General features: G+C 39.0%; 2 protein-coding genes and 2 long non-coding RNA genes across 10 annotated transcripts; 1 reads left to right on the top strand and 3 right to left on the bottom strand.

Moving 5' to 3' along the window:
- Positions 1-3299: 3299 nt before the first annotated feature.
- Positions 3300-6675, bottom strand: LOC121065825. Its single transcript, XR_005817339.1, has 3 exons — positions 6534-6675; positions 5411-5522; positions 3300-3917 (listed from the first exon to the last, which is right to left on the bottom strand). It is a non-coding gene; the product is annotated as an uncharacterized LOC121065825 (long non-coding RNA).
- Positions 6676-27257: 20582 nt separating this feature from the next.
- On the bottom strand, positions 27258-52933 carry FBXO15 (F-box protein 15). Of its 7 annotated transcripts, XM_040549559.1 has the most exons (11): positions 52756-52830; positions 50809-50944; positions 50217-50336; positions 48271-48375; positions 43714-43956; positions 43229-43438; positions 41151-41280; positions 38746-38828; positions 37674-37819; positions 31312-31436; positions 27258-27846 (listed from the first exon to the last, which is right to left on the bottom strand). In XM_040549559.1, exons 2-11 carry the CDS (start codon positions 50835-50837, stop codon positions 27577-27579), a joined length of 1461 nt encoding a protein of 486 aa, XP_040405493.1. In that variant the 5' UTR covers positions 50838-50944; positions 52756-52830; the 3' UTR covers positions 27258-27576. The 7 variants fall into 7 exon arrangements, with proteins under 7 accessions (XP_040405493.1, XP_040405490.1, XP_040405494.1 ...); XM_040549556.1 differs by lacking the exon at positions 50809-50944 and having other exon boundaries at positions 52756-52933; XM_040549560.1 differs by lacking the exon at positions 50809-50944 and having other exon boundaries at positions 43229-43324; positions 52756-52933.
- Positions 52934-52993: 60 nt separating this feature from the next.
- TIMM21 (translocase of inner mitochondrial membrane 21) lies at positions 52994-58668 on the top strand. Its single transcript, XM_040549564.1, has 7 exons — positions 52994-53505; positions 54512-54574; positions 54666-54763; positions 56042-56115; positions 57981-58086; positions 58189-58284; positions 58383-58668. Exons 1-6 carry the CDS (start codon positions 53253-53255, stop codon positions 58279-58281), a joined length of 687 nt encoding a protein of 228 aa, XP_040405498.1. The 5' UTR covers positions 52994-53252; the 3' UTR covers positions 58282-58284; positions 58383-58668.
- Positions 58669-63143: 4475 nt separating this feature from the next.
- On the bottom strand, positions 63144-65976 carry LOC121066147. Its single transcript, XR_005817545.1, has 3 exons — positions 65799-65976; positions 64512-64743; positions 63144-63987 (listed from the first exon to the last, which is right to left on the bottom strand). It is a non-coding gene; the product is annotated as an uncharacterized LOC121066147 (long non-coding RNA).
- Between the last annotated feature and the right edge of the window lie 6113 nt (positions 65977-72089).

Raw genomic sequence — 72089 nt, 5'->3', positions numbered from 1 at the left:
AAAATTTCACTATTCTCTATGCTCACCCATGTTGTTTTACAACATAAAGGTTAAGGGCGGGGGGGCAGGAGCATTATAATGGAAGGAAAACCTGGCTGGCTGTGAGGACTGCCAAAGAACAGCAGATGAACATATTAATCATTGGTGTATCACAAGGAACTCTGCACAGCAGGACTAAATTACTCTTCAGAAACAAACTTCCTCAACTATCTTTTGCTGTGATCACCAACATGAAACTGTGTACAGCTATTGATGAGACAATCGTAGACCTTTATAGTCCAGCCAAGCAGCAGAAGCCCCAAACCTAAACTAGATCTATGCATATTAAAAAGATGAAAAATGCCTTATTGTTCCCTATGAGAAAAGAGCCTAATACAAAGGGTATTTGGAGGATGTTCTTCCTGTCTTTTTCAGGTGTTCTAGTTGTCAATTATTTGCACTGTGCTATTTACACATTTTGTAATAGCTATTTGCACAAGAGTTAGTTGCAGGTTCACAACAGTCTGAAACCCCTGCAAACAGGACTATGGATGTATTCTGGCATGTTAGCATTTTGACCAAAAAACCCTACTACTTGAAAGAAAAACACCCCACAAATATCACATATCCAAAAAAGCCGTCACTGCACAATACTACAAACAACAAATAATGACTCTACAGCTGCTTAAAAACAAAAACAAAACAAAGCAAAACAAAAACAACAACAAAAAAAACGCCTTTCCAGCCTCTTACATGATGCATATTCTCACGAGAAACCTGGTAGGTAGTAGAGGATCTTCGCCAAAGAGGATCAGCAAGATTATGCTACCTAGTAAATTAATCCTCCGTATGGTTCCAGGAAGGGGTTCTGGTTTCTCATACATTTTGTGAAGAAAAACTCCTACTTTAAATGAGTTTACAATCACACACTAACTAAATTTATAAGGTATAAAATGAGCCTTTCTGCAATTAGATGAGGCATTTCTAATACAAAGCTCAGGTCACTGCTGGTTTAAAACCAAAGCCGATGAAAAAGCCAAAAACGATTACAACACTACTAGCATTTACCTTCGCTCCCAGTCTCTCAGAGAACCAGAATCTACCAGGGTAGCTCAGAGAATAAATATTCACAGTGCTGCTCTAGCTACACCCAGTTCGAACTGGCCTGAGATACCAGTTAAGGCTTGCACCACTCTGTATGACTCCCCTGCATTAGACATACACTGTCAGATTTAAAATTAATATCACAGAAGACACAACATTTTTGTGTTGATCCCTGCAGTAAGGCAAAGACAACTTAGACAAACACAATCCCTAATGCAATTTTGCAAAAGTAGTCAACAGTTTATCCACTGCATTAAACTCTGTATAAACAGACATGGTAATAAATGCTGGTTTTAAGTTTCCTCAGATTCTCTGCACAACTGGTCCATAATCATCTCAGTCCTCTCTGAAGCTTAGTATCCTACCTTATTTCATTGGTTGCAAGTTGCCTGTTCAGTTCCCTAACATTGTTCTCAGTGGAAAAGGCTGCTCTGCCATGTCCAGCTATTCTGGAAATAGTAATGCAATCACACTCAATGTGCTTGTTCTGTGTTTGGTTCCTTTGAGAAGTTTCCTTGTTGTTTTCTTTCAACCCTTGGGGGAACATATAAATGGAGAGCTTAAATTGAGCTCATTTTGTAGGTTCTCAAACATCTGTATGAGGTAGCAGGGAAATTCAACAACCTGTACGAACCAGCATTGCTAAACTCACTATGACTGTATCCCTGTATATGCATACCAACATCAAAAAATCATCATCAAACTTGGAAATTATCAGCAAATCAGCTGACAAACTTGCTTAAGAAGTCACGAATGGAAGGTCAAAGAGATAACCACCTTCTCCTCCCAACAGTGTTAAGGCCAAAGATAGAGGTGGGTTATTAAGAATAAAATATATGATTGCCCATCCCCAATGCCTGTGCTTTGTTCATTACTTGCAGTTTCTAAGATTTCCAAATTCTTTTTCTTTTGAAGGCAGTAAGAATAACAGGCACAAATTTGCAATTTAAACTCCACTGAAAATCATACCCAGGTACAAATACATACATAGTCATAATCCTCTTAATTCATATTTAAAGCTGATTAATTATTTAAAAAAAAAAAAGCAGGCCCCTATGATCCTCTTAGTGGTGATCTGGGAAAGAAAAAAATCAGGTAAATATCAAATCTGTTCAAAGGAAAACATTTCTTTGACACACTGAAATCACGTTCTAAAGAGAAAAACTTATTCACAAAATATTTCTGTAAACAACAGCAACAGTTTCAAGACATATTTTAATACCCCTTATATATTTCCATTTCTTCCCCAAATCAGTAAGCATGTGTGCAGCCTCGCTGTGTAGGGTGTTTGTTTTAAGACAAACAAAATCTAATAAACATTCACTCCTCTCAAGGTTTCAGAAGAGGTTTCAGAACACAGATGGACCTTAAAAAAAGATTGGCCAGAACTCACTGTGATGAGTGGTTCTCTATGAGCTGTTTGAATTCAAACTACTTCAAGTAAACTTACATGTGTCATTGATAATTAAAAATATCAGCAAAGCCTAATCTGAAAAGTTAAATTATTCAGGGATTTTTTTGGTCACCTAGGAAGTTCATTGGTGCCTTATATCTTCTTGTAATGAACCCAAGCAAATGAGGGTTTGTTTAGTCTTTGACTATCAAATGCACGGTTGGGTTGAGCTCACAGAGAACCATTTAAGAGAAACCACACTGAATTGAAACATGTATTAGTTGTTCTTATATATCTTCTAGCAGAACAGTGACATGAGATCCTGAGTTTAATTAAGTTTAAAAATAACACACTCTTTTAAACAATATACCTATGTTTCTCATTCTTCCTTCCTTCATCTCTTACAGCTTGTTTTTATGGTTCAGAAAATCCTACGCTTAGAGAAGACAGGAAAGAAACTTGCTAATTATTGCTAACTTGTAAGTGAGGTGACCTACAGCTGCTTTCAAAAGATGCTAAGTGCTTTTAAGGTTCTCTCTCTTTGTACTTCAACTTTTTGCAAGAAAGATTTCCATTCCACTGTTTAACCCTAATGACACCAAGTCTGCACCTGTTGCTGCATATACACCAGATGGCAGCAGTCTCTCTTACCCCACACCACCTCTCTGGTTCCACTCAGAAGAAAGATTTCAGCCACCACGTGCATACGTAACTTCAGAAAATGAGCAGCATCATTAACTTCAACAGACAATCTACACACTGAGCCACGGGCATGCAATATTGCAGATCATTAGTTTACTACCTTCACTGTAAAGTTTATAAGCATCCTCATGAGGCAAAGAGCAAAAAATTCTGCAGTACTGAATGTATTAATGGCACTTATTACTTAGAAAAAATGGTAGACCTTGGTACCAATTGAAGAAATTCATGTACCTGTTCACCTTCCTAAATTACAGCATTTTTGTAATTCTTTTTCCTTCAGAAACAGAATTAAGTCCAGTAAATCAACACAGCACTTATTCTCCCTGAAAATGCACGCTGAGGTACAGCTAGTGTTTCAGCCTTGCCCTATTTGCGCATGCACACCATCACCTACTACAATCAAAAATTACACAGCACGAGCAGGATACTATACTGTGCTGCATTTACCACGTAATTTATTGCTTCACTGTTCATTCACTGGAAAGATGCTCTTCAGCATGTTTGTTATCTTTTTTCATCCCTTCATTTCATATGTACTGACAACAGAGGACTTAGAGAGGCTTTAAATATCAGATGAAATCCGTTTGGTGTCAGGAGCTCTGAAAGCAGAGGTGGTGGGAAGGGCTGCTTGAGCAACTACTCTCAGGTTGCACTGCAGTTAAGAGACACAAACAAATCTGCAGCAGAGGGCACAATGACAGTGGATCCTCCGCAGACTCTTCTCTGATACGAAGATGATCTAATAAATGAATAGAAACCAATTTCAGCATTAGAAGTCCTAGAGCCAAAATGGTTAGCGGGTAGGAGAATATTCTGTAAATTAATCATTACAGGCTCTCTCTAGCCTTTTGTTCTCCCCAGAGCTCCTTCTTTTAGCCACTGCTGAGGGGGGGGGGGGAAGAAACAAAAAAAAGGTATCTCAAAGACAGTCTGCTGAAAAAGACTCAAGTTGTGGTCAAATAATTCTCCTCATGATGACTGCCCTTCTGTCTTTAAATTCACATCTAATTATTGTCAGTTTCTTATTACTAGAAATTATGACTTTATCTGGAATAAATGCTGTGCATTAATACAAAGGCTGCCTTTTGCTGCCACTTTCTGAGACATTAGACCTAGGCCTCAAACATTTTGGCCCAAGTTTATTAAAAGACAGAGGGCTAAGTTAGCTCAAAGAGTTTGCTACTGCGTTTTATTCATCTTTTATTATAATGCCTGTTAAATATGTTACATTAACAGGGGCACTTGGTACTGCATAATACAACCCTGTGATGTGTTAACAAGACACTAATTTTAAGGTCAGAAAATCTAAATACTGTATAAAGGATTTGCGCCTTACACTATTAAAAAATGCAAAATATACTAGATTAACATTCATACAAGTTGATGAAAAAAAAATGAATAGGAAATGAAAAAAAAATAAATAAAGATGAAGCAATGCAGTTTATGCAGGTCTCCAGAAACCAGCATATAATACACATGGGCTCTACGATCAGGCATACAGGGTAAAATTAATCCCAAAGCAAGGTTCTGCAGCCAAGCTCTGTACTTCCAAAGCCAGGTTTTATTGGTGAGAGCTGTTGACAGAGCCTCACCTACTGCTTTATAAATGGCATTTCTGTAATCTTCCTCTACCTCTGAAGGAAGCCAACACCAACCTCAGAGCTATCTATCTGCACACAAATCCCTTTCACTCACACGGTTCTCCTCCATCTGAATGGTGCTCAGGGACTTTAAACCCAGCAGAAACACTGCCATAACAGCGAGTATTTTATGAGGGCTCTAGGAGGTAATGATTGAGGATACACAAGTCCATTAATTGATTGTTTTGCATTTAGCTCCAGTAGGCAATCCTAGCTACATGCTGAGCCACAGCAGTTTCTTTCTCAGCAAACACTTTTGGAAGTGAATGCTCTTGCATTTTCAAAATAGTCAAGATTTTTTTTTTTAATAACCTTCTTTTAAAAGAAAAAAAACATAGCTTTTGAAAAAATAAAATTTTTTCAGGTTATTTCCAGCTGTGAGGATTTGATAGGAAGTGTAAATTCACTAGTACACCTACAGAACACAAACCATCCTATATATTCTTTGCATTCATATTTTAAATTACCAGCTGTTTTGCCAGCTTTTCTGTAGGTGCCTTCCAGTTTACCACTACCTCTCCCATTTTATAATATTAAAACAGATTAGCCAGACAAATATTGTGTGCTACAAAACAAACTTGGTCCTACTTACAGGTCTAAGTCCAACCTTCTATTCAGAGATTAGTAACGGCACATTGCAGCAGGACAAATTTTTGCAAGTTCTCGTTAACTGTTTAACTACTAGGATGTGCAATATTACATTCCTATAAAAATAAATAAATAAATTAGATTTATATATATCTATATATAATATATAATATATGTTTTGTAATTTCTTAAAGCTTAAAAATGTGGGTCTTCCCAATCACCAGGAAAAAATCAATTTGCCATGTTTCCATTATAAAGTATGAAATACTAGAAGCAAAATAAATATACAAAATAAAAAATAAATATAAAAATAAATAGATAAAAATAAATATAAAAATAAATATATTAAATAAAAAATATATTTAAATAGCAACTACAGTATATTGTTTGAACAAAAATTTATATAAAATAGGAAGTCTGTAAAAAAACTAGGTCTGTTATTTTTCCCCATTTAAAAATGAAATTGCTTTCCATTTTTCTGAGTAAAACTCAGTGGTTTCTTGAGGGAGCATAGTGTTCGTGTTTTTTCTTGAACACAAAATTAGGAAAGGCAGCAATCTTCTATTCCAGTGTTTTAATTACAGAAAGGAGTGAGGAATAAAGAAGGGAACATTAGGAAAGAGGGACGGCTTTAACATTCATAGATTTAATTCAGTCTGTAGCTGAGAAATACCAGAAGTGAACACATACTCAAAAAGGTTACCTAAAACTTCAGGAGGTGTTTTTGTATTGCATTATTAGCCCAGCAAGTCACTGAGTCAATATCACGAATTAACCAAATCAAAGAAAAGACCAATTTTCTATTTATGAGAACAGGAAGTTTTCTTAATCTTCCCTAGACAAGCAGGGGAGAATACAAGCACTAATTCCATTTTTTCACTCACATCACACCACCCACCCCTTTGCTACCGAGGAACCTAACACGTGAGAATAAGTGTAGCATATAGTCCTCAAACTCTCGGTCCCTGTCAAATTGCACCTTTACCACAAGTGAAGAGCATTAAAAACATGCTGCCACATTTGTAAAGGGTCCTTTCAAGTGAGATTTAGGAACTAAAGACAAATAAACCTGACACCCACAGTTCTTCAGAACAGCACGAGTAGACACATTAATCAGCATGACCCACCAAAATAAAATCATGATAGCTTTTGTCAAAGGGGAGTCACACGTCATAGATTTTTAAGTTCAGTGAAAGCATCAGGAAGCAGGTGGACAAAGAAGATCCAGCTGATACAGTACTCTCAGATTTCCGAGTAGTTCCAAATGAACCCCTTTCAGAAGAATTTGTAAGGAACACAAGCAACTATGGGTGAAACAAATAAACAAATAGCACACATGGATTAAACCAAGCTAATAATAAATAATCATTAAGTGTTAAGAGACAGAAAACTAGCCATTTGTTCTTCCACTCAGTGGAATACCGCAGTGGAAGGAAAATACCTTCCAGTAGTACCATGTATTCACAAGCAATCTCAAAAAAAAAAAAAAGTATAAAAAATTGTAAAACAAAGTTTGCTAGCAATATTATCTTGAATCAGGAGAGTAATTGGAAGTGTTATTAGGAAGGAACTCATGCTATTATATGAGCAGGCAGTAGAACAACAGATATGAATTCATACAATGATTCAATAATTCATATTGGAATGAAACTCCAGAGGTCATTCAAACCAACTCCATGCTAACAGCACGGTCAAGATCAGGCTGGTCAAGGACTTGTCCAGTTTGGTTTGGAGTATCTTGAAGAACTGCAATTTCACAATAACTCTTAGCATCCTGATCCAATATTTGGCAATCTTCATTGTGGAAAAAAATAAAACTTGTCTTACACTTGTGGTGGTGTTATTCAACTGGGCAGCTGAGCTCCACCACAACCGCTCTCTCACTCCCCCTCCCCAAAAGAAATGGGGGAGAAAATACGATGGAAAGGACTCAAGTGCTGAGATAAGGACAGGGAGATCACTCAACAATTATCATCATGAGCAAAACAAACTCATCATAGGGAGATTAATATAATTTATTCCCTGTAACTAGCAGATGAGAACAGTGAGAAACTAAAAGCAAACTTAAAACACCTTCCCCCCCCATTTACCTTCTTCTACTCCTCCCCCTGAGTGGTGTCAGGCAAATGAGGAATAGGGGCTCCGGTCAGTCCCTGATGCTTCGTCTCCACCACTCCTTCGCAGTCACTCTTTGCCCCTGCTCCCCCATCCTTCCCAAACTGATCCTGCGTGGGCTCCTCTCCACGGGCTGCAGCTCTGGCCCGGGGCCTGCTCCTCCGGGGGCTCTCCATGGGCCGCAGCCTCCTCCAGGCCACATCCACCTGCTCCACCAGGGGCTCCTCCACGGGCTGCAGCGTGGAGATCTGCTCCATGTGGGACTCATGGGCTGCAGGGGGACAGCCTGCTCCACCAGGGGCCTCTCCACAGGTCGCAGGGGAACTGCTGCTCCATGCCTGGAGCACCCCCTGCCCTCCTGCTGCACTGACCTTGGGGGCTACAGGGCTGCTTCTCTCACATTTTCTCACTCTTCTCTCTCCCAAATGCTATTGCACAGTAGATCATTCCCTTTCTTCAATCTGTTCTCCCAGAGGCCCAACCAGTGTCAGTTACTGGCTCAGCTCTGGCCAGCGCCAGGTCCCTTTTGGAGCCACCTAGAGCTGGCTCTGATCTGACATGAGGCAGCTACTAGGCTCTGCTCACAGAGGCCAGCCCTGCAGCACCCCTTGCTACCAAAACCTTGCCATGTAAACCCAATACAACACTGAATTGAGATTTCCTGTGTTTCACTTTGTTGTTTACCCTCACAAGTGTTGAGCACCAAGAAAAGGTCCTGGATCTTTCTTTCCACTACCCTCCTATTACACAGCTGAAGACAACAAATAAAGTTTCCCCTCAACCTTCTCTTTTCCAGCTGAACTTGTCCAGTTCCCTTAGACCTCCCTTGTCATATCATGTTCCAGCATCCCACCAGCCTAATGGCTGATTGCTGGGCTTTCTTTAACATGTCACTGTCTGTTGCATATAGGAGAACTCATAACAGGACACAGCACTGCAGATGCAGTCTCACAAGTGCTGAGTAGAGGGGATTAATCACTTCCCTCAGCCTGCTGGTCACAGTCTTGCCAATAAAACCCATTACGTGGTTCAGCCATCTTTGCCACAAAGGCACGTTACTGACTCAGTATATACTTAATGTAAAGCGAGCCACATATGAAAAGGATTTTGCATATGTAGTAATGAGCTGTGAATCAATTGATTGCTCCATTGTGTTTTTTTATGAAAATTTCCTGTCTTTTTGGCACTCAAAAAAAAAAAAAAAAAAGCATCAAATATTGGCTAGCTTCTGAGATATGTCTATAAAATTGCAAGTAGAATGGACACACTATCTCCAATTCAGCAATTACTAGCAATTAAATGAAACTAGCAGGTGGTAAGTGCAAAAAACAAATAGAGGAGACGCCACATTGTGCAATTTAGCTGTGGAGCTTCTTGCCCCAAGACATTGAGAAAATTAACAGTTTGCAGTCAAAAATAGAGTAGAAAAGCTCATGAGGGAGGGAAAAAATATGTCCAATTTGGACTGCTGTCTATGAAGACATCCACCCGTGTCTCACGATATACCTATGATAAATAAGTGGAGCTTAGAAGATTCCTTGGCAAGAAGCATCATCATCGATATGCTTCATACAAACATTTTACATAGGCATCTGATATAAACAGACAGATAAAAGGATAGATGAAACTCTGGTCTCATCTACAACATAATATTATTTAGAAGTAGATGTATCAGAGGTATCTTACATAAGATCTTAAATACACACCTTAATCTGACAGTTCACAAAAACAGACAGGCCATTAAACACACATACACGGCTTGGAAGGAGCAAAAAAAAAAATATTTCTTTTCTCAAGAAGAGCCTAGGACAGCCATATAAAACTGCGATAACGTGCCAGTTTGGTCAAAATTTGTCCAGTTATTTATAAACATTTGAATTTAGAGTAAGAAATATAGAGAAAAAATATTTGAAGTAAAGGTGATATTGTGGAGGAAAAAATTACTTCAAATGTTCAGTGAAAAGAGTAACTTTGAAAGTAAGGTCAGAAACCAGAAAAAAATAAAATAAAATAAAAGATAGGAGAACCACCAAACCAGGGACAGAAAACTTGACAGCAAACTGAAAAGAAGGTCTACTGAGACAGTATTCCTTTAGTTCTCACATTTCTTAGATGAAATTGCAATGGTCCTGATAAAAATCTCTACAGATTTGCATCCAGGAAACCAGGAAGGCAACCAAGAAAAATAAGTCAAGCTGTTTTATCTGAGAGATGAGGGAATCTGAGCACTGCCAGGACAGAAATGTACAGAAGGCTGAGGAGAAGAGCACACTACAAGTATCACCACAACATTTTTCTTTATTCTGCAGGCTCATGATAAAAATATGATGCCATTTTTCCCAGACTTGGGCCCCAGTGAACTTCCAGTCCATCTAAAAGCCTCCAAATACTTCCAGAAGTGGCTGCAAAGAGAACATATGCAAGAGAACAAATGCAACATATACAAGCAGTTGTTGAAGTGCTCATTCCATGATCATAGCTGTAGTTAAAATATGAGGGATGATTCAGTACACATAACATCAGTGCAATACTCCATTTGTGCAATACCCTTTGTGCAATACTCCATTTTCCCTGATCGGCTGAAGCAGAAAGCATTTTTGCACTAATCAGTATAATCTACATTGCCCTAAGTAACAATGTATCAGTGCCACCTTACTTATTTTGTATGCAAATTACTCTATTCTGTTAATTACCATAATTAAGAATTACTGATGGAAAAAGTCATGTCACATAAATAATGAACCCGCTCAGAAATCATAACTTCTAGAATTAGAACAGCAGCTTGAGACTAAAATTTTGCTTTGCACTGAAGGAGTTTGAGTTGACAATTTTGTTTGCCTTGTTAAATAGGAAAAAGTTATCTTCAAGCAGACCTTCACTGCCGATATAGAGCAAGAAGTTTAACAAAAAAAAAAAACAACACACCATCAATGCTTCTGTAGGACTCAGTGGTATAAGTGAGCAGGGTAACATTACCATAAATTGAAAGCACTAAAAAAAAAAACAGTCTGAATAAGATTCCATTTGTGTATAAGATAACGCATGGACACATTTCAGTATTGAGAACAAACTTCTAAATCTGCAGGAATACACCACTGAGACAATACCATCTGAGAGGAAAGGTTGGACTGTTTGTGAAATAAGTGATAGGGCCTCAAGATAGAAATAATATGTAATACACAGTTTGAAACCTTATTGTACAATTTTGTACAATGAGGTACTTTGTGATGTCATAATAAATCAGGACATCAGAAAGTCATAAGCCATCAAGGGGGCAACAAAATGACACATTGTAATTAATTTTGAGAATATTCAGATGTCAGTTACACAGGCATTCTGGAAACTGCAGTATAAAACACCCCTCAGCTAAAGTATTAATGTTGAGATGAAAGTAAGAATGAAAGTCATTCTGAACACATGGAAAATTATTATGAAGATGAGGATTTATACAATAATCTTCAATTACTGCAGTTGTAATATATCTGCATTCTGAAAGGCTTCACACAAAACCTCTACAGAAAAGTGTAATTGGTATCAATGAACACTGGTGCAATTAGCTTCGAATCCTACAAGCCATTTACCGCTGAGAGGATCTACCTAGATGAGAAAGTAAATTAATTTGGTAAAACAACCCAGAAAAACAATTTGCACCTTTTCTACAGTATGTAGCATGATCTTCAGATACCTTTAGGATGGTCTCTTTTGTTTATGGAGAATCTATATAGGCATTGCACTGATATTTCAGTTCATTTTAAATATCTCTCACAGAATACTATAGTTAGATCGGGCTATACAATCTGCTCACTTTTAGCTGGATGTCTGCAGCCAATGTGGTTTGCAGCAGATATAAAAACTTCAATCCCTAGCTCTGCTACATATTTTAAATGGAGAGAAATACTAACAATACAAATAGAGGGTAAAACACAAGCAACAAGAAAACTTGAGTTGATACCACATACGTTGTACTAGACACAGATGACACCACCATAGACAGGATTTATTTTTTTTCATCCAAATCAGACTTCTTAAAATCAATTCATCTTACCAAGGCAGTTTCTAACAGCTGAACAGTTCAAAAGTCTGAATGAAGTTGAACTATTTCAAAGCATTTTTCTGTTCTGGCCACCCACATTCTAGGGATCTACACATATGCTACACATCTGCAAAATGCCAAAAAGCTCCTGCTTGACAACACCTTTCTGTTTTGGTTGGGTGGGGAAGCAATTATTATTATTATTATTATTTTTAACAAAGCTACCCATTTGAAAGATTTAAGGTAACTCAGTGTTTTATGTGAGGTCACCAGAACGTCTTGAAGGCATTGGCATCAGAAGCAATGGAAGGCAGGATGCATGCACCTACAACAGTGTTGCCACCTGATATGGTGATCGTATCTAAGCATTACAGGTGCTTTCCATAACTATGCATGACTATTAGTTTACATTAGATCAGCTTTTATAAAATGATGTCCAGTCATCTCCTGTTTCATCACTCCAGCTACTTTAATACTTGTACATGTATAACAGAGAACGTTTGAAGCAGATTATGTCGCATAAACACATGATTAAAAGCACCTCCATTAAGTGTAGTAGACAGCAAACTACTTGGGGTCAGTCTACTGACTGCAAACATCCATTTGCCATGCTATTGGGCCTCAACACAAGCTGAATTATCCTTCTCCATCAGGTACTAGAAATATTGTACAGTTGCCTCACATTACGGTCGTGACATTTAATCTCAGTGCACACAGACTGGCTCTCACCTACCTTTGGATGCTGCCCGTTAGCCCATACTTGTAATTACCTTTTTTAAATCAGGAGGAGGATTGTCCCTTGTAGAACCCTTACAGGTTTACAGCCTTAGGGCTGCATTTTTTTCTTTTTTTTTTTTTTCCAATTTTTTTTTCACAATTTTTGCTGTGCACTGTGCAGAAGCACTCAGAAAAATACCCAAGCTAACAGTGTGCTTCCAGCTGCAGAACCGTATCAACACAGTCCTACATGCACACATAACCGTATGTTGCTGTAGCTATACTGTTCTTTGAAACTGCAGAAGGATCTCTGAATGACTTTGCTCAGTGCAGTCTCACTCCTATCGGTCATCTATTGCATCCTGAAAGCAGTAGTGCATCACACAATGCTAACATACCTTAAGTCAGACATCTTTCTCCACTACACAGTTACAGCACAGAAACCGTGAATAAAGGATATACCTGTGGTGAAAGATGTAGAAGGGAGATATTTATCTGAATCCTCTCAATATAATTTTCCCAGTGCTTTTAGGTAGTCAGTTCTCACAGACAGGAAACAACATCTGCAAAAATAGGAATTCTTACCTTGGACTCCAACATTCCTTGGGATACTGCTCTATCTTGCAAAAGACCCGTCTGGGGTATTTTGTTTTCTTTTACTGGTTAAATAAATGCAGACAAGGCAAGAATATATTGTATTGTGGTTTTGGTGTTTGTTTGCTTGTTTCAGTTTCTAAAGCTTTGCACTCCAGTAGCTTTTACCCATTACTTCATCATAAGCATTAAGAAATGGTGGTAAGTTTTTCTAAGATGCTGTCATTTGTAGCAGCAGCCTTCTGACTCTCAATAGGTAACAGAAATTCCAGGTCAACATTTAGGTATAAGGCAAACAAGATCATCACCTCCAAAATTAAGCAGACAAAATGACTTTTCAACGTTGCTAGCGTAGCATTTCAATAAGGCACAACAGGGTTTGGAAATGAACTGGGAAAAAAAAATCACAGAACAAAAATGCAATAGCCACTTTTACCTGGGATCATACATCTGTTTTAGCAGCACTGCTGGTAGTAAGATTTATGACTTTGTTTTGTTGTTACTAGTTTGGGTATATAGATACAATAAAGCAAAAGCCACACTGAATAGCACCCTGCATAAGGTAAAGCAGAGCACAGATCTAACCTTCTTTAACACATTCTGCCTTTGTACTTAGGCTTGTTTACCTCCTCCAGATTTTCTCATTACAACTGTGATAAGCCCATTCTCCTGATACTGGAAAGGCTGCTGCCGTTTTTGAAACAGCAATTCTTCACACTTAACAACAGATAACCAGTCCAAAATCTCCTCAAATACACACCATCACTTCGTCCTTCCTCAGGAGATCTCAGGACATGATGTGCATGTGGACGGGGGTGTTGGTTATTTGGAGGGCGCGAGCTGGAAACCCGTTCCCTTTGACTGTATGGTCACACTTCAGTAAGGGAAATGACAGCTAGTTTCAAATACAATTTTACCACCCAGGAATGGGCAATTCAGCATAAAACACCAGCTCAGAGTAACAGTTCTTAAATAATGTATTTCAGACACTTTAATTTTCCAGATTCATAAGTCTTCAAGACTCATTCAAGTCTTACTCTCAGGACTGCTTTCACCAGCAGGCAGCCAGGCATGGCGAGGGTGAGGAAGGGAAGAGCAGGATGGAGCACACAAATCTGTGACACTGGATGCTTTAAGATACCAAAACCACTGCACAGCCAGATGTTACACTGCCAAAGGCATAATACAAACCATCTGATCTTCCAAACCCTGGAATAAAAATATTACTTAGAATTACTCCCCAAGAACTTTGACTATTGAGTTGCTGTTTTTTTTTTTTTATTATTATTATTTTGTGGTGTGCGGTTTTTTGTGGTTTTTTTTTTTTTGGTAAAACAAAACATTTCCTTAATCTATCCAACTTTGTGCTGTGCTAACAACTGAGCAGTTCTAAGGGAGCACCAGACAGAAGTGGAAATGACTGTAAATTGTTATGATATCAAAGTCAAATATACGGTAGTTTGCAGAGCAGGGGCAGTGATGTTTTAAAATCTGTACAAGCTGTTGAGTCTCAGTTCTTTGATCCAAGATCTGCTGGCATAAGAAACACTTCAAAGTAATCTGTTGCTTCAGTTTACATGAATAAGAATGTTTCAAGCATATGGATTAACTAAGAGGAAGTGAAATACAATCCATTTTTAATGCATACCTTAGCAGCAAAGACCAACTCTGATCCCCCTTGGCATTTTACAGTAGAACCTTCCTGGCTTTGCAACCCAAAGAAAGTGACTTTATTATAGAAATTAATGCTGCAAAATACAGAAATGTCAAGATAGACCTAGGCATAATGAAATCAAGGAGCCTGGAACAAAATTCACCAGACACTGGAACTGCTAGATGGCAGCTATAATGCTACTGAAAAGCATTATTTTAAAAAAAAAAAAAAAAAGTGCAGAAGCCCAAAGGTCACCAATGAGTATGAACTGGAACTGCATACTCAGTAGCTAACTCTTCAATGCATGACTCTAGGGCAGCGATAAACAAGTGCATATCATCAAATAAATCCTGATCTACAAAGTAAAGATTGACAATCCGTGTAACCACATGGGGAGAGCAGTTACCAGGAAAGGATATTGAAAGAACAAAAGGACATGAACTTCATTATCTGGTGGGTAAGGAGTGGAGAAGGACTCTTTACTTGGGTAGATAATGATAGAACAAGGACGAATGTACCTCACTAAAAGAGGGTAGATTTAGACTAGACATTAGGAGGAAATTCTTCACTGTAAGGGTGGTGAGACACTGGCACAGGCTGCCCAGAGAAGCTGTGGGTGCCCCATCCCTGGAGGTGTCAAGGCCAGGCTGGATGGGGCTTTGGCCAACCTGATGTAGTGGGAGGCATCCCTGCCTATGGCAGGGGGGTTGGAGTTAGATGATCTTTAAGGTCCCTTCCAACCCAAGCTATTCTATGATTCTGTGATTTGTTCTGCTCAGAAAGCCTAGCCGCACAGCCACTCTTAATATTCTTTCAACACTCATGGTGGTTTGCCAACCTTTCCTTCTCAGATTTTTTTTTTTTTCAGAGAGACCTCATAAAAGCACTGTTTTCACAGTAACGTGATTGTGAACTATTTTCATGGATTTATATTTTACCATCATATTACATGAGTGCAGGTGCTTCAACACAAGATGCTGGAAAGACATTTTCCAATGAGCATACTAGACAAGAATAAGGCTTCCCATTAAACAGTGAGAAAAACCTGAATATAAAATTCAAATTATGTAGTGACAGAACTGTGGACTTTTCAAATGGATACTCACATGTTTAACCACTGTTAAGTCCACAAGTCCTGCTGGGATCAAACCCTTTCCTACAGATATGTTTCTGTCAACAGTCTCACTGCACATAAACTGGGACTATTAGAGAATCAGGTGGTGATTTCATTTCCAGAAAGATGAAGTAGATGCATGCATTGATGCTTTCAGTGAGATTTTCTATTAGAAGATAGATTTCAAGTCACCAGTTAAAATCCATTCAAAGAAATTAAACATCATAGCCTTCTTTCCTTTACAGAAGAGAAATGCTACCTTACAGCTATCTCAAGGCAGCAGGGTATTACCAGCCACATAACTGAAGAGCAGGTAACACAAACATAAACTGCTTGCATGTCAAAGCCTATTTCTCCCCACAGTTAGCTGAAGATTGAGACCAAACAGCAGGTTTATGTTACTGCAGGACAGCTTCTGAATGATGATGATGATAACTTGCTGCATCACCTTTAGTATCTCTAGAGGCAGCAAAGCTGAAAAGACATGACTGCTGAACTACTTGCATATGTCCTGAGGCGACTTTCCCAGGATGAAGTTGCTGACAAATTCTTAATGCCATCCATGCTGCACCATTCTTGATCTACTTAGAACATTTCTCCCTTAAGGAAGCACTTTCCACAGCCTTAAATTCACTTAAAATGCAAACTAGGAAAAACATTGCCTGTAATATCAACAGGAGGTTTTTTAAATCCAATGAATAAGATTAAACAATTTCAGTGCAAATTACTAAATTATTTTCAGTTTGAACTAAGCCATTAAAACCCTCTACATGCTAATACTCCCCATGCTCTGTGATTAGCATGCAATTTCTTCTATTAGATCAGTAAACCATAAGAAAAGTTGAGCTAAATATTTCCACAAAAGCACCCTCTTTTTCCCCCACTCCCTGTTTTACACCCTGAAAATTCTACTGACTGAGACAATTCTCACATTTCTGTGTGACTTCTCTTGCTACATATCACAAAGCTATAAGAGTGTGATGTGAAAGTGCCAGGGAAAAGTGCTGATTTATGATTTATGTCCTCTACCGAATAGCTAGCTAGAAAGTTCACTAAGTCCCTGTTTCCAGATAACAGCTAACATACACATTAAATTCAATCTTCAGTTCAAATTTTCCTTACAAATGGCTGAAACCTGCTCTATAACCTGTCCCGGTCTGCCAGTAGAAAGCAGATGCTACCAGAGAAAGATATTCTGTATAAACTTTGCTGTTTTACAAGTTTATATTACAGCTGGATTCTTCTGTCTCTCAGTTGCTTTAGCCACTGGAGTACCAGACAGTTACTGCTGTGTTCATCAAGGACATCACAAACTGCCCCACGCTGTTACAAGAGATTCAGTTCCATACCTGTGGAAAGAGATCATACAAGATTTACTGTAATCACTGTGTGGCCAGACCCCTTCCTGACAGTGAGGATACCAAGAAAGGTCCTCCCAGCAGCCAGCCTGCCAAATATTCAGCACACAAATAAAAAAGAGGCAGCCCCCTGATCCCCTCAGTGGATACCACTTGTGGTAAGAGAAGACAGAGGCAGTATCTGATGTAAAATGTGGGAATAAACAGGTAAATAATAAAAGGCAATAGGAAAAAAAGAAAAAAAAAAGAAAAGAGAAAGAAAAAGAAAAAGAAAAAGAAAAAAGAAAAAGAAAAAGAAAAAGAAAAAGAAAAAGAAAAAGAAAAAGAAAAAGAAAAAGAAAAAGAAAAATAAAAATAAAAAGAAAAAGAAAAAGAAAAAGAAAAAGAAAAAGAAAGAAAGAAAAAGAAAAAGCAGAGCTTGAAGCCTGAAGTACAAAACTTTTTTTTTTTTTTCCCCTTGTTCATGTCATCACATACAGTGACCTTTTTCTTGCAGTCTCCTGCTGCAGTTTCCAAGGAGGAGCTGCAAAGATTACCCTTTTTTGGCTACATTTGTTGTACCACTTTTACATTGCATTTCCTGAATTCTCAACATCAGTCCAACGCACAGGAGACTGGTATCATCAGTAACAAATCACAGAAGGACTAATCCAAAACTCCATTAAATTACCAGTCAGTCAGTTACCCAGCTCATGGGCAAACTTTGCATTCTGAGAGATTTGCTGATTGTGTATGAAATTCACCTCTGCGTAACGTTTACAACAATCCAAGGAGTTCCACAGGTCACCCAAATCCACTTTCTGCTTCCACTCACACTCTTACCTCCCTTTTGGCACGGGTCTCATGGCCAACTCTTTGACAAAGACCCAAGTTCCTTGTTGGAGCAAGGAAGTTCATGGACTCAAAGGCCTTGGAGAGGGAGGTAGATGGGGGAAGCAGGGGGAAGCGTTCATTTTCCTCTACGACAGCAGAACTAGCCTGTTCTGAATGAATGTTTAACTGCAGGTGACCATCCTGCCCACTTGAAAAATAAGTGACTTATCATGGGCCATCATTCGCTATGGGCAAGATTTTGTGCACAAGTGCGTGATGCTTTGTATATCACACTGAAATGAGAAAAGGAAATTAAAGGAATGAGACTGCTCTACAGATGAGCTGTCTGGAATGCCAAAAGTACAACAAGGTGAATAAAAGGTGGTGTGTGCTTCCATGGGACTGGGAAGGGGAAAAAAAAAAAAAAAAAAAAAGAGAAGGTACCCTGGCTGAAATTTGTTGCAATGATGTGACATAGGCCTTTGAAACTAGGCATTCATTGCCCTTAAATCCTCTTCCAAAAACTCAGTCCTTGGTAAAAGATTCAAATTGCAGATTTAATGGAGGCAGCACATTGTGCGCAGCTAGAAAATGTATTATGATTAGATGGAGCTATAACTAAGTTCATACATACAGATAGACACATATTCTCCACCTGGGTGTGTCTACATTATATTCTCATGAATGTAATGAACCCCCTGCAAAAATCATTAATGAAGGACAAACGGAGTAAATTGATTGCTGGTATTATCTCTAAAAGAGGAGAAATTACTGAATTTCAGAGGAACAAGTAGCTGTTAGAGCAGCCAAATGGTACACATTATTTTCAGTCAGATTAAGCAGTCAAATTTGGGACAGTCTGCTAATGTCTAAAAATTTATATGGAAAATAATTCTGGGGAGAAAAAAAAAGAATCAAGACTGCTATTATGCTAATACCCAAGTATTACTTGGAAACTGTGGTTACGTGCTTAAACCAGATTTTTAAGTCAAGGCAAAGTTATCAACACAAATCAGAAAAATGAAATTATATTCTTCTTACTGAATATAATCCTGCCCAGTTTCACTGCTAGATGATTTATTTCAGCAAAGATAGAAGATTATAAGGGACATCTACACTGGAAATTCATAGTGCTGCTTTAGCAGGAATAAACAAAGATCTAAGCTACAGCAGCGACTCCAATTTTAATAAACCCTTGAACTGATGTCCTATGTAACATAAACATGGATGCACAGCCTGAGTTGCAGATGGATCTCATTTGGCTTTGTATTTGTAGATAATTTCCTCTTTGCACTGAAATATTACAATTTGCACCAAAATTACTGTAGGTACAAAATGAGGGACCAAAGCACAGTAGAAGAGTATCAGAGTGTGCTCTGTGACAGTAAATTAAAATTCCACGATTTTATCTATGATATTAGTAACTTGAATGCAAGATACCTAGTACGTTAGAGATTAAGTTGCATGTTTGTGAGGGGTTTTTGTGGGGAGATGTGAGGAAAAATAAAAAAAAAAAACACCTCTGTCTCTCCAGAGCAATCAGCTTTGTGGCACTGTTTAGTGGTTTGGCTTGGGTTTTTTGTTTGTTTGTTTGTTTCTTTTGGTGTTTGGTTTTGTTGTTGTTGTTGTTGTTCCCAGTTTTGTTTGCTGGCTTATGGTAATGGGGCAAAAACAAATGTACTCATCAGCAATTAATACATTTTTGCATTCATGTTTTTGAGAATGAACCCACTGTTTGCAGGATGGCTTTTAATGGAGAAGGGCTGAATAAACAAGGCAATTTTTTTCACATACAGTTTAACAAGAAAAGATAAACACTTCTCCACAATTCCAATAGAATTTTAAGCCAACTCTCAGGCAGAATTCTCCAGCTGCATAAAATTGGAGTTCAATACATGAGCTTTGGTCCTCAGGAATACCAATTAAAGTGTGCTGGAGTCCCTTCACAAATTCCTACAGAGATACAAAAATTAGTGAAAACTGAAGTCCAAAATAACTGTCTTTAGCTCATGCTTTATACATATCAAAGTCTGTTACTTAAATTTACCTGTGGGAAACTAACTACTGTTATGTCACTTCCCCCCCCTTTCCCATGCCTTATTACATTTTCTTATACCATCTTAATCTCAAGCCTCACTTCCAGAAGTCCCAGACTGGTAACGTGTTATTTCCAATTAGCCGAACCAATCATTTCACATCAGACGAATCCTTATTTCACAAAGTGTTCCAAATCTTTAATCAGACTTCAAAAGTATGTCTATAATCAGTTTCTTCAAGATAACATGAAGGGAGAGGTGAAACAGAAAATGGATTGTTAACATAGATTTTCACCTGCTTAAGATGCAACAGGAGGTAAAATTCAGACATAAATCTGTTGGTCCTAAAGCAAAACATAGATCATGTTCAGTAACTCAACAGCATGTCCATGTAAGCACTTTTTTTAATGCATATATGATTGCAAACGGAAATGCTGAGATTAGAAAAAGGAGCAGGATGACATTTACTTCTACTACTTACTAAAGATAGTGTGTTTATAATTCAGTCTTCCCCATATCTCCAACAGCATGTGAAAGCTGATGCAAACTTTGAAATAAAAAATTACTCATGCAATTATTCCATTTCTTGTTCATTAAATCTTTTTTTTTTTTTCAGGATACAACAACATTAGTGTTACATACTAGAAAGCTTTGTCTTTGCTCACACAAAGGTACTCCAGTCTTACAAAACTACTCTACAGTAGAACTAAAACAGAAATTTTAAGATCCTTATACACTTGCAGGAAACTAGACCAAAACAAGGTGGATATACAGTATAATTGCCATGATTATTCTTTTTCATTCTTTTACTTACCACATCATACCAATAGCAAATTTAGAATAGAATAACTTGGTTTCAGAGTACCTTACCTATCTTTTAAGTTTTTTATTAAATGTTTTTACTATGTACATGCAAACACTATTTGCACATTCTTAAAGAAGGTAAAGTAAGAAAAAGCAGTAATTCAAGGTGTTATAAAACAAATGAGGTAACAATGAACAAAGAACCACTGATAATCATGAAACACTATACTGACTTCACTCACTATTTCCAGATTTTTCTGAGCATCAAGATGTTTGGAAACACATTTCTGAAAAGATCTTTTTTTTTTTTTTAAATCTTGGTAGGGAAGAAATACCAATGATACCAAACTCTGTAAGTTAAGCATTTGCCTTAGAGCTTGAGGGGTTTGGCAGCAGTGGGGTTTGTAATTAATAGTTAAATACTTTCCAGTCCCTGAGGACTTAGCTGATTTATAGTATTTCAGTGAATAAACAGAACATTACCTAGCTATAGCACATTCTTCCCTACCTTGCATTTTTTTTTCTATAAGATTTCATCAAAACAGCTGAATCTAACTTTGTGCCTGACTGATTCAGGATAGGAAAAATTATTAACCTGCATTATAAGTGGTCTGTATGCAGAACAAAAGTAATCCCACGCACTAATATGTGATCAATATCTGACTCATCAGTGCAACTCCCTTCAAAATGTTCAGAGGTCTGGCTTGTGCTCTTAGGAGATAAACAACTTAAGCCTACAAAGAATAGCTTTCCCATTTCGGTTTTCTTTCGTTTGTTTAAAAGCCTTACAGTTTTCTACTTTATAATAAACACTTCTACAACCTAAGTAGTGTTAATAGAGTGACATTGCTCCTTTTTTACGGACACTTCAAAAGAAGCACAGCATGCAAAAGACTCCTGAGTGGTTTAAACAAAGTTTGAAAGTAAGAACAGAATAAGCGATGTCTTGTCATTCAGTACAATAAATCTGTCCTCACCACATAAATCACTAGTTATCCTTGCCACCATTTTGATTTATGGTAGATGAAAAAGACAGGAAACGATGAAATTTAACTTTTCACAGTAATGTGTTTCCAATCCACTACATACAAGAGCTTAAAACCCACTGTTTGTTTTCATTATTGTTTTCATTATAACCTGTAGAAACACTTTAATCTGTGCAGTTTCTAATACAGGTATATTTAAGCTCAGATTCAGTTGCCATATCTCTGAGATTCACTACATGTCAACTGAGCTGTACTAATATGCCAGGCAGCCAGAGGATCAAATGTTTTCACCTAAATCTAATTGTTTGAATGTGGTGGAATATCTGTATATGCAATATGAACTACTGCATGCCTTGCTGGATGGTAACTCAATAAGATATAGTAGCTTGATTACGTGTCTAAATCTCTAATTTAAAACAATATTAATCCAGTTCAACTCATCCTCATTACACTATTCTCTGTTGTTATTTTGTTGTTATTTTTTGCTAAGTATTCGATTACTAGCACCAGAGAGCCATGTAACTGCATACAAAGAAAACAGCCCTTGTCTCAAAAAGCAAGCATGTGACAACGGGAACGGTCTCAGTGAAATCAAGACCATACCTAAATATCTAATGGATAAATTCTCGAGACCCCACCTGCAGTACTGCGTTCAGCTCTGGGGCCCCCACCACAAGAAGGACATGGAGTTATTAGAATGAGTCCAAAGGAGGTCCACAGGGATGATCAAAGGGCTGGAGCACCTCTGCTATGAAGACAGGCTGAGGGAGTTGGGGTTGTTCAGCCTGGGGAAGAGAAGGCTCCAGGCAGACCTTATGGCAGCCTTCCAGTGCCTAAGGGGGGCCTGCAGGAAAGCTGGGGAGAGACTCCTTGTCAGGGAGTGTAGGGATAGGACAGGGAGTAATGGTTTTAAACTGAAAGATGGTAGGTTTAGATTAGATATAAAAAGGAAATTCTTTACTCAGAGGGAGGTGAGGCCCTGGCACAGGCTGCCCAGAGAAGCTGTGGATGCCCCATCCCTGGAGGTGTTCAAGGCCAGGCTGGATGGGGCCTTGGCCAACCTGGTCTGGTGGGAGGTGTCCCTGCACATGGCAGGGGGGCTGGAACTGGGTGGTCTTTAAGGTCCCTTCCAACCCAAACCATTCTGTGAACGCAAATCAAAACCTGCCTGCTAAACAAGAAGAGAGAGAAAAAGAAATCTGGAGGCTATCCAACATACAATTGCTCCGCGTATTAAACCACATTTACCAAAAGACATGTGTAACAGGAATGCACTACAAAAGCAGAGCTGGCTCTCTAAAAGCAGTTGCAAAAAGATAGGAAGAAAAAGCAAAACAACTTCAAGGCCAGTTTGAAGAAGAATACTGTGATTACTACCCTACATTACAAAAACTTCAGAAATATATGGCTCCTATTAGCTCCCAACTAAAAGAAAATGACTGCAGTAAAGAGCGACAACTCCAGAGTGACAGTGTTACAGTTCAGAACAATTCTTCAGATTATATTAACCAACATAGCTCCAGTTTATATCAGTGGAAGATCATACAAAGTGCCCAAGAATATTAATGAATTGTTCACTGAAAACATACTCTATTACAAGTAACTCCTTCAATTATTAGTTGTTGCTTTTTTTAAAGAACACAGAAGCATTTAGGTACACAGCAGACATATGACAAAACAATGACAAATGGCAGGAATAACATTTTGATGTAGTTCTATTAAAAAGACAACTCCTCCACTCTTGGAATAATCTCATAAAAACCCTTTCATTAAATCACTCTTTCATACTAACCGATTCCTTTTCAATGCAATTTAAGCTCATTAACTTAAACGAGCACTATTACGTGTGCAATAAAATAAACGTAAGTACTGCTTTTATGCTTCCCTACCAGGTAAATCACCCCTTTAAAGATATTATAGTTCTATCTGTCGCAGAGTAGTTAAACAGACACATTTAAAAGTTGATGCTGGTTACTTTCTTTTTACTTGGATGAGTTGGTCTCTGAAGCACAAAAAAAAAGTAGTCTTCAACTCTTTTTTTTTCCCCCACTTACAAGTGTTTATACTTTCTCTCACAGAAATAGGATAAATGACACAAAAACAACAAAGATGTCCTGTTTTCAGCATGAGACACTAACGAAATCATTAAAAGCAGCTGCAAGAAATCCTCAAGCGTTAGACCAAGCTGTGACCTAGGGCATAGCATCACTATCAGATGTGTATTTTCATGATCAAATTTCAGCTGGTGCCTATTATTTCTCCTGGTTGTCCAAACAATTGTCTTTTATAAGCGAGAATGTTTTATCAGAGTGTGATATGCAATCTATTCTGCCTTCTCTTGCACCATATATAAAAAGGCACTCAGACAGCTGAAGATTAGCTAGTAAAGACATTTGATCAAAACATGGATTTTTTTTGGAATTGATATTTTCTTTTATGAAAAGAGCCAGCGCAGTTATCTAATATCACCCCTTTCTTTGTGGAAGGTAATGTAAAAAGAAAGGTAGATAGGAGTTGAAGAAATGGAAGTTTGAGTGAAGCCATATGCAATAGTCCATGTTTCTGCTTACACGGATGGTAACTACTGAATTTGTTTCTGTTATAACATTTATGAGCAACCATCAGATGAAATTAAAACATAGCTTAATGCTACAGCAGGTTTAGTTATATCTCTGGTCTATCTGAAGAGGTGAAAATGTATTTTTAATCTTCATATGTTCAGAAGCGGTAAGATCATGATCCTACTACTTCAGTGAAGATGCACAGCAACAGCTCTGCAACATTAATGTCAGTTTCTGAAGATCTCAGAACCACCATTTCCTTTGGTCTGCTGTATATGCACATTCTTGTTTATGCACAGTGGAAATGAGAAATTAGGAATATCCTGAGGATACTCTGCTATGCCTTGTATCACATCTTAGGTTGACAATGCTGCTAAAGACTTACACTCTTCCTCATCAAGACATCAACTCTCAGGCTACCAGATTTGAGCGTTGGGAGAAGTGACAGCACACTGTCCTAGTTCATTTCCAATAGTGACAAGAGAATTTTCTATGATACAGTTAAATGTATGAAATGGTCAAATGCTTTAAAAAGTGAAAGTGTTTTGTTGGTGGTGGTGCTTTGTTTGTTTTTTAAAGAAAATGAGGTACTTTGCTTTAAGAAAAATTTTGAAATATAACCAAAATTCAGCTAGAAGGAGCAGTAACAGAAAACTTACCATCTTGTGGATGTTGAATGCCCGTCAACTTCAGTGGTTTTGCAGCAGGTCAGAGAACATAACTGCACATTTGCAAAAGTCGTTGCAACTGGAGTAATTCTGCATCTTGGTAGGGAAGCCAAAGACTGAGAGTACTTCAGGATTGAGCTACTGTTTCGTTGCTAAAGATGGTGTCTCAAAGTTTCACTCCAGTGAAAAGAAAATCTTGACTGGTCGCTTTTCTGTGCAGCAAGAATTTCAGTTCTGGCACTCGTTACACCCAGTACACTTGTTAAAACATTTACATTATTTCAAGAAATGCCAGTCACTGTCAGCAGTCAATAAGAAATGAGATGGAATGCAGCTAGTCATGCTTTTTACATCAACTAAACCACCAAACACAAATGTTTCCCTTTTTCATTAGGCAAGGTGATAGAAGTCAGACTAGAACTGAATCAGCCTTAACTTCATTATCTTCGGAAGTTATATTAAGAAACAACACTATCACTGTAGTACAGATCTCCTATAGTCTCTGTGGTACAGATTACAAGGGCTTACACATAAACATTTCTTGCATGAACTGATTAATCTGCTTAAACCACAGAGAAAAAGGAGGAATTATTTTGAAGGAAATCACTATTATGATAAAGTCACAGAAACCAACAATATAGTAGTGGTTTTTTTCCTTAACAGAGCACTTCTAAACTACACAAATATGTTGTAGTTTGTAACACACTATGTAATTGCATCGGAGTCCCAATATTGTGTCTTTTTTTTTCCTTTTCTTTTTTTAATAAATACAGGGAGTAGAAGATTTTGTCCTAAAGTGACTTCAAAGAACCCAAAAGATCATGCACATAACTCCAATTTTCCATGAACAGTTCATGTTAGATAAACTACATCAGATATGCGTTGATTCTGAAGCAACCGAATGCCACCTACGCTCAGTAAGAGCGGCTGTCAACTCAGCTGTTCTGATGACTGGGACTCTAATTCATAGGCCAATAAGAGAGGCAAGTGGCTAGGTTCAAATCAGACAGAAGGTTAGAACACACAAAAAGAAACAGAACAAATGGGAATTTGAAGAGATCTCCTAATATATTAGATAGGTGATTTTATTGACAAATGCATTACTGTTGCATTGTTCATATCCATGACTTCCTGTCTACCTTTTAAATCCTCTACTAGAACATATTTAAGTAATTTTTTTCTGGAAAAAAAAAAAAAAAACATTTAACAAAACCTGTCAGAACATGTTATTTACCAATAACACTAATGAATTGGAAGGGAACAGCATACATGCTGTTTTACTAGTAGGTTGTATTGGGTTTATGTGGCAGGGTTTTGGTAGCAGAGGAGCAGCAGTGATGACCCCTGTGAAGAACCCAGCGACTGCCCTCCATGTCAGCTCAGTGCCAGCTTCAGCCAGCTCCAAAAGGGACCTGGCACTGGCCAGAGCCAAGCTACTGAGCAACACTGTTTGGGCCTCCGGGAGAGCATGTTTAAGAAAAGGGAAAAAAAATGCTGTGCAATAGCAGCTCCGAGAGAGAAGTGAGAAGCAGCCCTGCAGACCCCAAGGTCAGTGCAGCAGGAGGGCAGGAGGTGCTCCAGGCACGGAGCAGCAGTTCCCCTGAGGCCTGTGGAGAGGCCCCTGGTGGAGCAGGCTGTCCCCCTGCAGCCCATGGGTCCCACACGGAGCAGATCTCCACGCTGCAGCCTGTGGAGGAGCCCCCGGTGGAGCAGGTGGATGTGGCCTGGAGGAGGCTGCGGCCCATGGAGAACCCCCGCAGGAGCAGGCCCCGGGCCAGAGCTGCAGCCTGTGGAGAGGAGCCCACGCAGGAGCAGGGGGTCTGGGGGGAGCTGCCGTTTGTGGGGGACCCATGCTGGAGCAGTTTGCTTCTGGGGGATGGACCCCGTGATACAGAGCCTTGTTGGATCAGTTCTTGAAGAGCTGCTGCCTGTGGGGAGCCCATATAAGATCAGTTCCCGTGGGAGGGACCCCACGGGGAGCAGGGGCAGAGTGTGACCATGAAGGATCTGCGGAGACAAAGTGTTAGGGACTGACCACAGCTGCCATTCCCCCCTCCCCTACACCACTCAGGGGGTGGAGGTGGAAGAGGGTGGATTGGGGGAAGGTGTCTGTAGTTTGCTTTTAGTTACTCCCTGCTCTAGGCTGCTAGTGATAGGGAATAAATTATATTAATCTCCCTATGTTGAGTCTGTTTTTCCCATGAGGGTAACTTATGAGTGATCTCCCTGACCTTATCTCAGCCCATGAGCTTTTTTTCATCATATTTTCTCACCCTGTTCTGATAAGGAAGGGGAGTGAGAGAGTGGTTGTGGCGGAGCTTAGGTAGCCATCAGTGTGAAACCACCACACAGACATAAACGTGAATGCTCTCACAAAAGCTTCTTCACAGTATGGCTCTCACAAGAAGAAATTTATTAACCATATTAAAATGTGCCAATAAAATAATTATTCCTAAAAATAATTTCGATATGCCCAGTACCAGGAACAGACTAACCATGTGATGTTCAACAGAGAAAAAAAGACAACATTAATTTATATCAACATCTCTCTTTAATCTCATCTATGCCAATTAAAAAAAATGCAATTGCACTTGTTACTGAAAAACTGAAAGATACAAAACTTGCAGGAACACTATTTAGTCATTCGCATCAAATCTTAAACATGAAAAAATTATTATTATTATTTTTAATGCAAGGAAATTAACACCCCAATTACATCAGTAGTTTGTTCCATACCAGTTATTAACCTTTTCAGTGCTTACGTAAAGCACCAGACTGACTATGAAATACTCTTTGGTTTCTTCCAGCCATACCAACTCAACACAGACTTTACCCTCTGAATCTGCATAGTCTGTGGTATAGACACAACCCACGTAGTCATAAAGGCTGGATGCCTTGGAAGACAGTTCCATGCAGACCGGGGCACTGAAACACCAGAAGGGCTTTCGAGTTTCATCCAAGAGAGTAACATCCATCATGTAACAGTCCTACAAACACAAACAGAGGAGATTACTTTCCTATGCCATGGCACAGTGAGTTCTGTCCCTGAGTTTAGGGAGAAATACTAAAGGTTCAACAGACAGCAAATTTTGGTATGAAGGCTAAAAATGCAAAATATAATTGATAGTGTTCTGCCTATTGCAAGTCAACAGATACTTAGAGGCTTCTTACAGAAATCAAAAGTGCATCCTACAGGCATTAAAAACTGTCTTGCCAAACAGAAAGTTGCACTGCCAGCCTAAATCAGACATTTTTTCTTGCAGATTTTTTAAGCCTTTAAAATCTGTGGTTCAAAATAATTACTTACCTCCCCATTCAAATAATGGTAGTCCTTTCAATATGAGAAACTTAGGTTTAAACTAAGGTACTAAACTTCTGTGAATGCAGCAATGTTTGCAAAAACATTCAAAGAGACAAGCCCTAAGGCAGCCAAAAAACCACAATTACTCCTATACGCCAGCTGTAAATGAAATGCCACTCTCTGAATGGCTGCAAGCATCAGCTCCCAGAAAGGTATTATTAATACATTGTCTTCTCCTCCAAATAATTCTTCCTGTTAAAAAATGTTGCAAATAAACATTCTCAACACTACACAACTACATCACTTTCAAAGGCTAAAATCAGGGTGGCAATTCTTGGCCACTTACAAAGTGAAGTTTTCACATATGTGCCTTAAAAGCATACAGGCTGTATATCACTGTTAATAGCAGTTATTACCTATTCTCACCTGTTCTGAATCAACAGTCAATCAGACGATATAATTACATTATATATATATGTATTACTCCTAGGAGCATAATTTGTTCCAAAAGCATAAACAAAGCAACATCACACATTCCATGCCAAGAAAGAAATGTGGAATGCTTTATTTCACAGTATTATATAGCTGTGTTTCTGTAGCTTTAACAATTATTTCACTACTACTGAAGTTTAATCAAACAATACCAAGCAGATGGCAAAACCTTAAAAAGTAGTGTGACCTATAAAGTTTTCCTAAGTTTATTATAGCCTATGCTGCAAATATACAATTCAAACCAAATCTGATGATCATTTAATAATTTATATGACCTATAAATATACTTGAAACAAAGTAGTCTTAAGTGAATTCTGTGGAAGAATATGTACTGTATAGGATCCATCGCCCTACTGAGATGGTGTTACCTGTGTTCTAGTCGCTGCCAGCAGGCAGAGTCCTTGTTCCTCACTGTGTAAAATTTGGTGGGTATCTTACACAGTGGGTCCATGTTTACAAGTGTTACTGAGTTCAAGAGGCTCAGAAGATACAGTGTCTTCTGGGGATATCCTTTAGCAATGGGACTGGGTAGGTCAGGTTGATGGTTGGACCTCATTATCTTGAAGATCTTTTCCCACTTAGAAGGTTCTATAATTCTATGGTTCTAAGAGCTACTATTTTTTGGTCTGATATCTTGCATTTCAAAGGCCAATTGTGAACAGTAAAGCAGGGTGGCCTTAAGCATTTGGTGAATCTTTTTTTCTCTACATATTCCAAACTCTTGGTACTTCAATTTCCATAAATTACCCAGAAGTGCCAGAAAAAAAAAGCTTCTTTTCCTGGAAGTACCAGAGAAAATTCAAATAAATTCAAAATAGTGTCATATTCTGTTCCTGTCACTGATTTTATTTGGCCTTCACATGTTTTAAGAGTTTTAGAGATTTATGTCAAAAGCTAAATTGAATTCTACCCACAGCTGTGTGTTGACATGAGCAAGCGCTCACCATAAAATGAGGGGTTTAACAAAGATTGATATGATTTATTTTTTTTCCTAAAAGCAAATATTCAGTAGAACTTATGCTGCAAACACACAGGACAGAGCTAAACTAGACTGCAGGCTTAGCTCTCTGTTTCCTCTGACAGTTAATTTCCCAGACTTTTATATGATACTTATTATGATTATTTCTGTGGAAGAAAAAAAAATCCTGCCTAGCAGCTGTAAATCACCTAATTTCCTGATATCTGCCCAGCAGAGCAACAAGAATTCCTATATCTCATCAAACACTTTTCAGGCAAATGAAGCACATTATATGCCAAGATCCCACTAAATTTAAGCATGTGTATAGGTCAAATAAACTTAATGGGATATAAAATAAAAATAGTTCAAGTGAAACTTTTTCAGAAGCCTAAGAAAGAAAAGCATCTATTCCGCATTATGGTTCTCACTGAACATTCATAGCCATTAAAGAAAGATGTCAAACAATTATTTTTAAAAGCGTTTTCTTGTTAGCTTGAATTCCTTCTACTTGCCAACATACAATAGTCTTATTAACATACACAGGGAAAGGATTTGTTGTTCTTTGAAAACAAACACCTACCACGAAACAGCCTGGTACAAACTGAGATGGAAAAAATGCAAGTGAACTAGCTTGTCAACAAGGAATGTGAGGAAAAAAATGCTACAAGTAATTAGAGAGGGAAAACTGAATGGAAACTAATTCAAGCTCAACAGCAAGCAGCTGATGCTCCCTACAGATACACGTAGGTTACTAAGTTTTAATGATAAATTTTATATTCCTTGTTGCACAGGACAGCTGGTTGACGCTGTAAACTATAAAACAAGTATGTTAATGCCTGTGAGCAAAATATTATCAGACAGTATTTCATTTCACCCTAATGCAGGATTAGAAGAAGGATAACTTTCTTAATTGTTTTACTCTTTTCAAGTAGATGCCAGAATCAACAAAATCTTGAACAAAAGTTGAACAAAATATTTTTTTTTCAGTAGTGCTTATATTACTTTTATTAGTATTTTTGGTACTTGTGAAATATCCATGCAGCTGAAGTACATTTAAAAATACGTGCCTTCACTATTGCAAAATCTACAGAACTACTCTTAATCTTTCTTAAAAATCATTCTTTTAGGAATTTTATAAAGGAGAACAAGTAAAAAACTCCTCTATAGTACCAACTTTTAACCCAGGCGACCCCATTTGTATGAGCCAAGAGCTAGGTTCTGACTGTGGGAATGTGGGCTGCAATCTCTGCCTGTGTCCACTGCCATTTTAATATTCTTCAACAGTTTCTAACTTTCATTGCACATACACACAACAACAGAACGGCACAGTATTTCCCTGGGGGTCACGATGTATCGCCTGCAAGGAAAAAAGAAAAGGCACAACTGCAGTACATTTTTTGTCCAGTGCCTCCAGGCAATGCTGGTCAAACACAACATTTTCAGCAAGTCGAAAGCACTGCAGTCATCATCACACATGCACAATGGATATCATGCAACAGATCCTCCAGAACAGAAATAATTGAACTATTTTTCTCAACATTCACATGATTTTTACAATACTTAAATTCCTTTTTATTTTTTTCTAGAAGACATAACCTTCCACAAATAAAAACATTTTAAAAAACAGCATATTCAGGATGCATAAACATCATTCTATTTTGAGATGAACATTTCCAGAAACAAAAAGTATTTCTGACTGACCTTTACATTGCCTTTAAAGGCATCTGTTTCCCAGGATAAGCCAACTGTCCCAATAAGAGGCACATGCTTCGTATTATCCTTTAAGCTTACAACTGTGAGCCTTAAATATCCATTTTCAATGTCACCTGAAAATAGTAACAATATATAATATTATACATCTGCAAATCAAACCCAGTCAAATACACTTTAAATATTCTCTCTCTGCAACTTTACTTGCCACCTGCTCACCTGTGAGGAACTCTGACATACACCAACAGCTAGCTATCCAGTACATTATGGAGAACTTAAGTCAAAATTCAGGGCTTTGATTTTGTGATCCACAGTAGAAGCAGCAGCTAAAATAATTTTGATTTGCGTATAAAAATCTGAAGGTCACCAAAGGACTTACACACGGATGCAAGGACTACATTCCGTATTTAATACTTCAGTCATATGCCACCAGTGCCTCCATTGCCACCTGCCCCCAAAAAGTTAAACTCAACATATAAAACATGAAGTAAATGCTGAAATACCTTCCTCCTGCTTCCTCCTGCCTCCCCCCCCCCCCCCCCCCCCCCCTTTATTTTTTAATTTCTCTGCTCTGTCTGGTTCTTCAAATAACCCTACAAAACAGGAAACAAGGACAACAATCAGTCCTTCCTGGAAAGCATATTGGGTCATTTACACTGACAAGCAGTAAACCCTGATTTGAATCTAGTTTTTAAATAATGATTTTTTTAAGCTTCCTTTCTCTTCTTTCACAGAATTATTAAAATCACTTTATTATTATTATTATCAAACATAACTATTTCTTTGCTATGTCCTCCTCTCCTCCCAGAGAGAGACTGACTTTTTCTTTTTTCTTCCTCCTGCTATTGGAAGAAAATTAAACAGGCAATCCAAAGGTCTACTTATAGTTTGGGGTATATCAAAACAAGCAAGATCTCTGATTACAAAAAATGCACCCCATCATGACAGAAGCAAGTTTCTTAGCAGAACTTCCCTTCAACAAACTTATTTGAACAACAGATACTAACTCTCTTCAAATAAAGATGGAAGGCACTAGGGACTTGAAAGGGGAAAAAAGGGGGGGGGGGGGGGGTCAGGGAACAGAACCAAAAAATAACTAATACTCGCATGAGGCAGGTAGAAGGGAAACAAGGCATTCCCACAAAGAAAAAAAAACAGCTTGTTACGATCTAGTAGCAGTCTCCAGATGATAACTGAAGGAACTGGTCTAAGATACAAGTAGCAAAAAAGCATAAAAGAGAGAAGTTGTTTGCCCATGGTTCTCCATCGATAAAGCCTAGTAGCAGCAAGAGGCTGAAGACAGAAGCAACATCAAAAAGGCAAAACGCCTTTGCCTGGTGGCTGCTGAAGGCAGACTGCTAGAGGCAAAGTGAGAGAAAAAGACTGAGCCCATAGTTTACCACAAAAGCCAGAAATTTCTCTGAATTGGTACTGTGGGACCAAGCAACACCCGTGAGATGCCTGACCACAGATCAATGCTGGAAAAGACATCACTCAAGTAGGGAGACCAAAGAATACTTACTGTGTGGGGAAAGCAGCTCAACACATGACAGGGACAGAAGCAGCAGATAGCTCAGTACTGACACTGTCTAGAACAGGAGTGTGAATACAGTCGAACCATCTTGACTATGACCAGAATATATTTGGTGTGGTTGAAGGAAAATCACGGAATTGTTGAGGTTAGAAGGGACCTCTGGAAGTCATCTTGTACGACCCCCCTGCTCAAGCAGCGCCACCTACAGCAGGTTGCCCAGAATCTTGTCCAGCCAGCTTTTGAATGCCTGCAGGTAGGGAGACTCCAAAACCTCTCTGGGCAACCTGTGCCTGTGCTCATTCACTGTAAAGCAGTGCTTTCTGATGTTAAGATGGAGCCTCCTGTAACACAGTTTGTGCCCATCACAGGGCACCATGGAAAAGAGCCTGGCCACATCCTCTTTGCACCCCTTGGGGTATTTATAAAGATCGATAGCATTCCCCTGGAGCCTTTTCTCCCACTGGCTGAACAGTCCCATCTCTCTCAGCCTTTCCCCATACTGGAGATGCTCCAGTCCCACCATTATCTTGGTCAGACATTCTCTAGTAGCTCCACGACTCTCTTGTACTGAGGAGCGCAGAACTGGCCACAGCACTCCAGGTGTGGCCTCACCAGCAGAAGGGGAGGAAAGAACAAGCAGAATTCACTTCCAGGATCCAGCTCGATGTGCAAAAAAGAGGTGTTAAGTATGGGTGATACCTACCCATATGGTTCAGTCCCAAACTTCAGTAAATCAAATCCAATGACAAGATTTCATTCAAGATGAATATTCAAGCTTTACAAAGAAAACATTAAGAGCCTGAACTTAAAGATGAGCTTTTACACAAGAGATTTTAAATGACATCAGGCAACAAGCATTTTTTTCCAAAGAGCTATTCAGTTATCTGCAATTCAGATTTGAATGGATGCAGCTATTCTTCTCACTTACTCAAAACAAATGAAAGTTTTAATGGAATAAGGACAGATTGAAAAAAAAAACAACTCATACTACTAATAAATTAATGAAGCTAAGCACAACACTGTTATTGCACAATATTAGTAACATGAACTACTGCATTGCTAGATGGACCACCTGGCTACGATGTACGTTGGAAATTGCCTGTTGCCAATATTTCTCAACTCCAAGCCAGAATGGAAAGAGGCAATGCGGAACAGCAATCTGACAGCTAATTACACATGGGTTAGTTAACCCCATCTTTGTAACTTTTTCTTTTTTAATATAAAAGCTAGTCCTCATATCCATAAGAAAGAAAACGTACTACTAGAAGTTAGCAAGAATCAAAGTGCTAATTACTTACATGTCCCCTTCGTCATCCCAGTCAGATAAGAAAGAAAATGAAATTAAAGGGCAAATCAAGCTATATTAAACATGGAGGAGGCAAATCGGACAGGGTTGCCTTCAACCTGATCTGTAATTTGTTTCATTGGTACCCTTATAATATTTACAGTTCAGAGTTTATGTGAGACAGGTAGAGCAGCAAATCAACAGCAAATTAACTTCAGTCAACACAGCTTAAAGGGAACAGGTACTTCCAAATAAAGGGAATACCAAATAGAGAACATACAACATGTAGTCAAACTTCAGGGGAAGAAATAATAACCCAATAGTTCACAGGGACTTATTTTTGCTAAAAGCCAAGCAAGGTTGATTTGCTAACCAAGCCTTGTTGTAAGTTATAATTTGATTGTTATTTTCACAGATAAGGCTGTGCTTAATGCTAATTCTGATGGCAACAACAAGCCTTACCATGCTGAAATGGTCATTTAACTTTCCAAATCAATCTTCAAGGTCAAGCAAAAACATTCCAAATACGTATTGGGATATTTTGCAAACCAATCTTACAAGTGCTCTAAACACACAAAAATCACCCCATTACGTTTTGAGGGCACAGCACAACTGACATCAAACAGGAATAACACTGAGAAGCCGAAGCTTAAAGTACCATACAGTACCAACAAAGCTATACTTAAACAGGTGAAGAACTAGGTAAATATATTGCAAGAATGTTTATTAAAAACCTAGATAGTATTCATGATTTCTGGATGAGTCATATGAAAAGCTTGTCACAGCTTCCTGAAAACAAGAAAAGTTTTCTAATACATTCAATTTGAAAGCTTTTAGCATATTCACCCTACAGTATCTGTCAACAAGACCATATTAGCAATTCAGTTTAAATGGAAGGAAGCATAAAATGCTAAAAAACAGCCAAAACAGGGTGCCAAAACAGCTAGCTACTGCAGTGCAAGTATTAAGAACAAAAAAAGTTCTGAAGTCATACACAGTCCATCTACTTGGTTCAATGAAGTGTGATATAACTTTTTTAATTTAATGCTCTGAATCTTGCAGAAAGAATTGAAAACAGAGCAGCGAGAATGAACACAGCAGTAATGGGCACTAACGAAAAGCAGACAAAAATAAAACTGAACTTGCACAAATAAATCAGTAGCTCTGTGGAATAACAAATGGGCTTTCCCTGGTAACCTAGCAGTGTCTATAGCTTCAAAATGTAAACAAATAAATAAGTAAAACCTCAGTATAATAACTCACAGTCGATCTGTCTTAGACTGTGAAAACTGCCATTGGCACATCACATTCATAATTTAAAATAAATGCGGATTGGGTAGAGAATTTTAAGAAATAGCAAGACTTCTCACTATGTCAGAAACCTCCACACTCCAGAGTCATCCGAGGGAATGAGACAAAGAGTGTCTGGAGCCTATAAACAAAGTGCAAACCATCAAATACAAGAAGATGGTTATTAATGTACAAGTATATGGAAGAAAAAAGACAACAGATGAGCTTGTTGCCTGCAGAATGGTGGCTTCAGCTGGCTGATGTCCTCTGAGAGCAGAATGCAGTGACTCCTTCACAGAGTTAGAGGACACAAAATCAAAACAGCCCAGAAAAAAACAGTGATCATAAAACAGATTCTCTAACTATCAAAGTGAGATGGCATCACAACCTTAGGTCCCGGACATTTGCTACAAAAACTTGCCTAAAGATCAGCTTAATCTTTAACAGAAATAATTCCTAAGTGGGGAAAAAAAAATGATACCAACAAAGCAGGTATCTCACATCTTGCTCTCTTGTGCAGCTATACTGCTAGGAGCCTAAAATTTTCAATTTTATAGAACAAAATGTAACATTCACCTCAAAAACACAAAGAAACAAACAAACAAAAAAATCCACCCACACCCCCTGGCCAGTTTACAGAAGAAATTATTTTTTTTCTGAGGGCATAAAGAGGACTTCTGTAATAACAACGTCTCAGGAGAGATTTCTGTTGCTACACGGCTAGAAATTCACTGAAGTTTTATCCTTATAAGTGTTCTCGTATTTCAAGCTTGGAGCTTCAGGGAATCTGAAAACATGCATGTTTCAAATTCAAAGGACTACAATGCTGCATACCAGCCTACGGTCCAAATGACAGTTCTATTTGTTACAGCACTGTGAAGCAGTCAAGCCTGGTAGCAGTGCCCTCTACTGTCCTCTTTAAAAACAGTATTTTCTGAAAACAGAAGGCTCGTAAGTACTGTTGTTAGAAGAATAGTGGGAAGCAATAATTAATTTACGGTGTTTCATTTTTTAAGATCTAAGCGTTGTGAAAAATATTTAAGCTTGAATAAGTAATTATTTTCTGTATTCTGTATCAGTACTTTCACTATTGGGGATAGGGAAAGGACCAGATTTGATGGGACCTGCTATTTAAAAAAAAATCACTGAAAAACTGAATCTTATGCAATAAACGAGTAAGATTTATGTTTTCTACAGTTTTGCCATTCATGTAGTTGTCATTGGGGCACTCAGTTGTTCAGCAGGTATATTATATCATTAAAGCTCAGCTTTAACAAGCTATGGTATTTACTTATGAGCACACATAAAGACTTTGCATTAATTGCCACCAAGCCAGCTTCGCAGAATTTGTTGGCATAGCTGTATCTGCATAAGCTACAGGATGAAGAAATAAACAGAAAGCCCTCTGTCATCACATGAAGTTCTACTGTGAATGTAAGACGCCAGCAGAAGAGATCTTTGCTGACAAAGCTTATTCAGGATTGTAACAGCTACCCCAGGAGGACTTTTATTCTTAGAGCAACACTTGTACCCTGGGACTCTGCTGATAGTAAGACAGCTGTAGCGTAGCTGCAGGCAGGGCTGTGTTAAAGTCAAGTCAAAGAAAGATCATCCATATTTTTGGCGAAACCCTAGTGAATTATTAAGTTGGGTTGTACATGAACAATAAGGATGGCTAATGGTGTCTTATTAAAACAAAGAGGAACTGAAAAATGTCAGAAAGGGCAACCTTAAACTTGAACTAAATAAAAGCTATAAATCTTAAAGTCCACGCAATCTCCTACAGACATATTTAAATATTCAACCTGTCAACGTACCTAAAGTATACTTGAGAAAAAGTCTACAAAAACATGTCCCCAGAATGTGTAGGGACAAATTCACTCTCCCTTACAGTAAATAAGTAGGTACGAACAGCTGCCCGCATGAAAAGCTGTGCTGCTGCATTATTACCTCACACTGAACCAAACGAAAATATCCTGACAATTTGCAGATGGTATAGCTCAGGCCTGACGTTATGTTAATGTAATACAGGACAGACTTCATACAGAGCAAGCTTACAACACCTCACCACACACCATGCAGATATAAAGAAATAACGAAACAACAACAACAAAAAAAAAACATAGCTTACTCTAAAAATCCATTTCAATTTCTTCCCTTAGAAGAGAGAAACCGAATCTGAGAGGGGAAGCATAGCAGCAGGGATCATTTTAAAAACAGACATTACTGTTCTGTCAGCTCTACCTTTTCTGCAAAAGAGGCTCTTGAATGTTCCACACAGGTAAGTACAGCTTCCACTGTGCATATCGAGATGTAGGTCGTAGTCATGCAGTCCATACTCTGGGTCAACATCATCCAGTATAGGTTTGTTAGGTGGAAGGACATATTGACTTTAAGTAAAAAACCACATGGAATTAAGAAACAGGGAATGACTTAAAAGAAAGAGATACAGTATGTAGCCTGCACTGAGAGGATCATTTTATGAGAGGTTATAGGAGGGGGGAAAAAACCATTACAAAATACAAATTTTCATCTTTGCTAATGCTTTTGAAAGTCAAACATCTCTAGTTCATCGTACTTCTTTAATAGTTTACTAATAAGCTCTCCAGTCTAGCCAAAGGCAGTAAATATGACAGTCAAATTTAAAAGGTAGATCTGTAAAACTCCAAAATATGGACTTGTTTACACAAATAAAAAAATGCATCATCCTAACTACAAATCTAAAAGCCAACTAACTAAAAGCTTCTCTAGAACATCAGTTATTCAATAAGTTTGTCTGTACCTAGCCTAATAAACTACTGCACACAAATGATCAGAAGAGCTCGAAGGCCAGAGGCAACTGAGCAACAAAACTCATCCTTTTTGTTACTGAGACTGCATTAAGTCTTACCTTCTGTGTGAAAAGAGTCATACTAAGTTATAGGAGGCGCATAAAACTACCACTAGCACATACAACTGAGCAGAAAGTTGAGGGGGTGGGATGAGCGGTAATTAAAACCCCCAAATCATTCTCTATGCTAAAAAAAAAAAAAAAAAACCCTCATATTTTCAAACCATTTATAGTGTGTAAACAGGTATTATACACTGGAAAACAAATAGCATAACAACGCCTAATAGCATAACAATGGCAACATTTTAGTATAAAAATACTTCTACATCTTTGTATACAGTTACCCTAACTTGTTAATATTGAACAAGAATGGTCAATTACTGCCTAAATACAAACCTCTTATCAGCAACCAATTCTCATTTTAAAACCCAAAGTTTTACTCAAAAGGTTATCTTTATTACCCACAGAGGACGAAAAAAAACTTACACAGTAGCAGAACCCAAAGTGCTTCTCTCAAGAAGTAGATGATAATGAAGACTTGCCATGACCAAAGCAATTTCATTTTTCCCCTGAAAAGTTAATTAAAGTAGATGTATTTTCATTCAGAAATACTCTTTTTCACAAGGTCTTTCTGAGCATTAAAATTCATAGATAAATGCTGCTTATTACTCTGCTAGTTATTGTAATAATGGCAGGATGATTTAACACGTGGGCAAATACTCCTATAACTGCAACTCTTTTCATGGGAGTACAGAATGTAGGTAAAAAATCACAGCATTTCTGCATTCTGGGGAACAGCAGGGAAACGCCGTGGCAAAAGTTATCAGCAAAAATCAATGAGTCTTACTTCTCCAGGTTCTACTTATCACCTCAAAAGGGATAACTGAAAATACGCAAACAGACCTTATTCCCAGCTGCTAAATACCTGAGCAGCAAACGTAAGGAACTATTTGTAAAGAGGGCTAACAGTGAGGAATACAGAGTTATTTAATAGAAATACTGAATTTCAAAGCAAAACCGTAGATGTCTTCACCAGATTATGTACTCCTGGGAAAAGGGTGAGACGTGCCTTCCATAGGCCTAAATGGTTCAAAGAAAACTTGAAAGCTCATTGTGAGAACTAAACAGAGCCAAAGGTATCTATTTACTTCAAGATCACAGAGCGCTATGATTTCAGCTCTTTTTTTTTTTTAAGAAAAAATACATTTTTAAGTGCTACATTTTTAAATCCACAGACCAATAGTAAATGTGTTCACTGTTGCCAGTCTATTAGACTCCTGAAAAGCAGGCAACTATTGTTTCCATCTCTCTGTGATATCCACGCACAAAATTTTTTTAGCTACTCCCATACTTTTGTAATGCAAAATTAATGCTATAAAAGATATGAAATAGGTTTATCAGTCACAGCGTCTCTCAGCCTTTCTCCATCCAAATAACAGAAAGCCCACATAACCTGTCCTTGGTTGTCAAAACTGCCAGCATCAACCATTTCTGTTATACTGCTAAGCTATGTGTAAAAACCAAGACGTCTGGCATTTATGATTATTACACCCATCTACAGTTAACTGCCTAATGTTACTCTGCCCACATGGAGAGTAAGAACAGCTGTGAAGAAAATTAAGCAGGAAAAATATACTAGAGTGAAACACTCGGTGGTTAACAATTTAGTGGAACTTTTGTCTGAACTATTTCCAGGTGCTGGAAGAGTTCTTTTTCCAAGCACCGGAAGAGGTAACACACTAACAAAACAATAGGGACAGCAACACAGGGACGCCAGTCTACTAAATAACATCTGAATATCCAAAGGAAACGGTTGTTCAGTTATTGGAGCCCTTCAGAGATTGAGACAGTCAACAATAGGCTTGCACAGGTCAGCCAGCCCCAAGATTTCTAGGAAATGGACACCTTTAAGTAAGGGTGAAACATATATTCCTTCTGTGGTTTTAAACAATCCCTCTGGTAACTGTGTACATTTGAGGTAGCAAGGGTTTCCAGTTGAAAATAAGAACAGTTTGGAGCAACTTTCACAGGCTCCCTGAGAGAAGTTCCTTGCCAGTGGCAAATAACATCATTAAACCTACCTCATTGCCATGGCTTGGGCAGCAAGGAAGGGCTGCCACCCCAGAATTCAACCCAAGAGCAGAAAGTTTGAGACGAACTTCCACAGAGCCTAACCGCACACGACTCCAGACACTTAGGGCCCAGTGTATCCAGTGCACAGATGCAGATTCCTTCAGAGCCGGATTCTGCTCTAGATGTTCTACACTGCTCTCTAAAGATGCCCATCTCTACATACAGCTTACAGACTGACCCCTGAACACAGACACTTCAGTTAGGCACTTACTACCAAGAACCGCATGTCCCCACAAGGGCACTATTTACAGCATTCCTTCTGCAGGCACAGGATATGATTACCTGGTGAGATAGACTGAAGGAAGCAACTAGCTTCCACGTTGCTTTGTGGGAATTTATCGCTTTGAGTAAAAGGGACAAGGCAAGCAATGACAACGGGGGGTAAGAAGCACCACCCTCCTCAAACTGTTCTATTCAGAATGTCGTTGGGATATCAAACTTTGACATGTGAAGACTGCAAAATAAATACAACTCATCACAGAAATAAAATCATTATAGTATCTAATATACTGATACATAACTGTTCTTTCACTTAGAAGATTTTTTGTTTGGAAAGTATGGATATGCCTGTGACAGCTCTTTAAAATACAAAAAAATCATCAATTTGCTGCCCCTACCTGTATTTTCCTGCTTTTAATTTAGACAAGATCTTTTAAATCCAAAGAGAAAAGAAAGATAAAAAAAAAAAAAAAGGGAGGGGGGAGGAACAAAAAAATATCAAGTCACAATAAAGTACAGAAATAAAAATGTTACTCTACCTTCCAAAGTCCTACTAAGAGTCCAGGATTCAGACTGAAGAGCTGGACAAGCTTATTGGCCCCAAGTGCGACATTACTTTCAGTCAGGTTAGAAAGATCATATTCAGCAATTAGGGAGCGTCGACGGGGTCTTTGAAAAGAACGTACAGCATATAGCAACAAGATTATGGCTCTTTATTTATGTAAAAGTTGAGTCAAATTTCATTTTTAATTCTGAAGTTCTGACCAACAGCACTTGAGGAAACGTATTTTCAAAGCATTCAGCATGCACAGCAATAAACTACTTCTAAACAAACACAACATACTGGCAGGATCTCAACAGCTAAGAGGAAGAGAAATAATGCCACCATAGGATTGCTTAATATACTACTTTAAACATATATATAAAAAAGAGTGGATAAACAGATATGCTTGCCTATTTTTTCAATATATCCACAGAATTTTTTATCGTTTGGTTATAATAGTATGCTGGTACCAGATGGAGTCATGAAATATTTCAAAGTATGAAGCAAGCTACTTAGAAGGCAAATTTAAGTCCCTCCACAGAAGCAAAATTCCAAGGAAAGATCAAACTGCTATATAATAAATCATAAGCTTCTAATAGAGGAAATTTTCCTTTGAGAAAATTATTTATAGATTTTTCATTGTAATTAAAGCAATTTTGCTCCTTAACAGCATTTTATTGAAGTTCTTATTGGCTAACGAGGCATAAAAAGAAAGAAAGCAGAGTCTGTGTCACCTACTCAGAATGGGGAAAAACTCTTTTTACAACTCTTCACAGACTTAAGCTCCTAATATATTCAAAATGGTTCCCAGATTTCCCAATAGTATCACAGCATTACCATGTACATCCTGTACAATTGCATACTGCTAGGAAGGCAGAAACAGACAGGAACTTCCTTACATCGGCTGGAACTGTAGGACTTGCAGCAGGGAAAGGACACTAACCCTTTCTGTCTTGAAGTCAATCAGGCTGGTGGCAAATACTTTCCCAAAATCTTTGCACGAGTTCCTTTGTCTTAACATTCTGAATACCATTCCAATAATATTTGGGAAATCATCATCTTCAAACAAGTACATTCTTCAGATAATTTGACTGGTAGACTTCTACCTTTCTCACCTTCTTACGCAACTACTTTGCTTCTTCCTGAGGAACCCTGGCTTTGTGTTTTTCTTTTGTTTTTCTTTTTTTTTTTTTTGCAGGTGATCAACAAAACTCTTTTCACAGATCTACTGCTAGGGATATGTTGTGTTTTTTTTTTTATTTATTTTGGTTTGTTGGGTGGTTGGTTTGGTTGCTTTTCTTCTGAAATCTACTGTGTTAGAAGCGTGTATCTGATACTGCATATACTAAAACCCCACATAAGACACAGACGTGGAAAATTCCTTTCCAGCAACCAAAAAGATACATACTTCAAATATACACTTTAAAATTAGTCATCTTTTCTCATGAAATAACACCAGAAAAATCTCATACACACTTAAGTTATAAAAATAACAGCCAAATCCTTCCTTTTCTATACTGAGCATTTCTAACACCTATCCCACATTGTGCTGTGGACTATTTTTCTTCATATGCACCTATTCCTATCTACACACATACACAACCAATCACTAAGTTCCCTAAAATTCACATACATACCTGTCAGATAGAAAAAATAAAATGTTAATACCATAGATTACATGACTGTAGCCATATAAATGCTGACAAACCAGTCTAATCTACATGTCCCATGTTAAATTCTCCTGGATTTACATGTTTGTTTCATTCTCAGTTGTATCTCTGCTTCAAATTTAGCTTTCCAAGGCAAGACCTGTCTACTATTTCATATGGCAGTAGCTTGTATTGGCAGTAGCTGCATTAACCTATGAATTAACATCTCAGAGTAGTGAATCATATCTATTTTTTGCTAAAAATCTGTACCAGTGGATGAGCAGGACATAGGCTTTGGAAGATTAGAGAGGTCTTCTAGCAAAGAATTAATTTGTTAAGTCAAAAAAAGTTTAGATAGCTCCTATAGACACTTTATCAACCAGTAACAACAACAACAACGACAAAATCCTCTGTAAAAACTCACCCATTCCTGCTAGGAGCTTTGCTTTGGTCAAGAAGCAATGGAGTCACTCCAAATAATTTTAGGGTTGACAGGATGTCTAAGCATGGCCAACTTGCACTATACCAAAATATAGTAACAGATGTGTCCTTAAATGACTGGTCTGCCTGCTCCATTACATGTTCTTTTCCATTTCTGTCCTTTAGAACAATCATCCAACTCAAGCCAGAGGCTCTGATATTCAGGAATAGAGAGGGAATGGGGGTGTTTAGAAAAAAATATTAATATTTTAAAAGATTCTCAAAATGACGATGCTTAAACTATGCTTCTAACAGTGTTTTTAAATTTCTTTTAACTGTTATTTAGGTCATTAGTCGCCTGTAGTTATATTTTCACCTCATGATGTGCAATTTTCAGCTCTATTTCCCATTCTCCCCAGCTTTACAAATGCATTAATATTGTGTACATTGTTCTTGAGTAAATGCCTTCTGTGACAAGGCATTGCTTACTTTATAGCTTTTTTGATTCTACTTGGAAGACCTGTATACGGATCTACAGGTTTAACAAGTTGCATTACTCTAGTTGTGACAGCAGCTATTTGTTTCAAGATGTATTCTTTCTTCCAGTATCCAGGCTTTCTATCCTGTATAGGAGCACAGCTCAAGGGAACAGTTTCTGTCTGCACAGACTTCATTTTCCAGATTGTCCGTTTTGGTGGAAAACAACCGGAATAGATTTTCAGCCAGATTCCACTGATAAACATAATACAAAGGAAAATAACATAAATGTCAAGAGTTACTTAATTATAAGGACAAACCATCAAATCAATTCAGCAATACAAGTACATCTTATACGCAGCTCTCAGGTACCACTAAGCATAATGTTGTCAGAAAAAAATGAAGTCCTAGTTTATCAGCAAACTGGGCTTAATCTAAATCTGAATTTATGGAGGACCAGAATGTGTAGCCTCGTAGGTACTAGTCAAGAAAATGCAAAGGCACAGTTTGTGCAGTTTTGCCTATGATGATCTTCAAACAGCTCATATCAGGTCAGCTCCCCTGGTGCAAACCTGAAAGCTCAGGAAACGAAAAATGCTAGATGTCAGCATGTCTCATGAGCTTATGAGGCCATCTCAAAGGACACAGACTCTCTGAACACATTTCTTCTTCTATCTTCTTCTAAACTATACATACCAAGTAAGATTCACTTGTGACTTTCTGTTCTACCAAAGGAAAAAAAAAAAAAAAGGAGGGGTAAGTTACCCAATTAATTCCTACAATATGCCAGCAAGGTTGATAACTATCACAATTACATACAAAGAAAATGTTTGGCTCGTGCTGTAGAAAGTAGGATCATTTTATCTTGGGAACTTCCCACTCTTTCGTGCTTCTCAATAGCACACCAGATCATGTGTTTTTCAAAAACTTTCCCTAAACTTACGCTGCTACTTCCTTCATAGACTCTCCCTTACACTCATTGAAGAAGATTTAAAAAAAAAAAAAGTAAAAGTACGGATTTGAAAGAAAGCTATCAACAGGAAAAAAACAAAAGGTAAGTCTTGTCTGTCTTCCTGAAAACGTAGAGTCCAGGATGAAGCTCAGAGACAACACAGACATACTGTGACTTGAATGAAAACTGATTAAGCTTAAGCAGCTGCTTTCGAAAATTCCATCCCAAAATAATGATGCATCCTCATCATACAAAATTAACTTGGGAGACAAGTGTTTTAATACCTCTTACTCAACAAAAGCAATCTGGACCCCTCACGTCTCTCACACAGACCCAGACAAAAGAGGGTGGAGGAGGGCAGTTAGAATCACTGATGTTTGACAGAGGTATCATTGTCATGCCAACCCCTTCTGCACTCTTTTGAAGAGTTCTGGATACAAAGATCAAAGAAACATCCAACAGGAACGACGGATTCATCTCTTTACTGTTAGAAAAAATGTGGGGTCACATTTCTCTCCTAACCCACAATGATCTCTAGGACAGCACAGAGATATTGAGTACAAGACATTAAAAGAATCCAAACAATAATGCTCAATTAACGTTTTCAAATTAGATTTCTATTTCTGAAGTCACACAGTCAACAAAACCGTGCTAAAGGAAACTAATAACAAAAGAAATCAAATTCTCAAGAGAAATCCTCTGCAATTTATCAGCAAGATTACCTTTACCAGTCCTCACTTATCCCCAGGCAAGCTTACGCTAATGTGCTTTGTAACGCATTTCTTCTCCCTCCTTACAGCATTAAAGCATTCAAGGACTAAATACATCCATCCCACTACCTCCTGTCCAGGAAAACCATTCTCATTTCATCAGCTACTGAGAATAAGCCCCCACATGCCCACAACCAGACTCTTTGTTACTGATGCAGAAGTACTCAAGGAATTTTGCAGAGACCTCTCGGCCTGCTGCTGCCATTTTGGGGGTCAAAGCTGTTTAAAAACACGCAGACCCATAAGCTTCTATGACTGGTAAAGGAGGGTTCACATTCAACACAAGCTGCTACCTTTCCCAGAAACCATAGGAGGGGGCAGAGGAAGGAGGAATCAGTATGGACAACAATCTCATAATAAAACAAAGATTGAAGATATTTCACTTCTAAGACCAGAAAAGATGAGACAACCCAATTATCAGATAATATTAAATAGTTCTGATAAAGGAAACAATTTTTTATCTAAACTCCAAAGAAACCAAGAATTGCTGGATGATGAAAACAGAGCAGAGATGTCCTTGACCATTGTCATCAGGGGAAGCTAAGCTGTGTATCAACCATTTGGTCTTATTCAGCCTAAAAAGTCCAGTAAGGTATCACCCTATAAGCCTTTGCTGTTAACTAGAAAGCACATCCCAAGACAGACATCCTCTCTTTAATGGGATATTCGTCATCTGGCTTCATGATGCTGAAAAGACAGGAGTTAGTAGTAGGTATTTCCTGCATTTTGAAGGTCCAGTTCTCTGGCAATGTAAGTTGAATGAAATCAGATTTGCGATCCATCAATTCCTGCCACCCTTCTCCTCACTAGTTATACATTGCTTCTTCCTTTCCCATAACAGAATTGTGCAAGCAGAAGATAAATCAGTTCAAAAAGCTCAAAAATCCAGTCAGGGAAGGGAGGGAGAGGAGAAGAAGAGGGCGACTTGGAATCACAAGTGTTCAGGGAGGTATCACTGCCCCTTCTATCCTCAACTTCTGAAGAATGCAGAGTACACAAATCAAAAAGGCATCCAGCAGGGAAGCAGGAATTTGCCTCTGACAGCAGAATACATGCCACTTTTGCCTCACGGTGTTAAGGTCAACAATATTCCTCTCAAGATCTCTTACTGGACACTCCTACAACAAGCCAACCCAATCTCTTCCTGCTAACTCAAGTGCCAGAACCAGACACGCACCACTGTCAGCCTTCTCTTGACCACAAGGGCAAAAAGGTCTGGGCAAGGCTAAAAGACCTTCTTCTGTGCTCTGACTCCTTGGTTCCTGTTGTACACGTGCCTTCTGCTGGTGATCAAAACCCTCAGGCTTTCAGACAGACCACCTATGTGAGCTTTCCACACTGCATGATGGGAAGACTGCAACACTACTACATGCTGGGAGGGGGGCGAGTGCAGGAAGAGGGGGGACAGAAATATTTCCCTGTTACACTGGTTACACTGTAGACATTAGTACCAAGTCTTAATTAAAGTGCAGACATTATTTGAAGAGCCCAAAGACAAAGCACAGCATTAGACATCACAGATGCACCATGCTGAAAGACCAACAGTCCTGTTGCATCAAGAGCCATTGAACCTGCCTGACTGTAAGTACATCCAGGACAGCAGAACTATCCTCAGAAAGACACTCTGTCTACAAACAAGACCAGATTTGTCACAGAGATGTGCAGGGACTTCAGTTAAAACTTCTGTTAACGCACCAAAAGATTCAGGGAGTCAAAAAGATCCACAGAAATCCAACAGGAAGAAGAGACCTGATCTTACAGAACCAGTCAGTCTCCTAGATAAGGGAAAGCATCTTCTTCTTGAATCACGTTTTTTCCCATATAATAATCTCTGTTGAGATTAAAAAATGGAAACGGACATTGCTGAGACGGAAACAGATTAATCAGTTCCCCTTGAACAGCCACAAAGATTTTACCTTACCTTACTACCCTGAAGTTGAAAAAGCATATTAAGATATATAATTTGCATCAACTATACAATTTTTACCTATATGCATGTGCTGACAGCCTCAAAAAAAAAAAATCTGGTTTATGGCCTTCCCTTGAAATTCATCAGTTCTAAAGGTGACAACGTTAACTGACTCACTGTTAAAATTTTAGCAAATAAGTGAGATACAGTTGCAGTAACTTACTATTTAGGAAGAGATTTTCTCATTTAACCAACACGAATGCAGCAGAATCCTTGGAAAAAACGATACCCAGGAATGCTAGTTACTTCATACAAACCAAGCTCTGTCTTCTTGATCGTTTCACAAAGCAATGGCGATACTGGCTCTTTTTAAGCTCTGTATAAACAATCACCTAGAAGAAGGTTGTCAATATTTACTTTTGCCCTTTTTGTTTTCATTTAGAAGTCACCAAAATCTGACAGAGAGGGCAACAGATAAAACCCACTAATCCATCACTTGACTAAGTCAAATCCTCTGGAAAAAAAAAAAATGATAAAGAGCTGAAGAAGTTGGACTTCAGAAGTTATGAAAGCTGTAATTCTACAAAGCTACTGGCTACACACCACTAAGGGCTGCCTGAATCAATGACCCAGCACAGGTGCACATGAATACAAACAGAAATATATGCAAATTTTATAACAACATAAATGCTAATAGCAACATTTCAAAGCACTGTATTTAGTTTTCGCCTCATAACTCCCATTAAAGCTAATAGGGCTTGCACAGCTAGAATTCCATGCAACACACTGTACTGTGAGCTACGCAGTACATTTTCAGCAGAGTAATTGCCAGTAGGTACATGCACCAGTGCTCTGGCATCGGCGAAACTAAATTAGAAAGACTCGTAACTCAGGTAAACTCAGCTGCTGTGCAAGAAAGACTAACACGCTTTCCTTACTTGTCATTGGCCAGATGATAGAAGCGCTTGTTCACGCAAGCGACACACAGCAGGGATACAGCATCCAGATAGGAAAATATCTTCATCAGCATTTCTGATGGCATGCTGGAAAACGAGAAATGCTATTAGACTTGCCTGCAAATTCCAGAAATGACAATGGCAAAGAATTTTAACCCCGAAACTGAGCAAAAAGAAAAAGAGATAAAAACTACCAGTTTGAGTCCCAAGATGAAATCTCAACCTCAAGAGTTAATTCACAATGTTTGGGTTCTAATTTGTCTCTCTGATCTAAAACATGTGCTTGAAACGATTCATCACAACCTATTCAAGTGGCACAGGACATTCCCTGAAAAGGTATAGGTCTGCATTTTCATTAAACTTCAACCCAGCCTGACAAGAAAGTACCTCACTCAACTCCAGCCTCTCGCTGCTTGTACCATGATTTCACCACGCAGTCCATCAGCATTTCCCAGAACTGCGGATACTCACTCACCTCCTGACTGTGCTGTCAGCTCTCAGGATGCATCAGCACAGAAATGTCCCAGTCAAACAGTGGGATCATGCTACACCTCATCAAAATCTTCAAGCCACGTGTGCTCAGAGGTCTCACACAGCTTTAATTTACGTCAACAGAAAGATGTGAACTTCAAAGTAAGAGTTGTGTGACACCTTAAAAACATTAATGCTTCTGTGTGTCTCCCAGGCTGCCTGATGAACTGCAGGTGCCAGCCGCAAAATCCCACTTGTGATGTTTCTTTGCAGCCGAAGTAGAAGTGCAACAGAGCCTTCAGATAAGACACCATATTTTTTTTGTATTAACTGACAAACCCTTCCAGTAGTACCTGGTAACAGCACAGAGTTTAAAAAAGAATAAAAGTATTTTATACTCTACCTTTTTTAGAGCACAGTAAAATGATCAAATCAAAATCACCACTGAAAATACAAACCGCTGTGAAAGTCAATGCCTCAGCCATGCCTCTTTTTTCCAACTGTATCATTTAAAACATTTGCTGATTTATAATACTTTATTCCCGAACTATATAGATTTCAAGCACAGAATAATAATAATGTCAATACTCCAGGGTTTGTATTAAAACTCAGAAATTTAGTTGCACTAACAGAGAGGCAAGCATGCCAAAATTTGCGTAGTTATTTACGTGAAAGGATTCAAACAGTGTAAGCCCAAAGCAGTTACTGCATTTATTCCACAGAAAATTTAGCAATGATCCCTTTAAAAGCTACAAATTGGATAAAATAATATACTTGATCTCGAATTCTCAGCAGTAGTTTTCACACCCACATTATTTTTCCTTTGAAGGAAACTTTTTTCTCATCTTTCACACAAACCTAACAACATAAGGGATGGAACTGGCTATACAATGGGAAACAGAAAAATGACTAACACAGAAAGCTACAAATGTGTAAAACAAAGGAATTAATCTTCCCTATAAAATACTCTTAGGTGCTTTTTGTAGAAATGTAAAAGATCTTCAAAAAGAAAACAACTCACAACTATTTTAAAAAGTGCCCTTTCAATGTCAAATAGGGAGAGAAACATTCCCTCTGCAGCATGTTTGCAGCAGCCTCTTTCCTCCCCCTTATCTCACTCCACCATTCTAAGACTACCTATAAAAACCAAGAAGCATCAAGAGAAACATCAGGAGTTTAATTCCAAACTGGCTTTTCTGTACATAATACAATACGAATTTTTATTTTAAGGATCATCACATCCCATGACTTGCAGAGGAGTTGCTGAAGGCTTCATATGACTTGGGTCCTGAGGTCAACTCAGGATCCCAAAGTAGGTCAGGAAAGCAAATTTCCTTTTCAACTCGGAACATCTGACATGGAAATGTCCAATGCATGAACTTAATAACTGTACACAGTGAAAAAATTGCTTATACTCTGCGAGGGCTCTTATACTCTAACATTGAAGACATACTCACCTCTCAATGCACATATTAGGTTTGGGTTTTATGGGAGGTCTCCGATACAGACTTTTAATTTCTGCATTTACAGTTTCAGAACATTCCCCAGGCCTGGCAGCAAAGCTCCTCGATGTATTTCTGGAAAGTAAAAACTGTTAGGAGTCACATCATTATAAAATGAAGAAACATGCATATCATGCACATCTAGACACCACATCTCAGCTGAGACAGGATTGAGGGAACACATCACATGGTAACTCATTATTATCGGTTCACAACTTTGAACAGTTATCACCTAAAATATCAGGTAAAATACCTAAAATACGTGACATCGGGAAGATGTCAGATTTAAACTCACAGGTCTCTCTCCTGTGATTAATCTCTCACAGCAGTCAGAAGGGAATGACGCTGCACCACCAGGTCAGTTTGAATCCGGTAGAGATCTATTACACAGCTGCACCATTGCGGGCACCATAATCAAGATCCAGATAGACGCCCGCAATAAATCAGACTCCCTGTATTAATCTTCTGTTTTGCAACATTACTCCAGAGGCATTTTTGAGCCATCCAACTTTGCTAAGCTATTAGAAGATACCAAATAGAGCAATACCTTGATAGGTATCTCTCAAAAACTGCCATGGCTCAAAAAGAATTCCGTTGACTGTACAACAGAATCTCATTTGAAACGAGGCTCTATTCTCGCTTCAGACGTTCCCCAGCTAAAATACTAGCAGCTCGACAGGTAACTGTTAGTTCAACAGGAAAAATGGGTATCAAAGCTTTTATTGCTCATTTACACAATAATTTGGATACAAATTACTTTAAATAAAAAGTAACGTTGCATACTCCTAACAAAAAGTCTTAGAATCCAGCAGGCTATACGTTTTCCCAGTTTTCTGATAGAAAGAACCATATTATTTCTCGAACTATATAAAGAACTTCGAAGTTGTAATCACAAACACCATCTTCAAACCACACGCATATATTCAGATGGAGTTTCCATCTTCATCAAATCCTTACACTTAATACCCACTGATACCCCGTGATTCCACACAGCAGGCCCAACTCCCCATGTACTCTGTTAGTGCTCCATGGTTTGTAACGCCAGCTGGCTTTCTAACATCTGGTCAACCCTGCCATGGCTATCAGCAACCAACTAATGTCGGAGAAAAAAAATCTAATTTTGAAGCAAATGGGCACCACGTACATTTAATACATACTGTTCTTGATTTAGAATCAGTTTATGCTCAATGAAAAAAAAATCTAAAAAAAAAAAAAGAACAACTGTATCCTATGTTGTTGACTGTGCCATAAAAAAAAATCCCTAAAGTTTTTCTGGGAGCTGTTATAAACGTAACACAAAGACATACACATTTCAGTTTGGATGCCAAAATGTAATAGACTAACAAAATTAACAGCAACAAAAAAAGTAACCATATGTCAAATACACCCTGAAGGTCAAGCAAATGTTTTACTGATGGGTATTATTAACAAGCACATTTAGAAAATGAGATGAAGAACCAACCTGAATGAGTCCATAACAAACGGCATTTTTCAAAAGCCGTTAAAGGGATTTAGAAAAAAGTCCGGTTCAACAGCAGCAGAACTACCTCTATACCAACAAAGATGCTCTAGCTTGGAGGCACAACAACCTCAATTGCTATTTCATTACCTTTCAATTTGTAGGACTCAGTTTTGTACCACTATTTTGACTTTCATACCCTGCGGTACTTGCAATGTGAACATGTTTTTGTGGTTGCTGCTGTTGTTGTTTTGGGTTGGGGTTTTTTTGCATGCTGGTCATGGAACAAAACTATTTCAAAGAATGTCTAGGAAGCTGTAATTAGTGACAAAACCTGTCTGCTTCTCCAGATGTAGTAGTATACCTGTGGGTAAATACAAATGACAGCAATGTTTTGACATTACTTTATTCCTCTGCTACCAATTCCAAAGTCTTTTTAAAAGGTGGGTATAACCTATTTTGGTTACAGGTTAAAAAAACTGGGGAAGAATGAAACAGCTATTACAATGAAGATTATAGAAAAGGGTTGGTAGAAAAATCTCCTTTCTCGATTTTGCTTCTGAACTTGGTGCTTTGAATTTTTGAAAGCTGAGCCTGCACTGGAAGGATTAAGGAATCACACCTTCCCCAAAGAAGCCGTCCTGTTTGTTACAAAGGCCTGACTACCTTGGACATATAGCCCTTTTCTTGGCAGACTTGTGCAAATTACACTACTCCTCTCAGCTCAAGCACCTAGCCCAGGTTTAAGCCGCACTCCTGAGGGCAGCAACCGCAGAAAACTGCATGTTAAACCTTGGTTGTCTGCTACACCCGGGAAGGCCTGTGCAGCGCATCTCGGGGTGCATCGCACCCACTGAGCCATCCCAAAAACCCTCTTCGTGGCCGGGCAGGGCAGAGCACCCAGGCCATGAGGGAAGAGGCCAGAGCTTGCTGGTGAGCTCAGAGCTGGAAACGGGAGCCGTGAGGCTGGCGATGGGGAGCAATGGCAGGAAAGGGAGAACACCCCTCAGGACGGGCAGGGACACCACTTATTACCTGAGCCCTGCGGCGGCGGCAAAAGGGGCAAACAACCTCGGCGGAACGAGCCCGGCGGCACCAAGAGGAGCCGCCGCCACCGCCGCCGCCATGCCGCGTCCCCGCTGCCGCTGCGCCCTGCCGTGGACGGCCGCCATGCCCGGCTCGGCCACCTGAGGGCGGCCGTAGGGGCGGCGCTGGGCATGGCGGTCGCTGTAGTTGCTTTCCCCGGCGCCACGTCCAGCAGCGGGCGCAGGAGGGAGCTCGTTCAAACTACCGCTCCCAGGGCCCGCCGCCACCGCCTCCTCCTCTCGCAACCCGCTGAAAGATTTCCGCAGCGGCTATGGCGGGGCGCAGCTGGGAGGGCACCGGGGGCTCCTGAAGGGCTGCCGCCCGCCCTCAGCCGCCTCTGAGGGGTCCCCGCCCGCCGCGGAGCAGCCCCCGGGGAGAAAGTTTTCCCTCGGCTCCTCCGCCAGGCCTCGGGGGGAGCAGCGTGAAGCCGCCCGGGGTGCCTCGGCATGCTGCTCCCCACCGCCCTGGTGCGGGGCGGCGGGCAGCTGCGGGTCCCCCTGGGGAGATGGCCGCCGGCGCCGTGCCTGAGATGGCGGCGGCAGCCCCCCCTCAGCCCCTCTGCGCTGCTCCGGGGTGCCCAGGCGAGTGTATGGACGCAGGCGGGAGGGCTGGGAGCTGAAAAGTCTGGCCATGACAGCAAACACGTGTCGGTGCGAAGGGATCAAAAGGATGAGGCTCTGCTGTCGGCGGCTCGGAAAGGTAAGAGCTGTGGTCAGAGGTGAGGGGGTGCCCCGCAGCGCTTCCAGAGGCAGGCGCAGGGAGCATTGCCGCTGCCCCTTTGGTTGTACAGCCCCCGTACACGCCCACAGCTCGGAAACTGAAAAAGCCACAACTCTCAGAAAACCGACAGACTCCTTTTCCATCGTGTTGGTTGCAAACACTTCGGTGTAGGCACTGCTGAAGCAGAACTGAAATTCTGTGGCCTCTTCCAAACAGCTTGTTGACTGAGTGTATAAGTCAAATCCACACAAGGAGTAAGTTCTAGTAATTCCCCTTTTTAAAAGGAAAACCTTTCACACACAACCTGTTTTGATGCTGTTAAGCCAAGTTTACTTCCAGCACTTTGCCAAAGCGCTGTATCTGCTGCTGGTTTCTTTACAGGGGGCCCGGCACTTTCGCTCTTTAAATTCATTTCAGTGAAAGGTGACTCCTGCGCTGTCTCGGAAATTCCAGATTGAAAAAGTTTGTGGAAAGCATCTTCAGCTGATGATAATGTTTCAGGAAAAAAATGGTTTTTAATGTTTCCTCAATAATTTGCTCTTTGCTGCAAGGCATACTTTATCGCTTAAACAAATTAGTAGTTTCTTCCTCCTTCTCAAAGAGTACTTTGTGAATCTTGTTACTTTTTTTCACAGTTTATACTGACCCATTTACTAGTGCATTAAATCAAGTTACATTATAAATTGCAGTTGACAGTTTCAATAAATACATATTTTGGTCTAATATCCCTCCTTTTTATTGTTCATTTGATTGCAAGAAAATAAGAATACATAGTATAGAAATATAAACCTGTCTTTGATAACATCAAGACACTCCATGATATCTTAGTGATGAGGCATTATAGAAGCTGTGGTTGGGATTATTTTCTTCTGACAAAATGTTACTTGAGTAGTTTGAACTAATAGAAGAGCATGTATATAATAAAGGTATGCAAGTTTTACTTCCCAATGATCTAACTCTCACATTGTTTTATGTCTTATTTCAGTGAAAGAAGCTGGAAGAGACTTTACCTATTTTATTGTGGTGCTTGTTGGAATTGGTGTTACAGGTTATTTTTTAAATTGCTATTCTTTATCAGAAGATATTTTTCACTAATTCCAGATTAATTCTCATTCCATTTCTTCTTGTTTCTATTACAGGTGGTTTGTTCTATGTGATCTTTAAAGAGTTATTCTCTTCTTCTAGTCCAAGTAAGATCTATGGAGATGCCTTGGAGAAATGCAGATCTCATCCTGAGGTTGGTTTTTGAACATTAGTCATAGGTTTATGTTTCTCATTAATTACGGCCTCTCTTCAAGTCAAAAGTTTGCTTCTCATAAGCAAACCTACAGGAACATCCACACGGATGTTCAAACACCAGCAAGATCTGCCTATGCTTCTAGCTGGACAGAGCTGGGTCAGCTCTAAATCTGAACCTATTCTAGATTAATGCAAGCTCTGAGTCTGAATGAATTAGCATGCTAAAAGACAAGAGAGTGTAGCACAGCCCTACAGTGTCTGCCACTTCAAAGCATGTGTATCTGTAGGCACTTGCAGTGTTCTGCAGATTAGAGAGGCAACTGGTCTCAATTAAGATTTATGGATCTGTGTTGCTGACTTTCCTCAACACAGTTATTCTGCTGCAGCTTCGGTAGGGTTCTGTCATATGAAACACTGCATAAATATCAAGGAATTCAAACTCTTCACTTGAAACAGGGTTAACATTACTGTGGCTAATAGGAAAGGAGAAAGGGGACAGTCATACGGTCAGTCTCATAAGATAGCTAAATATAAACAAAAGTCAGTCCAAAACTAGACCACAAAAGTCAGTGCTTCAAACAAAACAAGAAAGGTGGGGAATAGCTTTGAAAAATTACCACAGGTGCCGCTGAGATGCCTGAAGTGACAAGTTCTTACTAGAAAAGAAATTAAGATTGCTTTAGAACAAGTTTGTAGAATTAAAACTCCTCTCCAGTAGTTACACCATGAAAGTACCCTTCCTTTCTAAGCAACTTGAAAGTAATTTTAAAACTAGGTTAATTTGGTCTGTCTTTATAGATCTGAAGAAGAAAATGCTTGAATTTCATAAACGGTGTTTCATAGATAAGGTGAAGGGCAGTTATTTGCATTTTAAGATTAAACTTCAGAACAGTCAGATAGTCTCTTGGAAAAGACATGAGCAAATATGCTTTTTTCCCCTTTTTACACAAAATGTCAGTAAAGTATAAAATACACAGCAAGAGAAGAGATTAAAATGTCTTAATGCCAGAGGATGTTACAAATGGAACATATTACTAGGCTTTATTGTAGGCATTTTGCATGTGATTGTAAAGGAAAAACACTGAAATAGAGTAATTTTTCCTGTGGTGTTTTCTTTCATAAACTATTGCATTCTTCTTGACGTATCAGACGCACAAGAGACAATTTGTTGAAATAATTGAAAGAAGATGCATTCACAGAAGGGACAAGAGCTGATGCTAGAATATCTGTTTGAATGTGATACCTTCTGACAACTCGAACCTCTTTTCTCTTGTAGATAATTGGTGTCTTTGGTGAACCCATTAAAGGTTATGGGGAGGCAACGCGAAGAGGAAGACGACAGCTTGTCAGGTGTTTGCCCCATACAGACAATAGTTTTTGCACAGCAGAGGCATTCTGGGACACATCACAGAAAGTCAGATCTAGATTACTGAACTATGTGACATACCCTGTCAATTCTGAGTGAAAATGAAAGGAATTGTTTGCAGTACGTCTTATGTGGTACACACCACTAAATACAGTGCACATGCAATATAAAATGCCAATTCCCTGTGCCTCAGAACAAGTAATGGCCAGCATGGTAGACATGGAGCACCTCGCTACAAGAAAAAAGAGGTTGAGTCTAAAGAGAGTAGTACAGAGGCACAGGCATACATCTGGGGAGCAGGGGTGAGACCGAAGTGTAGTGTGAAGTCCTCAAATAGAGTAAAATCACTCTTTGAAAAACGGTAGAGAGTTTTTCTTATGAAATAGCAGCTCTTAACAGGCCAGAAAGAGCAGGATAGGTTCCAACTTGGACTTTTAAGAATACAGCTTGCTCAATTTAAAGCTAGGCTGTGTCTAGCTGAGCAGGTGTAGTCATTGCAGTGAGTCTATTGTCCTGAGTTGACATGTAGCACTGACTGCCTGTTACTTATATTACTTTCTGGTACTCGAGGCCACATCTCTACTGCATATTTAACATAACAGTTCTCACCTAAACGTTTATGAGTGTATCAGTTATTCTCCGGTTGAGGTAAACAACAGAACTAATTCTTATAAAACAAATTCTCCCTGCAGTATAACCCAGCAGAGGCTTTGTCTTTATTATGTTCTTTGACTTGAATTTATTCAATGAGGTTTCATACAGTGTGGGACACACAAGCCCAGCTATAAAATTTGAACGATGAAATTGAGATTATTTTTAGGAGGAGGATTTTTACTTTTGAACTGAAAATTTATCTTTTCACCAGACTGAAAAAGTGTTTAAAGTGGAGCTGCTAAATGAAAAGAATATCAATAAAAAATTTAAGCATGTCTGTAAACTATGTGAATAAGTAATTGTACTATCATCTTTCCTAGTATTTCATTTCCACTTTCCATTTGAAAGTTTCATATTCTAAAGAACTTTTTGAGCTCAAAACTTGATCAGATTGTAGAGCTCAAGTCTGTGATAAAAGGATGACCTTAAATGTCTCAAAAATACAGTTTTTCTGTGCATGGACATCTTGAATGTGAATTTGCTGCAATGAGACTTCATTCATCTTTGTCCTTTGTAACCCACCATGTCACCTTAAACCGTATTCAAAGTGATCATTAATTCACAGTGTGTTATCTGGATTTGATTGGTGGAAAGAAAAGCTTGGAACTGTGCAGCAGTTAGTAATTTCAGTAGGAAACCTAAACTGGCAGCGTAATTCTAGATTGACCATTAGTTTCTGGAGGTGGTCACTTGGAAAGTGGTTTGACCTTTCTGTTTATCTAGTATTTGACCTGACTGTAACTGAAATACCAGCACTTAGGCTGGAGGTCTGAAATGAAATGTCAAAGTTACGCAACTTCTATAGAATGAAATTATTGCCGGAATATGTGAAGTATATAGTAAACTATTTTGTGGTGAATTAACCAACCTAGTATCTGAGTTGACAAAGCGTTCTTTGCATGTTTTGCATGAGTTTTGAGGGGAGGACTGCAGCGAGAACATGTAAGCACCTCAACTGTTAACCATCAGCTGCTAACTAGTTCTCTCTTCTAACTCTCCACTACTCCTTATACGCCCACAGTAAAGCTTGGGAAGAGAAGAAGGAACCCATGGTAGCATAAGGACTGCACTGGAATACACTTTCTCACAAAAGTAGTTAAGCAGCTCCTCTCTAAATAAGAAGCTGAAATTTGAAGTTTAACTAGCTATCCTGTCTGGGTGGGTTGTTTTTTTTGTTTTGTTTTGCTGTTTTTAGTCATGTTGAATACGTAAAGGATGGACTGAAACATATGCGTTTGAAGTTCTATATTGAGGGCTCTGAACCAGGAAAGCGGGGAACGGTCCATGTGGAAGTCAAAGAGGTATGTACAATTGCTTGATATAGCTGACAAGCCTAATCTTGGATTTAAACTACCAAAGAGAAAAAAAAAAAACAGAGCCTGAAAGAGTTTTCCTCATTACAGAATCCTGAGGGAGGAAAACCTGAAGTCCGTTACATATTTGTGGACGTTGACACCTATCCTAGAAGAACCATTATCATTGAAGACAACAGATAGCCGGTGATCAAAGTTGCTGCTTCATCTTACTCACTGTTGAATGATACCGGTGTAAGCAGTCTACATAGGAATTGTTTGGTGTTCTTGATCATATCTTGCAGATTTGGAGTTAAATACAGGAAGTAACCTCTCAGGGCCTCCATTAAAGTCTCTCATAACAACAGATCCAGAATTTGTGGTGAAACCAATGAAAAATAGTAGAGCCATCACTTATGGCAAGTACTTTTGAAATAGGAAAATAATGGCTCATAATAAACTGTTTAATGCTGGATAATTCTATTTAACACCTAAAATCTGAGACTTTCAAGGTTTCAGGTTTAGGTGGGGAGTTTCTTGTCTTCCTTTGCTTGGATTTCCCACTAGCACTGCAATAAAGAAAGTGGTATTTGAAATGCAGACAAATACTGTTTTCATTCTGGATGCGTTTGTAGATAATTTATGTTAGTGTGTAAAGGAGATCTAGCCCAAATGCATCTAAGAATATGAATTTTGGAGACCCACACCCATGACAAATGACTAAACATAAAGACTCCAATACTGGTATCTTGTAAACAAGTTATCAGCACCTGTACTGTCTGCTCCTTTCAAGGTCTGCCACCCTGCTCCACTGAGTAATGACAAGAGGTGCTCCGCACTGCCAACACTTTTTTCTTTAACATAACTAATCTACATCTTCCAGGAATTAGATTCGTGTAATTTTACCCAAAATCAAAAGCTCAACTCATGACCAAATTTATCTCTTGGGTTTCTTCATTAGTGCCACATGGCAGTTATTAAGCATAATTGTGTATTAATGAGCCTCAATTGTGTCTGTCAAGTGGCACCATCTGAAAACTTCCAAGCTTTAGTGTCTTACGTTTAAGCATTTTCTTAAACACCAACTAATGAATTTTTCTGTGGTTATCTATATATAATACGAGCTTTTTAGTTCACTAGTTGTTTATCCCTAAATTAATATACACTGATGTTTAGCTTCATTCAGTGGCACATTTGGGTTGTTCTAAAGTTCATACAGTATTCCCTCATACAAATACCGCAGAGAGACATTTAGTAGTACTTTACTGCCCTCCCATTCAGTTTCCAGTAATCTCATCTGAGTAGCCCTAATAACTACACGTAATACTTTTTTAGACCTGGATCGTTTTACTTTATATTAAGTGTTGCAACTTTAGCTTCAGTCAGATCCTCATATTGTTTGAAAGTATTCAATGAAAAGGAATCCCCCATTTATTCCAACTCTCTGAGTGTAATAGAGAAGAAAAGCATGTTATAGCAAAGCAGCTACCAATGTCAATCTATGATAAAGTGCAAGGTATTTTGGAGTTTCTACATTGTACAGAATATAACTGACTTCTGCTGTGCCAGCCAAAGGGAGTTTTACAAAACTAACATCTGTTCAGACTGATCAAAGTGATTCCATATCTGTCAGTTTCAGCAGAGTGATAAATTTGCCTGATTTTTTATCTATTAATGGATAATAAAAGACCAAAGAGTCTTTTACTCATAGTCAAAAGCTACAGAAGTCACTGTGGTTCCCTGCTGAAAGTATGAGAAACCATTCTGGTACTTGTTAAGAAGTAACTCCAACAAACTTTTAATTTTCACCCACAGTTATTGACATCATAAATGTCAATCTGGAAAGGTTTCTTTAAACAATGAAAGCAACTATTGCCCCCTTCATGTTATTTTTGTGAAAGTAATAGTTATTAATACGTTTTAGTGTTGCTTATGACTCTTCCTAATTCTTAGCATTGCACTTTACCAAAACCTATAACCAAGTACAAAGAAAAAAAAATGAAAAATCAGAGGCCCTCTGTTTCATTGCGTACTGCTGCAGTAGTGACTGATAGCATTGCATGCCATGTTTAAGTCCAGTTGCTGTAAACATGTGTCGCACATGGCAGTTACTGAAAACTACTTATGCAAGAGTTTTGTCATAAATACAAGACAGAGAAGTTAAGAGCATATCAGAAATACTGCAAGCTATATAATTGTACAACTTAATATTAAGCTTACTAGCCTTAAGCCCGTGCTATACCTTGATAAAAATGTACTCATTCTTCAACTTTTATGAAACAGGACTATATCAAAATACACAGTTTAGGATAGAAAACTTGATGTTGTTTTTGCCCCTCCTTTATGAATTTCTTCCATCTCAAACTGCCTGAAAGACGTTGTAAATTTCCATGTCAACAACAGAATTGACAGGCTAGATTTTTTTCCTGTATCTCCACATTCCAGCTTTGCTCTCCCATTAATCTGAATGTGGCTTGTTTTCAGTGGGCTTCACTACTGGGGAAAGTAGTATTTCCTAAAGCAAGATGTAAACAACTTTTTAGAGTAAATGGTATGGTAAAAACAATGTGTCAAATCCAGTCCTTGAGGAAAAAAATAAATCAAGTGTCACGCCTCAAAAGAAAGACATTAAAATAAAAACAGTGAAGAAAAAACAGCTGTTTAGGTTTACTTTTGTCTTGTTTTAGAGCCTTGTTTGCAGTGAAGAAAGAAACTGTCAGGACTAGAAGCTTTCTGGGAAGGAAAAGATTCTGACCTTGCATAATGATTTTCCAACAGTGGAATTACAAGAAATACTTTATTAGACTCGTGGTAGAACAGCAAGAGTTGGCCATTAGGTTAATGTCTACATTTGGCTTCAGCTCTAGAGAAAACAGTGTGATTATTTACAAACAAATTTCCATATATTTTTTTCAGTAGTAAGGAATTCCTAGCTTACATAAAAATACAACGGTTTTCAAGGCTTGTGTGAAAGAGCTATTTGAGAATCTGCATTGCCTGGTCACTGTGAGACATCAGAATGGAAGTTGTGAGAGTTGTCTTAAAAGGACTTGGTACCCTTGTCATATGTTGGCATTTGTGTCAGACATCAATATTTTGTGCTGTAGCTGGGAATAAATGCTACAGTTCCAGGTGTCAGAAAAAGTCTTTGCAAAGTCAAAATAATGAATCTGTCTGGTACTTTGGCAACCAGTCTAGACCTATACAAGAAAAATGGAGACAGAACATAACTGGCAATGAGGAAGAGACAGACGCACAAGTATAATTTAAAAGGCACAGGTGGACGTAGAATGTCTAAAAGCAAAGTGCCAACCTCTGGTTTATGCACCACATTTCAAGAAACGAGAATCCAGAAAATCATGTCAGGTGATTACTTTCAAACTAATTTTTGTTTAGGTTATCCCCAATATTACAGGGTTATAAATAAAATGTTTCTTATCCTGTACTTACATGGAGTGTACTGTTGTCATTTCCAGAACTCATCTCACTCCTGTGAAGTTGCAGGGAAGCAGGTGTGTGAGTGCATTTGCTCAAAGCAGCAGGATACACAGCTATGGTGGCACCCACGAACAAAATTATAGCAAGTGCCAGTTACTTTCTGATGTGAAACTTGTCATGCTACTGTGGAAAAAATAACTGCCAGGAAGTCAGAGCCAAAACAGTAACATTTTCCTGGAAATTAAACACATTAAATTTTGACTGTTGCAGAGTTAATAAAAATGTATATGCACAAAACCCCATTCTCCTTTAGGAAGAAAAAAGCACTTCACCCACGAGTGAAATGCTGTTTTTCCAGAAACACCGTATGACAGATTATTCAAAATTTGAGGTAGGTATGCAACTTGGTCTTTACCATCTCATCCCTTATTTTTGTGAAATCATTTTGTGAAATCCCTCATTTTTGTGATGCCCAAACTTGTGTATGTAGAACAGGCAGCCAACAGCCTTAGAACCGGTTTGTGGGAATAACAAAACCACGCTGTTACATGGGGGCCTTTGTTTGAGTCTAGGTTCCATGTTTGTGTACGTGTTGTATTGTGACAGAAAAAAAAATACACTTTCAGATAATTAAGTTTGTTAAAACTTTAAAATATCAAAAACTGACTACCTGGCTACTCTTTAGTTAAGCTTCAGTAAACAGAAGTTCAGACTGATGGAAATAACATGTACAGAAGCTTATAATTATCTACAAAAGGAGATGACAGTACCTCTAACAGAAAATATCAGGTGTTTAATAGAAAATGCCAGTTTTATTTTTTTCTGGCCCTTCTTACACACCCTTTCCCTGAGGTGACCACCCATGGCTGCGAGTCCCGGCCCTGCCCTGTGGTGGGGCCCTTGGAGCCGGCTGCATCTGCCATGGGGCAGCCCAGGCCTCACCTCATGGAGCCCTGCTTTACCAAATCTGAGGGCTCATTTTCACCTCTCTGTTAGCTTAAGACATGAATGTCTCCCCTAACATACCATCCCACCACACACACAATTATCTAGCTGAAATTTAACGGGACTTTAAACTTGAGCACCCTGGGGACCTCACTGCCACGTGCCGCTAAGGCCAGCATTGTTCAGGGTTCACAGGCATTCCTTCCCAGCAGTGGTGTGGTACCCACCTGGCCCGTTAACGATGTCTTCTCTAACTCCAAATCACGTACACATCTCTGCCACCACATCTTAAAACCTCCTGGTATTGTGCAGGGAAACCTTGGCAGAATAATCATGTTTATCCAACCTCCATTTAATTACAATTCCTCTTTATCTGAATCACAGTTAGGTTCTCTAACATGAATTAGCTTCTTGTATTACTTGCCACAATTAACTCTATTAACTTTCACTCATCCAAGTGCATTTTCACTTTTTATAGGAACAGATTGTTTCACAATTTCGATCCTAATTCTTTTTTTTTTCTCTAAAATTGTAACAATTTCAGCCATAGCAATGTCTTATTATAGCTGTTTTACACACATATTGAGTATCCGGCTATATTCCCCAAAATCTGGTTTGCTTCATTAATGTTACAAGTCATACTGGAGCTAGAAGTGAATTGGTATTTTGTATGCTGTCTGGGACTGTCTGTTAACCTGTATGTATTAACACTGACCCAAAGTCCAGTGGAGAAGCACAGATTTTCAGAATGCCACTAGTCACTTTCTGGCATGATATTTAGCAAGTTGTGTGCACCATAGTCAAGTGTGTGACACTGAAAAGGATAAATATGGGAGGGAAAAATACCAGAGACATCTCAAGAATTAAACCAGAAAGCAGCCTTCTATCAGCCATCTTGGGCATAAAAGCCCCATAATGAGCCACAGCTGTTTTTCCCTGAAAACATCCATGAAAGATGTTCTACTTTACTATTTTTTGTATTCTTCCCACTTCTTTTCCCTGAATTTCTCTTTTAACACATCTTCAGGAGTCCTGCCAGCCTCTACATTTATTTCTCTTTTTACTCAAAATATTATGCCTTGCTTCTATGTCTGCATTTCTCTTCTTTACCTATATTTAAGTTAGCAAAATGAAAGATGAGGAAGAAATATTACACCTTTGGTTTCCAAGGTATCTAGAGCTGACAGCTTTTCTCCTCTGCCTTTATCCAACTTTTCCATCACGCTGACTCATTTAAAAGGTGGTATGAAATCTTATGTCCAGCACCCCATCCAAATCTCTAACCACTAACATCTAGAAAAGCTCCAGATGTGCCTCAGTAGAAAATACTTCAAGGGGAATCAGAAAGGAGAAATCAAACAAGCACTACAAGTGTGTGATTCATGCTAAGATCAGAGCCAGTCAACTCTGAGTCTTTTCTCCTGTGTTGAGTGAATCGGCAGTTTGTCCTTGATAATCCCTCGCTCCATCCTGCATTGTAATGATAAAGGCTGGAAAAATACTGCTGCATTTGGTGATGTCTTCAGCCTTTGGGACAGAATAACAACATGAAAGTATTACTTTTGTATTTTTGTAAAAACATACGTTTCACATTGAAAATACTAACTCTAAACCAACTGCTAATTACAGTCAGCCCAGTTTACCTACAGGCTAGCCATCGTGGTATGCCACACACAAGTGACATGACAATGACTTTCTTTTCATGAACAACTGGCCTTGTGTTTCCTAAATTCTGTTTCCAAAGGAAAACTAATATTCTTAAAAATGAAGTCATCAGAATGTCAAGAAAATTAGTATGTACTCCACAGAGTGAAGTCTAGATATTTACATTTAACACACATTGTCAGGCAGTGCTGTAATCACTGAGCAATCTTCCTGTGCGTGAGTATTAAATACTTGCGCTATATGCCCAATCTTGTAGTTTCATTAATGTACTTTGTCATAAAGATCAGGAGAAACCAGCACAAACAGATCCATGCTGAGGTCATTACAATGAGTTATAAATGGTTTTGCTCTGTGTCCACTGACATCATACCCGTGGGAGTTTCTACCTTTGAAACAGCAGACATTAGGTGGCTTCTAAAACCCATGTTTTATTCAGTCTCGGAACCTTGGTGAAGTTTCCCATCTCTAATTCAAGGGTCATTCATCTCTTCTCTGGTAATAAGAGTTAGTTTGCTGGAGGCCAGTTGCAGGCTGCTCTATCACATCTCTGTGCACTGCTCAGGTTCCTCAGGTCATGCTTTCTGCAGCCATTCACTGTGTGACTCCATGCAGCTCGCACTGGGATTTTAAAGACAAGAAATAGCACGGATATTTTTGGAACTGCCTATAAATCACTGCTGCAACACACAGGGTTACACTTGCACACTGAAATAATTTATTTCGTAGAAATAAGGGCTTGTGAGTAATGATACAGACATTTTCAGCATCCCAGCAAACAGTAACAAGCACAGCACTGGGACTCAGGAAACACTGATTCTAAGCTAAGTTCTGTCAGTCATCCATTCTGGGGGCCTAGAATAAGTGTTTTTCTCTTCCTCTGCTACAATAATCATCTGCCTCAAATGAGTACTGTAAGAAGCAGTTAATGAATTCAGGTTTCACAAAGCCTGAATAAGCTCATACACCCTGCTCAGAAACCCAAGGAGACCAGTTTTCAGAAAACCCTGAGCCCCCTTTTTTAGACACACTTCAAGGCAGGTACTCCAAAGCATTTTTCCAGAATGAAAGTATCATCACTTCTGGCTATTAAAGTGGTAAGTCATGAAGTGATAACAAAATATGTCATGACAGAGTAAAAAATAAATTAAAAAATCACAATATCAATCTTTTTTTCTTTTGCCACACCTCACAAACTACATGATTATACAGAAAATTTTCATAGGAAACCAATAGTGTTAGCTCTGATAACAAAGAACTGAATGGTTCAGTGCCCCAATCTTGTTTTATCCTGGATATCCTGTGTCCCTGCACTGCAGTTAATCTCCATTTTTAGTAACAACCTCCTCACACTTGAAAAGACTGTGACAAGAAGAAGAAGCTCACTTTTAAGCCCAGATTAAAAAAAAATAAAAATAAAAATACAACAACAAGAAAACAACAACAAACACACAAAGCAGAACAAAAAAAAAAAAAGTTTTATGCATAACAGAGCTAAAGCCATCACTCTAGGAAAGTACAGATTTCTTTATGCATATAAAGACTAAATTCAGCTTTCTTCTGATACAAACGGGAGCCCTAGTATTGCATACCATGAGTAGTAGCACACACATCACTCCACAATACAATAGGCTGCACAAATAATAGCAATTAAAAGTAATTGAACTGCCACCTACAGTAAGTGATAACACTGTGATTTACAAAATGTGATCTGGAATACTATTTTAGGTCTAACCACCATGCATTTTAAACTCTTTTTAAGTTTAACATCTCATAAAGATCTCTTTCACTAATCCAATGGGCCTGGGGAGCAGGTAAGGGCTGGAACACAGCTCCTAGCCTCCATCTGCAGGAGCAGAGCATGGTGATGGTGAACAGGAGTCCCTTATGAACAGAACTACCCTCAGTGTGAAGCAGGGAGCAAATCAGGTCTGGAAACATGGTCCAGCTGAAGGCATGCATATTACCTTTCACTGCAAGTGGTCTAACAAGTAGACTGTGGGGGATTTTGCTCCCTCATCTGAATTTAGTGGATGTTGTGAAGCACTTGCAAACAGAAATTTGCAGGTTCATGTCTTGGACATGCATCTCATAGACCTTAATCTACAGCTGGTTCAGCCCCAGAAGGATTACACAGATGGTCCCTGTGGTCTGTGCACCCAAACTAACCAGCACTTTGCAGCAAATGGCTGGGGAACAATCCACAAACTCAAGTGTGTTGGCAGTGAACAATTTATTTGTAAGAATGAGCAAGCATGTGGGACCAATAAAACAAAAATCTGCTCACCTGTACTTCACAAGCAAAAAGGACAGTAGTAACTGATGAATATCTCTTCACTGGCAGGTCCAGCCCCATCGCACCTGGCTCTCATTTAACGTTTGCTTACAAGTTAATGGAAATAAGTTGGAACACATAAGACTTCAAAGAATTTGTAGTCAATACTTAAAACTTTTACGTGATTTCATGTCCATATGTGTTAATTAAACTTCCTAAGAGTTTTCATAATAGGGTCTCACAAGTCATGGAAAAACGCCACTAAGTTGACAGCAGATCTGAATTGATTCTGTTCATGCGACAAAAATAGCAGATGTAGCAGATTTCCTAATTATTTCCTAATACTGAACTTTATTAAGAGAACATAAATAATATCTATTTCCCATTTCTAAGTCCATTCACTTTTCTCTTGGCCTGCTAGAACATTCCATCTACAGTCTCTCCGGATTTGAAGGAACAGCAATCAACATCAGTGAGTCTGTGTGTAACTGCAGAGAATACACACTCCCTCAGCTTCTGCCATCATTTGTAGTTTAGCACCACCTTCCTATACACCAAAGAATGACAACTTTGCACTGCAAGATCTTTTGGCACGAAGCCTTTGTACAAAAGCAAAGAATAAGCAAAATTCCAAAAAAAAAAAGTGGTGGTTGTGTCCCTATCTGTTTTAATTACTAGACATGTTTAATAATGAGATGGTGTTTTCCACCCTCAGCAATTTTTAGACTCTATCCCACAGACCAGCACTCACAGACCAGCATGTTAGTTATGACAGCCCTATGGATAGCTGTAGATCTGTGTTGTCATGGTTTAGGGCCCATGGCTTAGGTTTCCAAGTCATGAAAACTGAAGTTTCTAATGCAATATATAGGTGAAGTTTATGCTGAGTTTTAGCATATATTAGTATTGAGAAAGAGATTGTGAGTGCCTAATCTGAACATAGTACATTTGTTCAACATTCAAGGTAACAAGTTTCAACCTGTTTTCTACATTTCATCATAAACAACTGTTAAGGAAAGTTTCAGTGAGTCCTTTAAAAACAAACAGGATTGGTAACTATAGTTCACAGTAGAAATACTTTCATAATCCAAGGAGGTGTTATGAAAAACAGTAGGGCAGTAGGGGTGACAGATATAGGGGCAACTGACCTGCATTAGAGTCAAAGACAAGCCCATACCTCAAAGAAAATTCAAGACAAGCTTCCAGATATTTATTTTATTTTTTTTTTACAATGCATTCTTCAGTATTCCCTTTGGCATGTTCCCCAGCTTGCCCTCACTTGCATGGGGCATGTCTAGGATCAACTAGCCAAGAATAAGCTTAATCACAAAATTACCCTACAGTCACCCTCTACAAAACCTACTTTTAGGCTGAGCTCCTTATCTTGTCACTCAGAAGCTGCACATACCCCCATGACATGACCTCTTTTACAGAAGTCTCACAAGTTGATACTTCAAAAAACAAGAGGTTTGTAGACTTTTGCTTGGTTTGGTCCTTCACTTCCTTTATGACAGTGTCTGCATTTACATCTGCTTACTCTGGGCAGCAACTTCTGATCAATGATAAGAAAGGTGATAGATGATAAACGATAAATACGTGTCAGCCTTTAAAATCTTTCCCAAATGCCACACGTGAATCAGTGTGTCCTTTTTGGAGACACTCTCAAGAAAATGCATGAAAATGAGTCTTATAATGTGGGTTAGTTTAATTTCTTTACACTTTTGTGTAGGTATTCTCATTAAGAATTCAAAAGTTAAAGTGGCTTTAATTTAATTTATTTCATTTCTAAGGAGAAATAAAGCAGATCAAATTAAAGACGCTGTAATTCTAACAGCATCCACGTAATACCGTGTAGTGGAGTTTAATTCATCCCTTTTCAATTCTCAGTTTGGATTGCATTTTCAGTGCGTCCCTGAGAAGGCAAATGACAAATGCATTACTGTTTGAAAAGTGTCTTGATAGCATGCAGTGTTAAACAGATAGGTATTATTTTCTTGTTCCAATTAATGGAGCGTGGAAATATTTCCATAGACATTGCTACTCAATAGAGACAACTACATAAACAGATCTCTGTTTTTATCTGACATGTATATTTGATGGTTTTGTTAAAATTTGAATTTGATTTTTATTTCATCCAGACTTTGCATAGAAAATGTATTATATCAGAAGGTTCTGTTAACTCTGTATGATATTTACACTCGCAGAAATAATGTATATGAAAAGCAGTAAACAAATTTACTCCTACTTACAAGGAAAAACATTTTTAGGTGCCTGTACTTCCCTTGTCTCTCCAGACCTCCTCAGACACCAAGCCTTGTCTCTCAGATAATCTCTCTCAGATGCCTCACCGTCAGATCAAAAGCAGCCGTATGTGGGATAGGTAGCTCAAAGCCATGGGGAGGACTAAGCACCATGATGTTTTCCAGTTAAAATGTTAATATAACCCGTTCATTAAATTGATTGGGGCAGGCTTTGCAAAGCATTAGCACTGTAGATGAGCCAGTGGGTATCTCAGGGGTGTTATCACTGAATAGCAAGCCCTTTACAGCCCTTCAAAAAAGCCCATCAAAAGCCACAGGCCCAGAAAGCCTGGTCCACAAGGCAGGCTGGCTTACCTGGCAGGCAGTGATTCTCCATCTTCCTCCATCTTGAGATGTTTCCACAGCCAGTGTGTGCGCAATAGTCGGCATTGCTGGCAGAGCCATGGCCTGGCTGTCCACACAAAGGGGGAAAGGAGCACCTGCAGACTTGGAGGCCTCATGGAAGGGGCATGGAATGGGGTCTGTGGGCCACCCAGGAGAAATCAAGTCCAGTCTGAAGCAGAAAAGAGAGAAAAATGGGAGCTGCGGACTCAATCACTTCAATTTATTTATTTGTTTGTTTATTTATTTATTTTTCAGTGTAATCTATCTTCCCTCATGAATTCTACCTCAAATGTACTAGCCTGATGAAAACATTAGTTCACCGAGCAGTTTTCCATCTTTCAGGCAACCAAATTTCACAGTTAGCTCCCTGAACATAGCATTTGTGTGAAAACTGTGCTACTAAAGATGTTCTCTTTGTGTTTTAGCTCCTGCACTTCAAATTCGACGTTATAGCTGCATGGGAAATCTGAACAGAATGAAAAGCATACAGAGAGAACAGAAGGTGCAAGGTATTAGCAATTATTGTTTGATGACACAAAGTGACAGCGCCAACTATAAAAGCTAGAAAATCATGTTTACAGTTGTTTAACAACTTGGAATTAAATTTTACACAATGAGCATCTGCTCTCAGCCAATTTTCCCCCACACTCCTTCACCAAAAGCTTCCGCCAAGATAGCTTGCCTGTTTCTAGGGCCACGGAGGAACAAACACCTCCAAATGTCTCCGTTTCTCCTCTGCCTAATCCAAAATACCAAGACCCTCTTCTGGCAGCTCTAGCAACCTCCAATTTGAAGCAGGGTTTTTGAATTTGCCTGCAGACAGCTTCTGCCATAGAGACGTGGCCTTTTATCCCCACAAAAATGTAGGCAAATTTTGCCAATACACAAAAAAAATGATGGTAATCCTTGTTTACTTCCTACAGGCCAATACCATACCCTCTGTCCCTGGTTATCCCACATTAACCAGGCCTGGGCAGCCGTCTCTGGTCACGGCACCATCAAAAACCTGGGATGCCCAAGTCCAGGCACCCCAAGGTCAGCATTCTGCCACAGCTGCTGGATCACGTCCCTGTGGATGTCCCATGGGGCAGCCTCGGAGCCTGGCATATGGCCTCTCCCCCAGCCATCTCACCCTTTCCTCCGGGCTTGATCGCAAGCAACAGGGAATAGCTTTCTCAGAAAACTTTTCCATCGTGCTTTTAGAATCTAACATCTGACTTCTTATCCTTGACTAAGACTTCTCTGCATGCTGACAGATCTTCATGTCCTCTATGCTTGGGATGGTGAAGTGAGATGAGCAACTTGCCACTGAATCTGTGGTGGGGCTAACTGCAGTTGTGTGGCCACAAAGTCCAGTGGCCAGACCCGAGGTGGACACCATGGGGTGCCTGGGTCCAGGGCTCAGCCCCACCACTCAGGTACCCAGGAGATGGCTCCTGAATTAACACGGAGCAGTGAGATCATGATACAGAGAGGAATATCAATAACTAAAAAGAGTTATAGAAATGTATTCCAGTGTAGAGTTGCTCTTTTCTATCCTCCTATACATTGAGAGCACTGGCTACTTGACCTCAATAACTGCAGCAGCACCAGCAGATATCTCTGGTAGGGCTGGCAGATCTGATTTAATTCACACATCCCACCTTCTTCTGGGGATGTCCTTCAGCCACTGTCACTCAGTTACACCCAGTCATGTCCATAAACCCTTAGATCTTTCCTATCACCTTGGGAACAGTGATAAGCACAGGCTGGAGCAGAGGTCTGTAGCAACGGAAAAGGATGTTTTTCCTAAGGTGTTTAGCAGCAGCTCTTATCTAATGTTGGCAAAGCCCCGTACAGTGGTAGCAGTTGAAAAATAGAAAGGAAAAAAAAAAAAGGCTAAGGTCACCCAAGGTATTTAACTCATGTGGACTGTGCTTCTGCAGCTATGCTGGGGAGGAGGCTGCCAGCAGAGAGTGGTGAGGACCCACGGGGACCATCACCTCATCCTTTGATACACTTGGGTCAGGAGGGGATTTATTTCTACGGCCTAACAACTGAAACTCCTTAGTTTTAAGCCCAGCTCAGACTCACTAAATCCACTCTGATGCCTTTAAGAAGCCTCTTCTTCTGTTTCAGAGTTCCCACTGTAGTAACTAGATTAATCGATGTTTACACAGAGCTTTGTGATGGAAAGGCTTGCCAAAATGCATTCTGTAGATTTAGCACAGTTAGGACTAACAGATTGGAGTAAGGAGATATTTATGGTTCCTCATTTAGCAAAATACTTGATAGCATGTTTAAAATTAAAGGCTTAGGATAAGAACTCCACTAATTTCAAGCCTAACTTTATTGAGTTCATATGCAAGACAAGCAATTTTCCAAGTTGGTATGCATGCCAGTTTTCAAAAATAAAAAATAAAAAAATTAAAGGTGTAAGCAATGTACTCTTTATTTTTTAGTCATCTGTAAATCATACTGAAAATATATCTGAGTTACTTTGCATAAATAATTAGTAGAAGTATATTGGGAAATTTTAAGTGTTTGGAGGCAGATGCCTCTTCTACATCCCTGAAGAAAAATTGAGAATAAAAGCATCTTTAACAATTTAGAACAGATGGTAGGGCAATAAAAGTGCTGAACAGCTAGAAAGCAAGCATCAGAAAATGACATCCATCAGAAAAGAGCCCATAGAAGTAAGATACACAAACACATATATGAGAGAGAAGTGACCTAAGACTCCCAGTCTTTTTGGTCTATCTGTTGCCAGTCTGCAACTGAGTGATGAACAAAACATACTGGGAGCTGCGTTCCTGGAAAGATAGCCAGTCATAATCAGCAATTATCCCTCATTAGCAGCAGCGGTTGCATGCACTACTGATTTCTTCACTTACCAATGCTGAGAAAAGTGAGCATTTTTCACTGCAAATTCAAAATATCCCATTACACACCCTGAAGAACTGGTTTCCCTGCTCTCTGCCATTTTCTGCTCTGACTCGCCCCACTAACACTTCCCTGCAGAAGGGAAAGGGGCCAGGCTTCCTGGTGTGTGCAGTCACTGGCAATAT

The sequence above is a fragment of the Cygnus olor genome, chromosome 2 (genome assembly GCF_009769625.2).
Source record: "Cygnus olor isolate bCygOlo1 chromosome 2, bCygOlo1.pri.v2, whole genome shotgun sequence".
NCBI lineage: Eukaryota > Metazoa > Chordata > Aves > Anseriformes > Anatidae > Cygnus > Cygnus olor.
This window is presented reverse-complemented; position numbering and strand designations above follow the sequence as displayed.

What these genes read in the sequence shown, in the direction of transcription:
- FBXO15 (XM_040549556.1), bottom strand. Translation starts at nt 52,892, where the DNA reads ATGGCGGCCGTCCACGGCAGGGCGCAGCGGCAGCGGGGACGCGGCATG. An exon ending in TATCATCTGGCCAATGACAA is followed by an intron (nt 43,957 to 48,270) that starts GTAAGGAAAGCG and finishes TATGTTTATCAG; the next exon opens with TGGAATCTGGCTGAAAATCT. An exon ending in TCTTAGTAGGACTTTGGAAG is followed by an intron (nt 38,829 to 41,150) that starts GTAGAGTAACAT and finishes TTAACTTTTCAG; the next exon opens with GGGAAAAATGAAATTGCTTT.
- TIMM21 (XM_040549564.1), top strand. Translation starts at nt 53,253, where the DNA reads ATGCTGCTCCCCACCGCCCTGGTGCGGGGCGGCGGGCAGCTGCGGGTC. An exon ending in TGTTGGAATTGGTGTTACAG is followed by an intron (nt 54,575 to 54,665) that starts GTTATTTTTTAA and finishes TTTCTATTACAG; the next exon opens with GTGGTTTGTTCTATGTGATC. An exon ending in AATGCAGATCTCATCCTGAG is followed by an intron (nt 54,764 to 56,041) that starts GTTGGTTTTTGA and finishes TTTCTCTTGTAG; the next exon opens with ATAATTGGTGTCTTTGGTGA.